Source organism: Anser brachyrhynchus (assembly GCF_964034855.1).
Source record: "Anser brachyrhynchus genome assembly, chromosome: 16".
Lineage (NCBI taxonomy): Eukaryota > Metazoa > Chordata > Aves > Anseriformes > Anatidae > Anser > Anser brachyrhynchus.
In genome coordinates this window covers 14112768-14184135 of record NC_137734.1, presented here as the reverse complement: position 1 = coordinate 14184135, position 71368 = coordinate 14112768, and the positions used below count along the sequence as shown (strand labels likewise).

At 45.3% G+C, this 71368-nt stretch overlaps 2 protein-coding genes across 2 annotated transcripts; one reads left to right on the top strand and one right to left on the bottom strand.

Moving 5' to 3' along the window:
* Window positions 1–16555: 16555 nt before the first annotated feature.
* Window positions 16556–62999, bottom strand: LOC308178804 (uncharacterized protein). The gene is made up of 5 exons (XM_080557890.1): window positions 61022–62999; window positions 58951–58990; window positions 54978–55083; window positions 20009–20065; window positions 16556–17629 (listed from the first exon to the last, which is right to left on the bottom strand). The coding sequence occupies exons 1-5, from the start codon at window positions 61074–61076 to the stop codon at window positions 17585–17587; spliced, it is 303 nt and encodes a 100-aa protein (XP_080414016.1). The 5' UTR covers window positions 61077–62999; the 3' UTR covers window positions 16556–17584.
* Window positions 63000–63167: 168 nt separating this feature from the next.
* MAFB (MAF bZIP transcription factor B) lies at window positions 63168–66818 on the top strand. Its single transcript, XM_080557889.1, has one exon. The coding sequence runs from the start codon at window positions 63829–63831 to the stop codon at window positions 64762–64764; it is 936 nt and encodes a 311-aa protein (XP_080414015.1). The 5' UTR covers window positions 63168–63828; the 3' UTR covers window positions 64765–66818.
* Window positions 66819–71368: the final 4550 nt, after the last annotated feature.

Here is a 71368-nt window from a genome sequence, read left to right as displayed (position 1 = left end):
GTTCCTCCAACAGTGCAAGTCTCCCTCCTCCTCTCTTTCTTTACACAGATTTCCCCAGATAATTCACAGTCTCTCCCTTCCTTTATTTATGTGGGTTCATATTTCATGGTTTTTGTTTACGGTATTCCCATCGTGATTAATGACCAAAGAGAAGCACTGCGTCCAGGTGATGATCCAGCCCATTATCTGTATGGAGATGCTGACCATCGCATGGAAGCACAGAGGCCTGTTGGACAGCATGGTGGAGAACCAGCAGAAAAAAAAAAAAAGGAATTCCAGGTTACAAGGGCATAAAGCACAATTCTTGTAATTTGGGATAACTGGATACAAAGAAAAAAATATACTTTCTCCTATTATTCCTCTCCCAGTATAGCCTTTGATTAAAAAAAAAAAAAAAAGAGTATCAGGAGACCAAATATATTCAATTTGCTAACGCAAGACCCAAGGGAATGTCATGGAGCTGGGTCAGGGGAGGGTCAGGCTGGCTGTTAGGAAAAGGTTCATGAGAAGTTTTGTGGGTTCCTTCCAACTCAGGATGTTCTATGGTTCTATAAAGATGACCCATTAAAAATGCATCCTTCGCAGTGAAAATGTCTCAATACCACCCTTAGCTGGTCTGGAATACTCTACTTTTTCCTTCCAGTTTTCTGTTTTGCCTTTAATAAATCAAGAATTCTTTGCCCCGCTGTGCACCTTTGCAGCTTTTGCAGATCATTAATACCAAGAGAGCTCTCGGTCCCAAGGTACATCGCCCTGCTTGCAACTGGAGAGGCTGGGACACAGATGGGACTGTGCCCACTGAGCAGGGGGATGCACCCCAGGGGCCACATTAACTCCCAGAAATGTCCCCATGGGGTGCCTGACTATCTTGCACTGACAGCATCCTTCCTATTTGGGGGTGGGCCATGGGATAAATCTGGGCTCGAGGTGTCTGTCTGCTGTGAGCCCCGTGCTCAGCCCTGGAGCAGTTTTGCTGCCCATATCCCACTTTAGCAGAGCCTTTGCAAAAAGCGTATCTCCTTCACTGACTTTACTGGGGCCTCATTCCCATTGCTTGGATTTCTTATCCAGTTCAGCCCTCCCACCCCGAGCAGTATGTAGAAGAAATTAGCCCCCTTGCTTTATTTTTTAGGTCTGTTCGTATCAGAGGAGGGCAGGGACAAAGCTTGGCAATGAAAGGCAATATCTCCTAACCTGGTGGGTGAGTGCAGTCTGGTAAGAGTACTTTTAAAAAACAACAACAAAAAAAAATCCAATAACTTCCATATAAATTGTCCGGGAGAGAAAACTTTGTGTTTTTGACATTTGTAGCTGTTTCAGCATTTTTTCCGTGTAAGATGAAAAACTTTTGCATTGAGCAAAACACAGATTTATGATCAATAAAGTGAAGTTTAACAGTTTATAGGAGCCATACATTCTTTTTTTTTCTTTTTTTTTAAATGATATTAAAAAATATTTTTCCCTCCCAGCCATGTGAGAAATCCTCCACAGTGTCAGTCGGAGTTTCAGCACAGCAAAGCAGCTTGCAGCGTGCAGCGGACAACCACTGGCTGGGGTTCGCTGCAGGACAAAGCGCCACACAAACCGGCCCTCCCTTACCCTGATGGACTCATGTGCAATAAAGCTTCCAGATGCCCATTAAGACCTTGGTATGGACCTCCTGGTGTGAGTCTGGACTTGCCCAGTGCTTCAGAGACTTTGGGAGCAGGAGGTTGTTGCAGGGCCATGTCTGAACCGTAAACCAAAGCCATTCCTAATGACTGTTCAACAAGGCTCTCCAAGTCTTACTGTAGAAGGAGCTACAGCCTGAGAGCAAGCAGCTGCCAGAAAAATCACTGCCTTGCACAAATGGTTTGGGAACAGCTCATGAATATTGGGTATATGTGAGGTTTTATTGGCGCAGCCTTGTGTTGGGCTGTGAGCAGTCAGGGAGCCCAGGGTGACTTTGTCTGAGCTCAGTTCAGACGTGCAGCGGCATGGAGCAGTCAGATCTCATAGTCCTGGTGTTTCCCCCTTACCTTCACCTCTCGCCAGAGGATGCCTGTCTTTGTGAACACTGAATTCCAGATCGACAAGCGTGCCAGGAGCTATTGCAGGGATGCTCAGCACACAAGAAACAGAAACAAATGTTATACTCTGAACAGACCACGGCAATTGATTGTTTTATATCTCCTAGCAGAAAATCATGGCAAGAGACCATCTGATAAAAGTTATCTGGACTTAGTTTTTATGATAACCTAGACCTGAGATGCAATTTTGCGTATAAAATTATGGAGTGTATGGCCAATTCCACTGCCACTAAAACCAATGAGAAATCTCCCTTGATTAGATTTATTGTAAAACCAGAGAGGTGAGTGGAGCAGATAGCTTGTAACTCTTATCTTGTACTCCCATTTCCCTGATTATGCAGTCTCCGGGCTTCCAACACGTGGCAGCATGTGGAACCACCTGAACTGCTCCTCTCTCTTCAGCATGCTTGAAGTTAAGGCCTATCTCAACACAAGATCTACAGCAAAAAATAGGAGAGTGACCATAACCTAATCACCTAATCAAGGCAAAGATTTGGCTTTTTTTTTTTTTTTTTTCTCTACAGAACATCTGGTGATGCCAGCATGCCAACAAATTTGTCAGGGAGGTGAGAGTTGGACTAAACCTATTAGGACTGCAGGTCTGCACGAAGAATAGCGCTACAGCATACCTGCACCAGTCGGGTCCTCTTCATCCCATGATATGCCTGGAAATTTATGACCTATTTTGAGATTTAACTGCACAAATCCCCAGTGAATTGATGGGCAAGGACAATCTTGCTGAGGTTTATGGGGGGGGTCTTAAACCCTTAAATGCTGGTGGCAGCGCGCATTCCCCATAAAGCCCTGCCGGCAGTAATTTACACGCAAGGATCTTGGCCATGTTTCCTCTGTGGAAAATCAGGTTGAAATAACTGGGAGCTCTGAGCTGAGCAGCAGCTCTGGAGAAGGTCCATGGGGTGCCGCAGCTTCTGCGGAGCGTGCAGCTGCTTCCACTTGATTAAATAAACCTGGGTCTCAGAAGATCTGAAAAGTGTTTTTCAGAGAGTTCTATCTAAGAGCTTGCAAGTTTTTCTGTTTCTTTTGAAGAGAAATTTGCACTCAGAAAATTAAAGAATCTACCAAGTGATATTTTCTGAAGCAAACATTGGCATTATGAGCATCTTAAATACTTGCACTGCATCTCTGTGTTAAGCTGCGGCGTCTGACTGACAAAACCATCTCTTGCTAAAAGCAACTGTTATAAAATTATGACTAACGCATATATAATGTTTGTGTTTAACAAGACGACAGAAATGCCACCTTAGTAAAAACTGATTATGGTTACAGCTGAACAATTCACATCATGTAAGATTTATAATATTAAGGTTATGCAATCATCTAATCGGAGAGACAAGCCTTGAGTAATAATATGAAATGCATGTACTTCAATCTGCAGAAGTAGATTCATTGCTGTTTTCTTATTAGCTCATGCTAGCATTAGGGCTGCATTATCCATTTTGCCATAGTCTAATTCAGCATTTCCATCTGAAAACATATGCACAATAAGTGATCTATGCCAAACAATGAAATGGAGGCAAAGCCATTTGAGTGACTTCACGGCTATAAAAATATACATAATCTGTATGTCTTTCGGCAGTTCTCAATACTTTATACTACATTTCTTTGCACGGGATGTTTTCCCAAAATAAAGAAAGAGATAGAAATTGCCCCTTTTACCCTGGAGAACAATATTTGGGGGCTGTGTCAGAGCAGAATACACTCCATGTGCTTGTCATCCTGCAGGTGGGTCATCAGTTCATCTTGTTTGTGCTGTACTAGCTTTCTGGCAGATGTAACTCAGGATGGTATGGAATGACTTAAAATGTGCATCTTTCAGCCCAAATAATATTGCTAATATTTAAATTGAAAAAGATTCTTTGTTTTATTCTTAGAAATGTATCATTTCTGACATTTTGTAAATGTTTCAATTGTTATCATCCAACAAACAGTAGCAATACATATATATGTATAGAAATATATAGAGGAATTCTAGTTGTTTAGTTATTGTACAGAGAAGACAGAGTGTAGTTCAGGTTCAAAATATGTTATTTTGGGGGCTGAGAAGTACAAACATCATTTTTTGAAGGTACATATTACAAAAGATGCCAAGTGTTTATAATGCAATAGTCAAACTAATTGACTGAGATGTCAGATTAAAATGAGACTTTTCATGCGAAGCTCACACTGAGCTTTCCCCTTAACTGCACATAGTGGGCTGCGACCATTCTTTTCAGACAGGGCAGGCTTTGATCCTACAAGATACTGGGGTCTTGGGGCATCAGGCGGCACTGGGAGAACTGGGGAACCCACCGGACTAAACCCTGCAGGTAAAGAGTTGTTTGTATGCCTTTACATGTGGGAGGATACATCAGACTTTTGCAAGAAATACAATTCTCAGGGAAAAAAAAAAAAAAAAAGTATTTCAAAGGTAAACAGGAGGCATTTATGTCCTGGAGCCTGATTTATTAAACACACTATATATAGCTGTCATTAAACGAACAGGCTAACATGCAACTATTCATCACAGGGGGGAAATGAACAGGCTATTCTCTGCTTGCCTAGAATTGTTCATATTTCTGAAAACTAAAAGCAGTGTCTGGGAGAGGAAAGAATGCCTAAAATGCCATGAGATATTTGATTTATTCTTTTCAGGCACTACCTCTCTTAGTTCTCTGTGCCCAAGAGTATTATTCAAATCAATCGATCTTAGAAACTGTTTCTAGCAATCCCCTGTTTCCCCAAAACTCCCTGCTAAGGAACTTAATCTGCTTCCTTTTGTTGTTATTGTCATTAAAATGGACTCAAATAGTCTGTATTTTTTGTTTGACTTTGAAGGAGAGTTTCGATCAAAAGATACCTATTCATCTTCACATTTGTAATACCAACATCTCCCTTATGAGTCTGCATAAGGTGAGCTGCAACATCCTTCAGATCTCAGCTAAAACAATTCTTAGCTTGCTGTCTGGTTACATGAAAAACAGAAAACAAAAGTGATGCTGCCTGACTGATACAGCTCTCTGGGTGCTGATTCAGGGAGATGACTAGAAATATTTGTGCTTTTTTTCTTAGCAACAATTAATTGCTGAAGAAATTCAGGTTTAATTTTAATTAATAAATAGAATTGCAAACTATTTGTTGCTACAAGACACGGTTTAATGAACTAGAAGAAATGACTAATACAACTAATACAACTAATTCTTAGGAGTTGCGATCAAAATGGTTGCTTCAACAGAAAATTGCACTTCAGTTAAACTACATCTTTCATGACAAGGCACACTTTCCACTGATATGTGGTTTTCCTCACCAAAATATGGAATACTTTTGGCTGAAATTAAATACAATTATTTGGATTTCTGGTGAAAAAAAAGTGTTCCAAAAGAGATGCAAATGCCCCTGAGGAGAAGGCCACGTTTGGGGGGGGGGACTTGTTGTCCCTCAGCAGAGGAGCTGAAGGAGCAGAGTCCTCCGGCAATGAGGGCATGCGGGTGCCTCGCTTCACACCTGCTGACACCCAGTGCTGACCCACACAAAACACCATGGCAAAAATAACAGCAATTGAAGCAGCTTAATTGAAGCAGCACCCTTATCCCACTTTCTGCTCCGTTCCTGTGTCCGATGAATCAGAGGTAGTTAAGGCACAGGCAACCCTACCTGCCCTTGATGCTGTACTGGGTTTTTGCTCCTCTTTTCTCCTTCCCTTTCTAGTCATTGGGGGAGGAAGGTAGGGACTCAGCTGCCCGCTTGGCATTGGCTCTGCCCACTCCACCCAAGCCTTCCCAGCCTCCCAAGTTGTGCTCTTCAAGGAGAAATGCCTGCTCAGCTTCTGCGCTTGGTTATTTGAAGGGCCAGGTGGGTTCTTGAGGGTAGCATAGGATTTTGCTGATCTCACCTGCTGTATTTTTCCTTTCTTAAATCAAACGACAGCATACAGTGATTGCATCCTCATCCCATCTCCTGCATGGGGCCACCCTGGCTCCCAGCTTCTTGGAACCCCTGGGGGTCAGAAGTTGATGGAGCCAGCTCCGTACCAACAGGTCGCTTGTCCTTCCCCTGCTGGCTGACAGGGCAGTGGAAAAGCAGAGCCCTGGGTGGCCTTGAGATTCAGAGCAGAAGTCTGATCTCCCAGCCAAGCAGGTGGTAGTAGAGCGCTTTATTTTTCCTTCACTGTGGCCACTGCCTTCTTTAAAATAGAGAAAATGGCATTTAATGTCTTGGCGCATGAGGCGAGAGTGAAATCTTTTAAATTGCTGGTTCTTGGCAGTGTAACTCCTCCGTTTTGCTATGGTTTCACTATGTGACTCAAAGCACAGACCAGAACACCTTAGCCTACACAGGGAAGGATATATTTCTGCAGCGAAGGGTAAGACACCCAGCTTCCAGTATGTTTGGGATCTTTCCTGCAGCTTCCCAGACACTCCATGAAGCACACCTCCTGGCCATGCACACACACCCACCCACACCATGTCCCAGAAACAGCCCCCAAGGTTGGTGAGCAGGAGGGGATGAGGCTGCACTGGAGTTGCTTATGGGCAACACAAATCCAAAAAGCAATCAGGGTGTTCTGCTCTGTTCTTGTGCAGGGAGGAGAAGGTCGGGATGCTGATGACATGCTGTTTTAGGACAAAAATGACCCTGCTATGAGTGGGTTTCCTCCTCCGCAGTTACATTCCATCCTCTCACTCATCCCCTAGTAAATATAAAATAACCTGCAAGCCAATTAGTGCTCAATGTGTACCAAGTAATCACATTTAATAAACAGAGCTGGTGGGTTTTATAAAATGTCGTCTTGTCTGTGACCTTTTCTTAATTTTGTTAGATGTAATCTGAAATTCTGGACTTTTTATTTACATTTGCAGTTTAATTAGAACCAGTCACTTCCCTCAGCCTACCTGCTTATAGGCACGCCTGGGAGTACACACATTTGTGGTGCTTTTGCACAATTTCTCTCTCTCTCTCTCTCTTTTTTTTTTTTTTTCCCCAGGAGCTGCTGTACAGAACTTCTTTCACACACGCAGCTTAATGACCGCAGAGTCAGTGTGCATGTGCATGAATAGTACACCCTGGTACCAAATCAGGAACACAGAGAAGGATTTTAAACTGCTTTGGACCAGTAGCGTGTAGCTTTTTTCATTTTAAGTTCTGCTTTAGCCTTCTTCCACGGCCATCACTTCATTTCACGAGAGGAGGTGCTGTGGAAAACTCTTGTCTCACTGTACAAAGAGGAGTGATCCCCTCTGAGCCCTCTTTTTAAGTATTTGAAAGTAGACAAAGCAGAAAAGAGCTGACAAAAGCGCTATGAACAACAAGCTGCGTTTTCCAGAACTGATGGTGAAAACCAGGAACATTTAAGCTGGGGTGAGGGGTAAGGCCAGAGGGAAGGGGGTTGTGAAAAGGTGCTAGGAAAGGTGCTTGTTGTCTGGAATCTTTAAGAATTGGGGAAAAGAGGTGGAGAATTAAATATTGGGCTGAGATGATGGGTGCAGTAGTTAGTGACACCAAGGAACTGAATGGCAGTCTACTAAATTTGTGTCCACGTTTTCCACATTTGAGGAAAGCATTTGCCATGCAGGAAAGCTTCTAAGTGAGAATTTAGGGTACTTATAATTCAACAGATCAATGAACTCCTTCTGGAACACCCAGTAAGACCGAAAATTGCCTACATACCCTGCTTGGTTTCCCACTAGCTTCACTAACAGTAGAGTTCCAGGCTATGGTGCTTTTGGTGGCAACAGTAGCTTAAGAAGTTCTCACCTTCTGTTCATTCCTCTCCCTGTCTCTCACACTGCCTCCCCTTTAAGGTTAAAAATAGCTCCCTCCCACCTGCAAAAAGCACGAGGCAGAGGTTGGCAGGGCTTGCCAAAGGGGCAGAACTTGGGGAGGTGGCTCCTCTATCAGAGGCAGCACAACACAGACCTGCAGGCTTCTCACCTCGTCCTAGTGCCAGGCTTCCAAATCACCCCAAATGCACCTGAGATGCCTTTGAAATTTGCCTGCTGCTCTTGCCTGCAGCATTACCCTTTGCTTTGGATTTACAGGCCAGGGGAGCACATGGAGCCATGTTCAGGAGCTGGTGGTTTCCTTTGCATATCAGAGGCCAAAATAAGCAAATAAAAACTGCCACACAAAATGAACCAGAATTGGAATTGGCTAAACACTTTCCTGCAAAATGGATTTTAGAAGTGACTCTTGAACTCTCCAGTGGAAAGACAGATTCATTTTCAATGGAGTTTGATCTTGCTCTTCAGCTTCATTTGTAAGACCAATTACAGAGCATTTTGTACAACAATTACGGGCATTAAAACCGCTCTGTTCCATTTGATGAATTTTAATAGTAATTGAACAGAAGAACCCATCAACTGAAAGATTGTCCAATCAAGTATGCCCACACACTGAACTGTAATTTCCACTCCACAAATGTGTAATGCCATTTGAAACTACCAAAATGTCCTCTCCCCACCAATAACCAAGCAGATTCTCAAGGATTTGTTCCAAAACAACTTTATTCCTTGAGGCTTTAAGTACACAGAAAACACATTGACCATGCTCCTCCAGTAATTCCTGTGTACAGCTTCCCCCTGTAAAGCTCCCTGGAGCTCATTCTTGGACAGGACATTTGTAGAGTCCTGGTGACCACAAGCATTTGCTGGGGGGAACGCTACAAACCACCTAGCGCCCTTTGGTCCTCCTTGTGAAGAAAGACATTGTTGAAGGATTCCCTGCAAGGAAAGAGATTATTATAAGAGATTGTAAGTGCTGGGTGGCTTCTTTGTGTTATTGCAGAAAAAGGAGTCCATCTCCTGGGCTCTAGATTTGGTATTTGCATTTGGGTTTGGTTCAGCTTCTTCCCTTGCAAAGAAACAATGTGCAGAGTGGTGGGTTGAAGAAGTATAGGCCTGAAACAGATTATTTGGTTGTGAAGATAAGCCCCTCATGGCTACAGAAGAATAGATGGACCAGAAGAGTCCAGATGTATCCCTTCCACATGGTCTCCACAGGCCACAAGCCCTAAAGAGCCTATGATTTGTGTTATGAGTCCAAAAGCCACAAATGCAATCTAGTATGGCAAAGCAGAGATCAAAGAGTCACCAGTGCCCTGGCTCTCTGAAGAATGCTAATGCATTTCTTAATCTTTGTGCATGAATGTTTTTTTTGTTATTTTTTTTCCCTACTAAACTTGCTCTTTCTGGTTGGTGTTGGCTTATGTGGTACTGAAAATTCCTTGAGGGAAGTGACTGTATTCTTCGTTGGATTTGCTGGAAAATAGAAGAACAAAAGAACTATTTTGATGAACTTGCTCTCAATGTGATTTCCAAGTTAGCTTGGGAAATAAAAAGAGATTGCTATAGTTTAGATCAGTGGGAGATAAATGCCCAACTGTCAGAGTGTTACTTTGAAGTGGGTTGCCCCTTGCCAATGGTCACTACAAGTTTAAGTTCAATTTAAACGCCAAAGATGAAGTCTTGGTCTTACTGAAGTCAATAAGAGTTTTGTCACTGACAGCTTGGAGGCCAGATTTTCACCCAAGTTGTTTGTACAGGCACTAACTTTAGCGTCTACTGAGAGCTGCATGAAGTATTTATGTTGAAGAGTGAAACTGTAGTGTTTCCTTGTAGCTCATTCTCAACACAGAAATGACCCTGCCTCACTGGAAAATCACCTCTCTTCTCTGTAAAGAGCATAGTATCAGTTGAGAGATACCTCACTGAAGTGTGAGTAAATTAATATCTACAATGTGTGATTTAAAAATAATTGCCATACATTTTCTTTGTGGAATACATATAATTTGTTCCTTTTAATTTTCGTTCTGGTTTAGAATAGGGGAAGAATGAGCAGTGGAGGTTTTTCTGTAAATTTGAAGTTCTAGCTCCTCCCCAACTAAAATTTCAATCCGGAGTTCCTTATATTTAAGAATATTTTCATATCCCTGCCTTTGAGACCTTAACAATGAAGTTTCTAATGAGGATATTGAAGATTACATATTTCTGTATATGAACAAAATATACCAGACAGAGCTCATTTTGGTAACAGACACACAGCTCAGGGCACAAAAAACACTGTTTGCAATGATAATCTTGAAAGGAATGGCATAATATTTTGAAATGTCAATATGACATCTCTTTGTGCCCTGGCACCTCTACGGGTGCTCACAGTCACCAGTGTCTGGCTCCCTCTGCACTGGGCAAGTGTGAAGTTTTTCCCATGGTGAAGGGAGAAGCTAAAAGTATCATGAAGCCTATGCCAAAGGTTTCCTCTCCAGCCCCAAGAGCAAGGAACACCTTGCAAAAGCTCTTGGAAGAAACAAGCCTTGAAAGTCTTCCACTGTACTCCAGAGAGCAAAATGCAGACATGAAGGGTCTCGACTGAATCTTTTCTCTTCCCTTCTCTCCTCCACCTTGTAAACAGAACTAAACTTGCCTAAAAATTATGCTTCAAAGGAGACTTGTGTGAGTTAATTAGTTAATTATGAGTGCAAGTTCTGTGTAAAAAGCTAAGCATTATTGAAAGACCTGCAGAGGACCTCAGTCCAGTAATGAAACTACCCAAGCTTCTGGAATGTGGACAAACACAATCTGGAATAAATCCATTTATTTCCAGTCTGCTGAGGCTTCTTTCCAATACCCTTACTCTCCAACAGAGACAAGATCAAAAATGGTAAGATATGGGGAGAGGAGAAAGGTGGCAGGGGCTAGGGACAGAGAAAAGGGGAGAGTGTTTTATGGATTTGTTTTGAAAGAAAGCATGAAATTAAAAAGCCAGTGAAATTTCTTCTCTCTACTCTCTTGGTCCGCTCTCCTTTTCAAATATCAATTCTTATTTGTTTAATTTTATGCATTTTAGCTTTTCAGTCACCAACTGCTATATTGTTTTTTTTTCACCCTTTACACACCATCACATACTGCCGGCCTATTTCTGACCACAGTCTATGTCGTAATAATAATAATAAAAAACTGAGCCTGATTTTAATTTGTGTAATGTTTTTGTTAAAAAAATAAAAACTCAACAGCCTAATTAGGAAACCCGTTAAATGGCTGCAATTCAAATATAATTCTATTAAATTCTCCCTGTAAAGTTAATGTTACAGACTTTTTAACAGATGTTTTAATTAGACATTGTTATTAAAGAGAATACTGTAGAAATTAAAAGCAGGCCCTAAATGTGTTAACAAAGACACTTTTCTTGCATGGCGTCGATGGTGGCAGAAACCTTAGCAAAGAGATTTCGGCAGCAGGTCATGAAAAAAAAAAGAGAAATGCATTAAAGGGAACGAAACGCACTACGAGATATGCATTGCTCAGCTACTATGTGATGGGGGCTCATTTCACATCCAGCACCACCTCAGGCCATTGCCTGAGCTGGAAAGTAGGTGGGGAAGATGCTTCAGCACAGTGCTAGCATCACCCATTCAGGCACCAATTCGTCAGAGGGATTTGCTTGCAACAGTTGCAGCTTCAAGAACTTCGGAGGAAGCATCAGCATTACTAGTTTTTGAGGTTTCATCTGCTGCCAGTGTTTTGGGTCATTTTCTTTCTCTCTCTCCTGGAACCAAGCACCAATGTAGGGACTGCATGTTTTTGCAAGGTAGGCTTGCTCTGCACCCTTCCCATGGCAGGGGGTGGCTGGGAAACACACATGCTGCAGGCTTGGGAATGTGAGCAATCAAAGAAACCAGGCCTGCGTATTTGGGAAGGAACGTGTGAGCAAACCACACAACAGCCTGGGCTCTGGGCAGACATTTTCTGAGACTGGCAACACCACAACCAAAATGCAGGTTAAAAAGGTGACAAAGTGGTCAGGCTTCATGCCAAGGCATTTTCTAGGGGGCTGTAGGTATGTACCCCTGGGAGGCCTCTTGAGAATCCTGCCCAGATCTGCTGTAGTCACCAAGAGCAATCCACTACTAATCACCACACAGCTCCTGCAAAGCAGCGTCATTCTGAGGGGTCTGGGTGCAACTCTGTGCTGATGGGGGCTCTTGCAGAAGGTGATTCAAAGCAGAAATCAGTAGGCGTGATATCAGCAAGGGAGAATACAAGAAATGTAGACAGTTGGGTGCACGGTGTTGGATGCTTAGACATTTGTCTAAAGGCAGCCTGTTTCAACCACAGGAACAAGGGAGGGCGTCTGGTCTGCAGGAGCATGCTTGACTTGATGTCCCAAAGCCCAATCAGTTCTACCTAAATCATTCCTAATAAACATGTACCAAAGCAACTCTATTATATCTCTTCGCTTATTTTTTATGTATTAAGCTTGATAATATTAGATCTTACCTCCTTTTCTTGTGGGTACCTCTGACTCTTCACCTTCACAGCTCTTGAAGGGTTTAAGGAGAGCAGTTGACACTGGAGGGGATACCATTTTTCTGTCTTTATTTACACAGCAATCTACATTTACATAGGAATCTACATTTACAAGGGAATCTACATTTCCCTTTCAGATTCCATTTTATCTCAAGGCAGTGGAAAATCATAAATCCCAGGGTTAATTTTCTTGCAAAAGGTCAGCTTCCTGCTGCCCGTCACCTATGAAATGGTTAAGAGGGTTAAATCTGGGCTCTTCTGAGCAGTTTGGTGAATCCTGCAAGGAGCAAGTGATGGGTAACACTGGTGGACAAGCCTGTAACATCATAAAGGGGGTTTGGTGGCATCATAAACCAGAAAGGCAGATTTGCTCTGATGTTGCCACTACACTAATGTGGCTGTATGGGATTTTTAGCAGAAGAAATTTCATATTAGCTGAATGGGTGGATATGATATTTTAAGGGCTTTTTTCCCCCAAACATTTTTTTTTTTCCTGATAGATGCTGCTGCCATTGTACTTGTGAGTTAGAAAATGATAGCTGTTCTTATCAGCAATGCGCTGATTTTGTATCTCTCCTTGGATTGCGTGGTATATATGGAAGGGAAAGTTGCTAAAGTGTTGTGAGGTTGTCCAGGAAGAGAGAAAAGCATCAGAAGAGAGATCCCTGAGAACTGCAGGACAGGTTCATGCTGATCTGTTAATTAGCATTAAGCAATAAGGTAGGGATGCAGGAAAGTAGACAAGGTGGCAAAGCTGCATGAGATAGGATAAACAATTCAAAGAGAGCTAAACCCTCTGATTTCTGCTCTCTGTGGGAGGAACAACTTCCTTCTGCAACACTGGGAGAAAATCTGATAATCACAGCTTCGAGTGTTTTATCCCTGTCATTGAAACCTCTGTTATTGCCCGCTCTGGGAAGAAGGATACTAGCCTAGAGAGAAAAGACGCCTGGAAAATCACATTAAAGTGATTTTACTGTTGATATTAGCTAAAAGTGTCAACTCTTGTTCCTTCCTCTATCCATAGACTTTGTTCTTTCAGCCACCTCTACCTATTTGTAGACTGGAGATGGGCCAGACCCAGAGCAGGATTCCCTCAGAGCTCGGGGGTGTTCGAAGGTGGCTGGAGTCACCCGCCAGTGGCTCCCCCTCGCATCTCTGCCAACATCTGCACAATTGGTCTTTTATTGTAAACTCACACTTTCATACATTTTCAGGCTTTGTTTACACTTTATTTTTCTTTGTTACCTGTCCCCTTTAAAGGCCATAAGCTTAAAAGCAGTGTGCTAACCAAATTAATGCAAGTATTCTAATCCTTATGACCATCAGAGCCGAGCAAACTGGAAAATGATTCCTGTGCAGCCTTGAAGGGAAAAAAGAGAGGGGCAAAAACTCTCCAACAGAGACAACTGGCTAATTAGCAGATGTGAAACCAATGTGAAAAAAACAGAACCTAGAAAACAAATGAAAACCTCTACAGCAATTACTTTGAAAAAGGTAACATTTTCCCAATTAAAACCATTCCGAGAACTTTAGTTAATTATGTAGGTATTCTTCTCTCTCTTCTTCCCTTTATTTCTCTCTCTCTCTTTTATTAAAGTCCATCAGGGCTCATGACGTGTGGGAAAGTGCTAACATTTGCAAATTGCTGTTTATGATAAATGAATTGTGGAAACTCAGCGCCTTGGTTGGGGCCCGGTTAGATTGCAAAGCACCAGCATCTCCGGCTGCTGCAGCCCTGACCCTGACTTTACACCCATTGATCACAACTGGTGCATAGCCATGACCACCGAATGCATACATTGTAGCTGGGGGACTTGCTTTTCCCATAGTATTTCATCATCGTTCCACATCACGAGCGCCATAGTAACCTTTGGCATGCCGTCCTGTAAGACTAATACCTGCAGGAGATTTCCTCTTGCCCCAGTAATCACTGCTTCAACTGCTCCATCTTTAAAAAACCCTTAGTCATTAACCCAGCTTTGGTTTTCAAAAAATACCCGTTGATTTCAATAGTGCCAGGAGGGGAAGGAATGGCTGAGCCTGTTGGAAAAGCAAGCCCTAGATAATTCTCACATCCATCTATAACTTCCTATGGCTTCCCCTAGAACTTCCCTTTGAGACAGAAATTTTCAGCATCTTTTCTGGATGTCAGTTCCAGTGGTCCTCAAAGTTGTATAAGGAAAGAAAGAAAAGTACATTTAAGGAAACCATGGAGTGACGTGCAGCATGTGCTCCCACCCTTGGTCTTCATTCTGAATGCTCAGAGTGTAGGAGTGCCTACAAGAGCTCAAAGCAAAGCCATGGGCGGGATGGCACAAATATATAAGGGTCAGCCTCTACCCCATGAGTGAGAGAAAGCGTGCAGGTGAGATGTGCAAAGTCAGCCAGGGAAGTGGGACTGCATTGCAGCCTTGTGCTGAGGAAGGGGCAGGAGGTGCTGGTGGCTACCAGGAGGTGCAGGTGGCTACCTTGGCTGGAGGCAGTGGTGGGACGTTATCTCCATTCGGCGTCACAGGGTGTTTTGTGTTGGCTTTAGGGACTATTTATGGTTTCAGGGAAAACATAACTGAAAGGAATGCAGACCTCGGCAGCTGCACGTCAGCTGAGATTCCTACACAGGGAAATTTTTTCCATTCACACTTTGGAGTCTGCGGCCAGGTCCTGATCGTGCTTTAATGAAAACAATGCCCAAAAGTCAAGTGCATTTTTCTGACTGGCACATGGATGTGCTATTTTATCTGTAGACTCTGACAGATAATGCTGAGCAGATAATGTAAGGAAGTGCGTGCACGTGTGTGTCAGCTCGTACACACACAGCAAAAGGCAAAGCCCTTAAACAGAGCATCAGATGTGAAATCCACCATCTATGATCAAGTCTGGGTAAGAGATGCTAGCGTCCCAAAGAGACACAGAATAATGAAGTTATGGAGAGCTGGGAAATATTGGTATTACTTTATTATGGTGTATTGAAGAGAGCTTGTGAGCTAGTGCTCTAAGGATTGTATTCAATAAAAAATAATACCTCTGGTTTCCGCACAAGGCCACTGAAGTACCAAAAAATCAATTTCAGTCATTGAATTGGACCCTAAGGTGCAGCAAAATGGGTAAGATTCACAACAGGGCAGGAAGGAAAAGATGTATGGTACCTGGCTGCCGAACATTTCCCCATTTCACTACTGGTTTTGACCTGCACACCTGCAGGACAGACGGAGCACCCCACTGCCACCCCAGACATTGCCCACTGCCATGACCTCCCTGCCCCATGGAGAAAGCCTTCTGCCTTCTCCCCTGTGCTGAAACTCCATCAAAACAGATGGATTTGGTGCAAAACCCCCAGTGGGGGTGTGATGGGCAAGCCATGACACTGTGGCTGTGCCTCGGGAGGCTCTGAAGGCAGCTCAGCACTTGGTGCCCTTGTGCTGACCCAGTGCTTTGGCTGAAATGGGCTACTTTTAGCTCAATTTGGGGAGGTCTTTGACCAACACAGAAATGGAGGTGAGTTGGACGCCTCTGCAGAGATCGTCCCAGCACACGTCAGATGTGAATAATGTGAGGGGTGTGGAAATTGGTTTTAAAATCAGATTTGAACAGAGAGGTGAAAAGTATCTGAAGAGAGAAATGCTGGAAAATTCCTGCCAGAATTGGTTGGCATTTTCCAGGAGCTTGGTCACGAATTCAGTGTCTGTGTCAGTTCTCTCTTGTCTTTATTAGTGCTCTGAAGCACGGGGTCTGAAGAAAAAGTTATTGAATTTTCACTAAACCCTTCCTACACGCAAAAGGTTTTTCTGCTTTAATGTTCAAAAAAGTCCAAGTCACAGCCACCACCTCTAGCATGTGCCCATATCTTTTCTCATTATAGGCTGAGGTCCAAAACCAATACGAATTAAATAAATATCCCACTGAGAGCTGTACTTTTGAAAACAGCCTTATTGCGGTGCAGATGTGTGCTATCTAAAATGGGCTTAAACATTTTATTTATATATATATATATTTAAATTAAGAAAATAAAATAAAATCTAAATATTATCCTGGAAGGAAGTGTTTGCACTGGTGGATGTTTGATTTTCATTTTTCTCCCAGCATGCTCTGTCCTTTCATCCTATAATGGTTCTTCTCTATTAATCCTTCTCAAAATCCACAGGTAGAGATGCTTATTGATAGAAGTCCAATGTGTATCTCAGTTTACAAAGGCATATTAAAGGATACAAGTAACATATTTCTCTTGATGTCTTCTTATTAATGCAATTCCACTCAGAACATTTTGGCATAAGAGGCATTGCCAGATGGAAGATAAAACTTCACTTTTATGAGTATTTTAAGGAAGAAAACATTTGGTTTGCATCAGTTCTAAATGAATAATATTTATTGCCCTAATGATTTGTATTTTATAAGCAGGATAACAAAAAGCACTGTCAATTACTTAGTATTTTAACAAGGTTTAAAAAAAAAAGTCTGATAACATCGAGTCATTTTAAATGATCAAGTGCTTTTAATGCTAAACTGTAATAACCCAAACCGATGGGTTGTTTACATAATAAAAATAAATAAACACTGACCACAGCTTGGTTGTATTTATGGATTCTGTCATTTGTTACCACAAATCGCAGCTCACAGCATGCTTTGGGGAACCCAGTATGTTACAATTACAAACACATCAAACGGGCATGTTTGGGGCTTGGCGCACATCGTGGTGTGGGGATGGGGGGTTTCAGGGCTGCTCCCGGCTGGGTTTGGTGAGCAGTGGGGAAAATTCTGCAAGTCTTATTTTCCCAGGACATCAGCAGGTCTCCTGCGGTCTGTGCTTACAAAAGATAATCTTCCTCTGATCTTTACCCATCAATAATTTGTTTATATTTTTCTCTTTCCTTTATTGTAGATTGTAAAATTCCATATTTTTTTCTTAATTTGCATGTTTACCTCCTGCTGCTGAACATATATATACACATTATTTAGTGCTATTACAGGCATTTAAATATAAAATCAAATCAACACAGTGAGGGAACTCTCCAATTTTGGTGAGACCATTCGAGTAGAGGGGGGATGAGGATGTCCCAGAGCTTGCAGTATCATCCATGGGAGCATGAAAAACAATCTTACTGCACCGCAGGTAAGATTTTGGAGGTGTAGTTGGTCCTGCTGGAAGCTCTCTCTCTGTCTGGCCAAATACACGGACACTTGGCTTCTCATTGAGCTGGATGTTTTTTCCAGTTCCCTTCAGATCAAGCATGAAGGGCTAGATGATGTTTCCCATTTTGGATACTGGAAGGAAAGCAAAAGGAGACCTTGAACACTGACTATGTTAAGGTTCTGTTGAAATAACATCAGATTTACTCTGACATATTCCATGGGACTTAATATTGATTTTCAAATAATCTGGAACGCTGTTTTTATAAACAATTATTGGCAAGGGAAGGCGTTGTTTTTGGAAGCTCTTGTATGTACAGTAAGGCTTTATTTCTTCTTGTTTTGAAGTGCGGCACGTCTTTTAAAAAATGCTGTTCAGGAAACATCTGCTGTCAATTAAGGAGTAACACATTAAGGCATATTAAAGTGCACTCTTATTAGTGTTTCGGCAATAAAAAGAAAGGTTTTCTATTTGAATCATATGTTCTTTAACACATCTGCCAGCCATCTGAAACTTGCAAATGTTCCTCAATAAAAACGTCTTCGTAACCTTGTAAAAACTTAGTAATACATAGCACTCTTTTTTTTTTTCCAAAAATAATAATAAATAAATAAATCCCTTTACACACTGAGTCCAGGTAATTCTCAAACAGGTTATTGGGCTGATGCTGGTAGTTTTCAACAGTGATGAGGCCTGTGGGTGCTCTCTCCAGTCAGTCCCGTAGAACCCTTAAAGGGCAGCTGATGGAAAGGCAATTTTCACTTTTTCATTTTTATGAAAATGGACAAGCAGAAAGTCTTCCACAGGAAAAAAAATGACTCTTTAGCAAAAAATAATATAATAAAGCATTTGGATTGGGAAAAAAGTATTTGGTTTGGAAAGGGCCTGCTATGTGTTAACAAACAGTAGTTTCTATGCCTTGCACTCCCAGCTCTGTTCAGACTACCTTTCCCATGGCACACTGTGGTCTCTTGTTGTTCAGCAACGTTGTTGCTGCGTAGCAAATATATGAGCCACAAGGGATCATTTGTTCTTAAACTGCTGTGATTTCAGAGTGTAAACTATCCCAAGCTCCAGAAAGGCTCAAGAGACTTGAAAGCTGAAGTCTCTTACTAAAAATGGTGGAAAGTAATAATAAATTGTCCAGAGAAGGGCAACAGAGCTGGTGAGGGGTCTGGAGAACAAGTCTTACAAAGAGTGGCTGAGGGAGCTGGGATTGTTCAGCCTGGAGAAGAGGAGGCTCAGGGGCAACCTTATCACACTCTACAGGTACCTTAAAGGAGGCTGTAGCGAGGTGGCGGTTGGTCTATTCTCCCACATGCCTGGTGACAGGACGAGGGGGAATGGGCTAAAGTTGCACCAGGGGAGGTTTAGGTTGGATATTAGGAAGAACTTCTTTACCGAAAGGGTTGTTAGGCATTTGAATGGGCTGCCCAGAGAAGTGGTTGAGTCACCATCCCTGGACGTCTTTAAGAGACGTTTGGATGTAGAGCTTAGTGATATGGTTTAGTGGAGGACTTGTTAGTGTTAGGTCAGAGGTTGGACTAGGTGATCTTGGAGGTCTTTTCCAACCTAGATGATTCTGTGATTCTGTAATTCTGTGATTATTATTATTATTTTTAGCAGTAGGACCATGGAGATGACACAGTTATCCATGAACACAGGTAAATGTGGTACTAGATATTGGTGTTTAGGCACCTGACTACTTTTGAATCAGCTGACAATAAAATGGGGATAATTGGGCAGGGTAAGAGCACATCACTGTCACCAGTCCACCTGGAGAAACAACCTAGGCCACCTCTAGGAAACCCTAAGAAATGTTCTTGAGATCAAGAAGGCTGTGAGTGGTGTAGTGTGGGATCCCACCACAGGGACATGATGGGAATGGTGCAGAAGGGTCTGCTACAGTCTTGGCCATTTCCTGTGAAAGGAGGGCACCAGGAAGGCTTGGCTGCTGCATGGCCTAAGAAAAATCCTGGGCTTGGCATCTGTGGGCAGATAATTGTCTGCTTTTGCTGCTGAGGTTGCTGTGGCTGGTTGGCCACAGCCAGGACTGTGCATAGAGACTGACAAATCTGGCACACAGATTTGAAGAGAATCACTCGTCCACCAAGTACACTTTATGCCTGATTATCTTTAAAATTCCTTGAGAAAATATCAATCTGATCTTAAAAAGGGTAGGAAAGAATGAAAACCTGCCTAGGTAAAGAATCAAACATTTTGATTGCTTTCCTTCTGCTACTAAATGCTTTTAAACTCAGATCCCAAAGGTAGGGAACCACTAAAGGAACTCAAGCACAGCTAGTTGGTTTGTTTTCTGATACCTTGAAAGTGATTTTTACTGCATGGATCAAAGCACCAGCCAATAAGCAAAGGAGATTTCCAATTTCTGCATTTTTAAGGAGCTAGTAGCTGTTGTTACTGGTTGGTGCAGCATCTAATGTTCGGTGATGGATGCATCTGCTTGGCAAAACAATACAGATCTGCCTAATTAGATGCTGTATGAGACTGACCTGCTTCTGTGACTCCAGCATGCAGATCTTCTTGCTGAAGGATGATACTGTTCTTCCCTAGAAAATCACAAATCAAAGCTTGAGCATGCTGGTTTCTAACAGCAGAAGGATTGTTTATATTTTCCAGAGCTGCAGGGGGAAGTTTGCTGGAGGTTTGAACTACAGAGGGGAAAAAAGAAATGTAACTTTCATGCAAAGCTCACAAACTAAATGCCATTTGCCCACTGGGCTTGTTCTTCATGGGGAGCTGCAAATTGCCCATTCAGCTGCCAAGCAGAAAACAAATCTAAAGACAAATGCAAAAAACTACTGTGTTTCTGAGAGGCTGGGAACTATACGCTTGTTCAAGCATGGAAAGAGAGCGTGCAGCTAACATGCGGCGGGGGACTTGGAGGTGGACCAGCTTCGAAGCCTTTGAATCTTTCTACTGGTCCCAGTGGGCTTTGGACTCCTGGGTCCTGCCCCTTGCTGGATTTCTTTCAGAAGTAGAAGGGAAGAGCAGTCAGATCCGAAACCAGAGATGATGGATTCAGAGGAGTTGGCTGGGGATCAGGCTCGGACTCAATATTGCTCTGTTTTGATGCAATTACAGCCAGCGTGATTCTGACAGGACTTCCTCACTCAAAAGGAGATGAACTGTTTTCCCAAGAACCATTCCCCTCCAGCTAATCTAGACTCTCCCCAGGTGGGTCTGTGGCAGTGTTTGAAAACTATTTTTCTTAAAATTCACTTTATTATCAGTTACTCTATAACAACAATAATTACCTGTCTTACCAAGCAGGCATGCATGGCCAAAACACACCATATCCCAAACAGTTTGGTAAAAAATAGCATAATGAAGATAGAGTGCTTCTCCCCGCGGGACAGTCAGGTCAAGCTCAGACACACTTCCAGTAAGGGGAATTCAGGATATGAGCCCACTTTGAAAAACTCATTAAGTGGATCAGGAAATATGAAATATAGATACCGATAATGAACAACCTGGCATGTGAAACACTCCAACATTGCAAGATGTGCTTAAATCTGGCCTTATAACCATAGCTGCCATTGCACATCAGTAGGTTGTCTGGGGATGTGTTGATGTCCTGGGTACTGAAGACCAGCAAGAACAGGCTGGCCTCTGTGAGGAATTTAGGTACACGTATGACCATAGTTTCAGATTTAGAAATGAATTATACAGGAAAGAAGAGAAAATGTTGATTGCTTACAAGGAAGACGGATGAGGAATTTCAGGTAGTTCTTTAAGTAACTAAATGTTGGAGATTGCTTTCTCCTTTCTCTACCTCCTGGTCACCGTTATTAATTTGGTTGCAGAAGGTGGGAGGAAGGAGACAGAATTTTGGCAGCCACCATGAAATCCCAGCGTTGTCCTCAAAGCTGACAGGTGAGATGTCAACTACAGGCCCTTCAATAAAGTTCAGAATGAATTGGTTAAGGGGTCCTCACATGACAGATAGCCTGTAGGAGCTTTGAGAGCTGTTTTCTGTCTGAAACACCTAATTCCAATAGCACCATGCAGCTCTGCAGTGTGCTGGTCAACAGAGCTTGAGAATCTGGTATAACTTGACAAATGTGACTTTGCTTGCTGGAATGTTTAACTCTCATAAAACAAGCAGGACAAGAAGCAGAAGCTTCTTTGCTGAATCTTTTCATCCTGCAACACAGTACCTGGGACAAAGTGTGTTGTGACCAAGCACAGGTATGTTCACACGGGAGGGAACGAAGGATGGATCAGAGAGCCCAGGATGGATGTTAGCAGGCACAGCGCTGTGAAAAGAAGGCTGTTCTGTGAAGATCTTATGATTCTAAGATGAAGTTATGGGAAAGCTAATTCAGGAGTCTTGGCTTCAAGGCCCTGCTCTATCATATATTTCTTTCATGATCTTGAACAACTCAGAGCCTCAGTGTTTAAGTCTTTAAGGATGGAGGTGCTTGACTGCATGCAACCAGCAAGCCTCAGTTCTCCATCTCAAAAGCAAGGCAGGTACAACTTCCTTCAGGGACTGTCCTACAGAGAAGCAGGTTACAGTAAAACACCAAGACTCAGTGGGAAAAAGGCCAATAGAAATATCTTGGGTGATTATTACTACTCTCCTGCTGAGAGACGCGTGCCGTTTTCAGGCAGGTCTGATGGGAAGCATCCTTCCTAATGGGTCTAGAGAAAATTTCATTCCCTCCTGAAAATGAGACTCCCAATATCAAGCTCTCACACTGAAAGCTCTGATGATGCTCTTCATTTTCAAGGTTTGCGGCCACCACTGTCACTTAACAAACCATGAATCCCCTGCTTAGAAGTGTTTGCCAGGCGTAAGCAGTCATCGCAGTATTTGAGCTCTCCTTCAGCTGCCCTGCCGGTGATGAATACTCTTTAATTACAAAAAGAGAATTCTGTCATTTCTCTCACCATGGCTTCTATTGGGGAAGATTAAACATCAGCCAAACATTACTGAATTACCTTTTTAAACCTATTATTTCAACGTGATTAACTTCGCTTCTTTTCATTTAGCTGTAAGCAAAATCTTGTTTACAAGGCAAAAAAAAAAAAAAGCATTTGCTATAATATCGGCAATAATAATAAAAATGAACATCACAGGGAAATAATTTATGTGTAAACCAGCATAAAAATGTCATTGATGCATGAGTTTCCTCTTCAATTAATAAAAAGGAGGAAATATTTAAAAACAATTTATCAAGGAAATACATACAGTTCATATATCATGCACTCACAAAGACCGTACTAATATCCATTCCACAAATAGCAGCATGACCTGGACTATCACACAGATGCTGGATTCCTTTGTGTGACCTAATTTAGGGTAGGTGTCTAGGACAAGACTTTGACTTTGTACCAGAAGAAGATAGTGGATGACAATACTGATAAAAGCATATTCTGTTAAATGGGTAACAGTAACTGCTGGTTGGATAGCCCAATATAAATAAAATACAGTGCATGCGATTCTGGTTTCATTCTTTACTTTTGACTGGGATTGTTGTCATCACCATAAAACCAGATAGTGATTTTATTCTTTATAAAAAATAAAAAAATATTTACTATATGTGTGATGAGGCTAAGTTTCAAAGTAGACACAAGTTTAACATAAATAGGATCTTGTAATTAGCACCTCAAAACCACAGTATTCAAAAAATGAAGAGTGAAAAGGAATCCCAAAGAGTAAGCTGGAGTGAGGCTCCTTTACTAACCTTAGCTCTGAACAGTAGATCAAGATTGAGAAGACCTCTGTAGGCACATTTACTATCTTCCCCTAATGGTATCAGAACATCCCTTTGGGTATAAATGTATATTGCAGTATAAATATTAGATAACAAATGTACATTTGCTGAATCAAAATCTATGGAAACATAAACCAGCCAAGGTATTAGTTTTGCTGTATTTGAAAATAAGACAAGTGAAGAAAAAAATGTTTTCTTCTGGTCTTTTACCTGTTCTACTTACAGTGAGATGCTTTGGGGCAGGCAGCATCGATTTCCTAGAAACTAGTTCAAAGCCTAACGTACTGGGCACTGAGGGTGCTGAACTCCACAGGATGGGTCATGTGCTCAAAATAAAACGTGTTGATAAGGCTTTGCAGGATTGGGGCTTTAAGACATGGTGATATCAAGTTTTTCCAAATATTTCCTTGAATTTTACTGTAGGCCCTAACCCCAGTGAAGGCAAATATGGAAGTATGCAACTGTTAAAATGGCAGTGGTCCCATTTGCAGTGTCTTGAACTCGTGTCCATTTCCTACACAAATTGAATGACTCTATTTAGGGACTATGATAATTCCTAAATCATGATTTCTCTTTTAAATACCCAAGGAACTGGGGAAAAAAGCCAAAGCACATCCTCAAAATGTCTATGAACAAAACAGTAACACACTTCAACATTTCCATTTCTTATAGGATATTTGAAGGGGATATCCCACCATAACAAAAACTATTCCTGGAACATACACACAAGTGTTGTTTCGTGTGCTTTCAGCTCCTGATCAGCAATTAAGAACTGAATAGAACAGGACATAAATAGCTCTAATATCCACCAGAAAGCATTTTGCTTCCAATTCTTTGTCTTTGTGAAAATATATCTCATACACCACCTAAACCAAAAAGATACTGTGGGCAGATCTCTTAATTTAAAGTTGATGTAATTCTATTGACATCAACAGATTTACACAATGGGACAATTTGTGTTGAACTAGCACTGGAAAACCAGATGTCTTGGGAGTCAGAAATGTGGAAAACATGTGGAAACAAACTCACATGTAGAAATTTCAGCATTGAAGAAAATTCCTTGATTATTTATACTGAAGGGAGACATTGGCATTGTCTACTATATATTGTACCCTGTCCATCGGTTTGTGGCAATGAGTACACATTTTTCCATTAGCTACATCCATACAAAGAAGCTGGTGCCTTTCCTATACTTGGCAATCTATAATTCACCTCTTACATCAGTCTCTGAAATGGATTCTCTTTTTAATGAGACCCATTCTGATTATAAAGTTATTTTTCTGGATTTTATTGCATTTGCTACCTGAAATGCATCTACAATGATTTTCAAGGGAAGGCAAATAACAAAACAAGGCTGGTCTTAATCTCATTCTGTGCAGGAAGCTGGTTCTAACGAAAGGTGTCATTGTCAGCAAGCTCTACTTCTGATGGATTAGCAGTTAACTTTTTTCTTCTGTTTTGCCATACAGATATTGAACTTCAGGGGTGGGGAAGGAAAATAAAACTAACCAGAGAAGATTAAGTGTACCAGTTAAAGTTATCCCACCAACACATTTCTGTAGAAACCTGATAACAAAGCCAACTTTCAAATGTAAAGCCTGAAAAGGGAACAAATTCAGATGTCAGAGTTTGCAGATCACATGCTGCTGCCTCAAAAACAAAGCTTGTGCAGCTCTGTAGGCATTTGCCACTCCAAATAAATAATCAGCAATACTACAGTCCTTCTGGCAACTGATTGCAATATGATTCCTGATCTGCATGTGCTGGTTAAAAGCAGCAATATAATTTGTTTCCTTGTCATTTTTCCTGTTTTTCAGAATTGTCCTTTGGTAAATGTGTGTGAAATTATAATTGCTAGAAAAATGACAGCCTGTAAAAGCTTTTGTATCCTTCTAGATGACATGTTTGGCCCTAGGACTCAACCACAGAAAAAGCTTTTCTCTGTAGGCTGTCAGGTGTTGTACAGAAGTATCTCCCCACTTCTGTACCATAGGAAAAAGAAGAACTTAGGGCTTCCTGGTTGTTGGTGATTTTTCTTTTTTCTCTTTTTGTTTTTCCTCCTGGTGTTGTAACAAGAAGGAACAAAGAACAAATAATTTGGCACGAAGCCTATGGAAGTCATGCAAGCTTTGCTAGGAGGCATGTGCAATATTCCTCCTTGCTCCCCCAGACCAACGACCCTGCATTCCCTGCATTGTGAACAGCGAGTGCGGGCCTTGGGAGCAGTTGTTACCATGTCCCTGAAAATCCAGTTGGATTTGCTTTTGCACCCGAAAGGAGCAAAGGAATATGTCTGAGCAGAAAGACAAGCAAATGGGTGGCTGGCGGTGCGGCTGCTCTCCTGCAGCAGGGATGTTTCCCGGCTTTGTTGCACAGCCCCGGTGCTGCAGGACCCTGGAAGCCACAGGTGGAGGGGAGCGCTGCCACACGTAGCTGGGATGGCTCTGGGGAGGTGTGAGAAACCTGATTGCTTCTGTTTGCTGAAGCCTCTTGTTCACTTCCTTATGGCTGACAAGTTTCCGGCGATACTTATATCCCACCACCTGGGAAGGGTCCTCATCCCAGCAGGAAAAACACACACTGCAAAAAAAAAGGTGTAATGTTGTGCAAGACTTGGCATCTAGTGAGGACGGAGGGGAACCAGGTCTGTGCTTACCACACACCTCCATGGCAGCAGCCGGGTGAGGCAGGCTCACTCAGACCCCAGGAGCAGCCCCGTGACAGCAAACATGGTGCTCAGCAAGGGCTGAGCACCAGCTGCGTGTCCTGCACCAGGATGCTGCTGCCTGCCCAGCCCAGCTGCATGGTTTATGTCTCAGAGGAAAGAGAAACCCTTGGTTAGCTGTGGCTAAATGAACCGTGGTCCCCCTCTGTTTACCCATTTTTGGTGTATTGCTGAAATGTTGAGTGTGTTTAACACATCCCTATGGCAGATGGATTGTGCAGGCTGTGCCGCATCTCCCCACCACAAAGCATGTGCAGGTATTTCTCAATTGCCAGCAGATCCCTCAGCCTCCTTCTCACACATCTCTATTTATTTCTCCCTTTATCCAGTCTTCCAGAAATAAAAATATGGTTTTCGCCCTGGCTCTAGGGTGTTGCTGGTGCACAGCTTTTCCCTGGTGTATTTGGATGCTGCTGAGCTGCTGGAGGAGCACCAGGGAGGGTGGTTGGGGCAGAGGGGAGATCTATGTCAGGGGCAGGAGGAGGCTGAGGGACTTTTTGTGCGGGGAAAGGGATGTGGCACAAAGCATTTGTCTTGCACCTTCCTTAATTCCAGGTCCTACCTAGCTCTTGTGGTTTCCTGGAGCTGCAGGTGGACTTTCTTTTGTGGTACAGCAAACAACTGCATTTACAGATTAAAAAGTGCTCAGTCTGCCACTTCTCAGCCTCAACTGTGACCAGGTCAGAAAGGCAAAGTACTCTGCACTTGAGTCACTTCTGCTTGCTTCGTGTCCAAGCAGTTTGTCTGTCAATACTTCGAGCAAGCAGCTCTCAATCCCTGAGCTGGAAACACCAATTCTTTCCCCAAAAATGCCGGAGAACATCTCCCATGCCCCTCTGAGGCTTCACCTGGCCAGGATTTTACAAAGTGGCATTAAATTTTTCTGGCAGGGGGAGGTGCCTGCCCCAGTGTGATTATTTTTAGTGGCAGAGCTGACATCCAATACAGTAGCCCATGTTATAAAATTTGGCCAGCATCATCTCGCTGTGAGTTACATTCTGCTTCAGCATGATTAACTGTAGTTAAAAATGAGCTTTGAGGGTATATAAACAGGAGAGCAGAAGGGCTGCTTAGCAGCATAAATCAGACAAATATTAAATGAGAAAGCACATCCAAATTGGTACTTGTTTGCTCAAAGCTATTTAAATTAAGGGAAATATCATCCCTCCTCAAGAAAGATGGTTCCTAATTTCCTCAAACAAGGCCTAAACCAGCGAAGGCCCAAAGCAACATCATAAAGCCCAAAGTGCTGCACAGAGAAATCCTGTGCCCAAAGCCACGATAATCCAAGTGTCTGGGAGCAACAAAGACTTGTCTTATGTGGGTCTAGCCCTCAGATTTTCCTGTTAGAGGTAACATGCATGAATTTTTGCTTTCAATGAAACCTTAAGTAATAGCATCGCTTGCTGCTGTATGACTGGGTTTGCTCAAGGAAATGGCTGTTTATTCACCTGTAAAACAAACGGGTGTTTTCTCTTGGTTGAAGTCTGTGCTAAGAAAATGTCTCTCTACATCTCCCTAATGCTACATCTCATCTTCCAGCTCTGATTCAACATTTTCCTAAGTGTGTTGGCAGCAGTCAGCTTGAAAGTTGATACTGGAGCAGGCCTTCCAGTTCTTCACCTGACCGGCGTCATTCACATCTCTCTACCACCATCAGGACTTAGAGTAATGTTCTCTGCTGAATGCTCACATAATTTTTCATTAGCCACTTCTGTTGGCTTCGTGTCCTTTTTGTACACATAACCAATATGCATTACCAGTTTCCAGTATGTCCATTAGGATTTTCTTCCCAATCTTCCTAGCAAATATGACAGCAGCATTGCAGGCTCACATTTAGTTAACCCCTCCATATGCTGAGCATCTCTCCTCCTCCACTGCCATCCATGTTTCCTTCTGCAAACCCTGCTGAGTTTTGTTTTCAGAAACCAGTAGTGTTTTTTTTCTTTTTTCTTTCTTTTTTTCTGAACACTGAAAAATGAAAGTGCATAGTTTGGGGCCTTGATTTAATCAGGCACTTTTATGTAAAATCTGCTATTGCATCTTTGTATAGAATCTGCTTCAAAGAAAACAAGAAAGAAAGCTGGCTTGCTCTGCTTTAGTTCTAAGTTTTTCACTAGCTTTACCCATCAGTAGATTAATTGAAGTGATCCTAAATCAGGCATGAACTTGGCCTGTAATGTTTTAAAATATTAAAAATGAATCAAGTTATTCCAACAAAGCAACAAGTCAAAAACTGCCCAGGGTGACAGGGTTGGATTAGCAGGCAGGGCTAATTTTTCTCTTACAGGTATGCAGACATGCATGTGCACACACACGAACAAAATACACTGTGGCATGGCCGAATCCTCTGTACTAGGCTGGCAAACCTGCATCAGATAGAGCAATACCAGGGATGCAGGTGGCTCCAAGGTCAGGAAGGTGACAGCAGCTGTTACCTCCATACAGAGGACTGGTCCCTCCAGAAGACAAGTTATGTGTCAGGAGAAGGTCAAGTAGTGACAGGAGCTGGTGCATACTGGAGCCAAGGTTTTACACTGGTTCAGGCACAGACTGAAGCATCCAGCACATCTGACAACACCAGACCAATCTCCTCCAGCAGTTGTTAGATATGTTTAGAAGAATCATGGCTGGGATCAGTTTGCACTGTGCTGTTTCAGACATAAAGATGTCCCAGCACGCAGCACCCTCACCGCAGTGACAGCCACACCAAAGCCTGCATCAATAAAACCCTTCAGTGTTTACCTTGAAAATGCTCCAGCGCGTCGATTCGCGTTGCCTCCTACTTCAAGGCTGGGGGAGATGCGTTCCAACTGCTGTGCCTCAGCCTTGTGAAATATTATATGGTGAAGCTAAATGCATGTTTATTTTAACAATAATAGCTCTACACAAGGGGAACCCCTGATGGACTTGTTCAACAACGCTGCTGGCAGCTGCAGCTGTGGAGCCAGCGAAGGGCTGAGCCATACCCAGGCTCAGCCTGCAGCATGGGTTCTGCTGTGTCCATGGCTGAGGGACTGGGACCACACCAGTTTATACCAGCAAGACTGTGTCCTACTTTCCATCCCAAACCATGTCCTTTGCAGCACTGTGTCCATAATGCCAGAGTTTGTTCAAGTTACAACTTGCGAACACGGTCCTGGGCTCTTTGATACCGGCGGTTCAGCCCAAGTACATGCAGAGATGCTCATTCAGCTCCACATCCCGAGCTGGGATTTCAAACTCACCCACAGCTCATGGTTTCCCAGCACTTTGATTGGCTTTGGATTCCTCTCTTGTTTTCATTACTTAACCCAAAGCCTTTACCAGCTTACAGCCAAAAGTAGGAGCCAGCCTTGCAAGTCACCTCACATTATTTTTGACTCAACCAGCCTATGAGAGGAGTTTTCAAATCCTAACCCGAGAAAGGCAAACTTCCAAAAGAAGTGGAGTCAGATTTGCTGTGGAGGGACATCCAAAAATTTTGGGCATCTCTCCAGATTTTATCTAGCCCAAACAAAACTGGCCTCTAACCTGGAAAGTGAGCAAGTGATCCCAAGATGCCAGCTGGACTTGAAGCAAGAACGCTCTCCTGGGTGGTAGTCTCGGGCTTGTAGTTTTGGTCTAAGTCAGCAGCCATGAGCCCAAAGGTGACCATTTTATCACCTCATAAAAAGGTTATTGTGAGCCAAGGCGCTGAACACAGGCAAGATTTCATCATTTCCTCAAAAGGAAAAAAACTGGAGGGGCACACTTGTTACCCTCACCCGACCTCCAGAGGTCCAGGGGAGCCTGGATCCGGCCCTGGGCACCAGGCACCGCCAGCGATGTTCGGCTGAGAGATGGCTGCGATGGGGAATGGCTGCAAGGCCGAAAGACAGCTGCACAGACAGGGCAAAGACCTGCGGGAAGGGGAAAGGCCTAAAGGGAAAGTGTGGGGCACAGCTAGGGGCACACGGTGGTGACGCCCCCATCACTGTCCTTCAGACTAACAGAGGGGGCCATGAGGAGCGAGATGAGTTTCTTTTCTTTGTCCCTTGGGAAAGTAAAGAAGTCATTGGCCTAACTCATAGCAAATGGGCACTGGGGAAACGACACAAGTTAAAGACTTGGAACAATCTACCCAGGGAAGCTGTGGGCTCCTTTTCAATGAGGGTTTTAAAGAAAGCCCTTCCAGAAAGGACACAGCCTTGTCCTGCAGCCAGGGCAATGCCGAGCTTTCTGCTCTGCAGCCCAGCCCAGAAGAGATGGAACAGAGCAGGGAGGTTTCATTCGCCCAAAGGCCAAGGCGGGAGCAGACCACCATGACCACCAGCGTGAGACTGAGCCTATTTTTCCCCTAGATCTCATTCAGTTTTTTGGTCTTTGTTATTTAAAATATAGGCAAGGGGCTTCAACATCTGTTCTATGAGGAGATAGAAGGGGAAAAAGATCTTTGCATCTTTTTATGTATCTTTTATATTTCTCTTCCATTTGCATCCTTCCCTCCTTGGAGACCCTCAGGTTGGGAGATGGGAAACACATGCATCTGCAAATTATTTTTGTATGAACTGGACTGTAGACATTTTTGTTGCTAGAAACCTGCAACTTATAAATCTAAGCTCACCTTACCCCCAGCCGAGGACTGTTACATGAATAACACAACCAGCCTGTAACAGCACTGCAACCAGACAGGATCAGAGGCTGCAATAGAAGTGTAATCTAAGTAAAAACACTGGATATGTCTGTTTATGGATCTAATAAATTATGTTGGAATTGTGCAGTTATAAATCCAGGCTGTCCAGTAAACCCAACAACTAATTTGTCAGTCGCTCGTCTAGCAATCTGACTCTCCGTTGCAATTGCTCACCATGCAGATAACAAGGTGCCTTACAAATCTCTTGGTTAAATGTCATTTGTTTCAGTGCCATAACATGCTATGGATCATTGCTCACACACAGTAACCCAATTATATTAACCTGTGCAGCAATACGGTGTAATGACATGACATTAATGCGAGCACTTCAGAGGTTTCCAACAATTTGGTCTTTCCTCCAAAGGGTTTTTTCTCTTTGAGCATCTTTCTTCTTCTCTCCTCCCTCCTCCAGTGCTTAGAGGCAAAGCAACATAGCTCCCCAAACAAATCTAAGATCATCATAATCTCCCAAATAACTGAATTTTGCTTTCGCTCACAGCTTGGAAAGCGTGATTGAGCTATGTTACTTGTTGGAATCTCTCCAGATCATAAGTATTGCTTTTCCTTAGGCTCCAGCATCTCTTTGACATTTTTATAAGAATACCTTGTAAATATAAACCCTTACATTTTGTCTGTATTAATCATGTGATCCTACAGTAGTGGGGGAAGACAACACTTTTAAAACACACACAGGGAAAAAAACCAAGTCTTCTGCAAGATGAAACTGTTAATATTTTCCAGCATCAGATAGAAAGCTGGCTAAATATGCTAGCAAGTCTCTTGGCTGATTTGCCTTCTGTTTGCATTGCTGCAATAGGCACTGAGTAACCAAATAGAGACAAGAAGATAAACTTGAGAAAATTGTGTTGTTCAGGCACCTAGACTTCTGGGAGAATTGCATAGAAGTGGTTAAGGAGGTTATTTTATAATAATGAAGGGAGGGTGGTTTTTTTTTGATCATTTGTTTGCTTGCTTTGAATAAAAGACAAATGGATTTTAAAGTACTGCTGAAAATCCCCTTTATTCTTATTTTTGAGAGAAAAAGAGAAGGCTACTGCCTTGCTTGACTGGCTGACACTGAAAAAAATCTCCCTAGTGCTATGGAGAGGGTGCAAGAGGGAAAGCAGGCAGCTCAGAGAGGGCTGCAGGTCCGATGGAAAGAGGTGAAGGATTTACAGCTCAGTTTCCCGGTGGTAGCTGTTTCCCATCATTACAGTGTGTGGGGTGTGGGGGGCAGATCCTGATCCTTCGGTGATGCTTTTTTCCCCAAGTGGTTTGCTGGCAAAGGTGACACAAGGGGAGTAATGTGTCCACAGTCTGTGCTCAGAGTATGCCCCTATGTTTCTGTGTATTTATGGCTTTTTCGGCTTCTGCAGAGAAGGCAAGTAACCCTATCGAAAGCATCAGGCTGAACTTGCTGATATCAGCTAAACTGAGCCTCTTCCTGTAGGAAGAGTTTTAGTAAGTAAAGAAATAAAGAGACTCATCTATGACAAATCTTACCTGACACAAACATATTTTGATCAGCCCAACACAATCTAGAACGAGCGCATCTAAATATTATGAAGAAATATGTGGTGATCAGCTCCAAATACATGGCCTGTAATGTATACTTGCTAAATTCTTTCCATTGTGCTGTTAAATGCATCCAGCTGTCCATACGTTAAAGTTAAATATACTGTACTATAAAACTGAACTGAGAGTGGAAACTATTAAAATAAACCCAGCTATTTCCCTGTTCCCCCTCTCCCTCCCAATCAAGTATATTTTAGTTGGGGAAGGAGGCAAGTTATAACAACAATTATTTGATGTGGTGCATGGCAATGGCAGGGAGAGAGGGGAGGGTGAGCAACAAGGACCAGGAGCAGCTCCATCTGTTTAGCAAGCAGAAATGGGGGGAATATTTCGGGTGACCTTGGGAGGGACAAAGGATCCTTGTGAGGAGCAAGCAAAACCCTGCCTGGCTGGGTTTGCCATAAAAAGATGTATGGGAAAGGCGGGAGGGGGATGATGAAATGGATGAAAGGGGAGGATTTGGAGAGCTACAAACTTTTATCTCATAAAGGGATGAAAAATATTTTTTTCTTTAAAAAGATGACCTTTTTTGGGGTCAGTTGGCTGCAAAGCATGTCCTAACAAACGGTTTTGGTTGGTTTCTGATTCGTCATTAGCTGCTACAGAAAAAGCAGAGATACAACAGCAAGAAGAGTACAAACAGGTAAGATTCACGGATCTTATGCGCAGTACAGGTTGATGACTCAAGTCCTATGGTTAGAAGAGTATCAAAGTGAAAACTCTCTTATCCAGGGCTGCAGCAAGAGGCAAGTGATGGAAAAGCAATAGCCTCCAAGAAAATGCCTTTTTTTTTCCTGACCAACTTTCACCACATTTTTCTAAGGTAGTGAGGCTTGTGTTGTCTGTCTGTCTGACATGCAATTTCCACATTTCCACGTTCCCCAAACCATCAATGAACAGGTATCAAACCCAGTGCTCCTGCTGAAGGGAAAGCAATATTGGGCCACTTGCCCAGCTAATGAGGCAAAAGATGTAAGAGGGCTGGCTTCACTCAAGTCAAAATTAAGTCAAAAGCCAATATCACATCTTGTGTTGCCTCTGTTTTGCTTAAAGCGATGCCCACGGAGTGCAGGGAAGTATCTCCTGGGCTCTGTCCCTGAAGAGGCAGAGAGATCCCCAAGGCAGCCACCCTGTTCCCAGGCTCTCTGTTGGAAACCGTCACGATTTCATGGTAAATTTGCCAGATGTTTAAGTATACATGATTTTCTTGGCCAACAGGCTCATTTAGAAACAGGAAAACAAACCTGGACAGCAGAGAGGGAAAATGTGTCTGCAAGCAACAAAACGAACTGGTGGCACAGCCCTTACAGCATTTCTCTCTTCCTGTACATGAGCATAAATTTACAGATGAAGGTTTGTACTTAAACACCCTGGCAGAATAAGTGTAAATCAGTTTTGTCCTGCAGTACCTCTCAGTGAGTAACAAACATTAAACTAAGAAAGAAAGAAAGAAAGAAAAAAGCTATTTCAACTTTTACAACACACCAGATGTTACTCTGTGATGTTTGAGCTTTATGCCACTGTAGTGTGAAGCAAACACTGGCTGCATCATACCTGTACAAGTGTATCAGATGCAGGGAGAGTGTCAGTACACCATCAGACACATGCAAATATAGATCTCAGCTAAAATAAAGGATTTGCAAAAATATTCTGACTATTTAAGACACTTTGGAAGCCCCCATTTTCAGGAAAATATTTAAGTACTAGGGCACTAAATCTCATCTTCTGGTTACAAGATTGAGGTCCGTGCTTTGAGACATGCAGTGAAATTTCAGAAGCCCCTTGTTCCATGGAAGTCCACTGCTACCCAGGGATCAGCTTTCACCAGTATCTGTGACCGTAAGAAAAGCCAGACTGGGAGCAAGCACAGCGGGCAGGAGCTGGAGAGCCCTGGGCTGCATCTGGCTGTCCTGTGTGCATGACCTCTGCACACCCTTATGTCCAAAAGTAACCCAGCAGATTGAGAGAAACACAGCAAAGAAAGTAAATAACTTAAAGGGAAGTGATTATTGGTAAGGGATCACAGCAGTTGCAATGCTGATAGGTAAGTCACCATGGAATAAGTTTCCCTGAAGATACAGGCTTTTGGCAACTGGGATGGGTAAAGCAGGGTGTAGCTCTCACCAGAAAACAGCTTGTTAGCCAGGTTGGTTAGGGACTGCTGTCATATCTGCAAAAGAGGGCATTTAGTCCTTGTGAGGACTTGAAATCAGGCTTCATACATCCCTTATTTTTTGAACTTTGCAGATTAAACAAACAAACAAAACCACAAAAATCAGATGTAGAAGTGGAGTTTTGCTCTATTCTCATGGAATCACTTGATTTTATTTTTTTGTTTGTTTCCTTTTGTTTTGGTCACAAAATTCCAGAACTGTTTTTCTGAATGTGAACTTCTGCAAAAAACACAGACTATCTATAAACGAGATTAAGCATCATGAGGGCATCCATTTCAACAGCTATTTTCATATCATAAAGAGATCATGATTGAAGACAACGTTCTTCACTTCCAAAGAGGATGAAATTCTCTGGGTTGGCTGTCAGTAGGTCAAGAAGCAGCAGGTTTAAAATACAACAGGATTTAGATGAAACACAAAAAGAGCTGAGTGCTTCGTACAGTGCAGGCTCACACCTTATCTAGTTGTTCACGCACAAAATGCATGTGCTGCTCTCGCTGCTCTGTTGATGTCTGTCAGCAGTATGGTGTTCTGCCAGTACCGCGAAGTAATCCACTTAGTCCCCAATTATTTAATGCTGTGCAACTATCTTGTTGCTGTTTGTCTCCTGACAGCCCAGGCAGCAGCAATACAACATATCTGAACCCTTAAGCGTGCCTGCCTGGCGGCTCGCTATCAAATGCAGCCTGGCACTGCAAAGGTCAGGGCCTCTGAGGGTGTCGGTGACAAGGAGGAGACCACGGAGAAGCTTTCTGGGGTGATGGATGAATCAGCTGCCTGTACGCATGAACATATGGGCACGGAAAGCAACTCAGTCGTTGAGATTTTGCCAAAAAGGAAGGGAAGGTGGAGGGAGATATTTCTGATATGAGATGTCCAGCATATATCATTGGCACTTTGCTTTGGCATTTTTTAAAATAGATATCCCTCTGTCACACTTACGTATTTGGGATGCACAGGAATAGCAAAATCAAGTCATGTTAAAATGTCCTAGGATCACACCAGCCTCAGCTTTCGTAGCTCCGATGGCCTCAAATCCTTCTCTCATGTCATACACTTGAGACGGTTGTACGATGCGCTGCTTGACAAGTGTCAGCTTTCAGGAGTGTTTGGTATCAGTCTACAACTATCAAAAGGCGAATTAAAGGTGAACTAGACTAATCTGTGCAGTGGAGAGTGTAAATGTGTGAGATAAGAGGGCTTTGACTGCAGTCCAAGTTGCTTCCTCGCTCTCCTTCTTCCGTGGTTTAGGAAGAAAAAAAAAAAAAGAGGTCTCAAAAGCCATTTCTATTACTATCATGTAATCAGCTCTAATTTTTCGTCCTCTTACCCATCCATTCCCCTGCACTTTTTATTTGATTTTTCCATTAGTAAATATCTTTTTTTTTTAAATAAACAAACGTACTTTGCACTTTCAGAGCTTGTTTGGATCCAGTGATCTCCAAGAGCTTCATGGGGAGGCTTTTGGCACCACAGGGAGACAAGAAATGCACTGCCTCCAGCCCCAGACACCTACCTCCTGGTGAACCACCATAGTTTTCCACCCCAGGCAGCCACTGATGCCTGGGAACAGAGAATTTGACTTTCTGGCTTTAAAGCATTTTACTCTTGGCTTGCACAGCGGGGCTGGGAGTTGGGGACCGGGGGTTTTGCAGCACTGAGATGGGGAGCAATGTGTGCCCTCGCCATGCAGCAGCTCAGTGGCAGTTTGGAGGTGTCCCCAGCTCCCCCACAACTGCTCTCTGCTGTCCCTGCTGGGACATAGCCCCTTTATATCCCACCCATCCATGTCAGATGTAGCAAGAGCAAGCAGTGCCCCTGCCATCCGTGTTGGGCTGGGGTTTCCGAAGGCATATGAAGAAGTTTGATGACCGACTCCTATTGAAAATGCACAGCAACTGGACATCTGATGCTCTGCAGTTCTGCTGGCTGCCTCATCCCTTGCAAGATTAATGGCCTTACTTCCATTTTTTCCCTTCCCCAGCTTGATGCAATGGTTTTATAAAAGCTGCTAGAGCCCACCCCATGGCAATCTTTCACCAGCTTTGAAACACTTTTTGGTTCAGGTCTTGCAGCATTTACTAGGACGAAGTAATTTGACAGAGTGGGGACTGTTGGCCTTTGCTTGGCCAGGAGGTAAATAAAAGCCTGGCTCCCTTTTCTTCTGCTAAGAGTGAAATGATGTATTGACAGAGGGCATGAGGAGCGTTCACCTCCAGTCACCTCTCCTGTTACTCATTTCCCTTGAAAAGAGAGGATTCCCCTGCTCGGTTGTTGCTGCTAAGGACACGACCTGGGAGGTGCGTGGGGACAGCAGAGCAGCGTGCAGCGATACCAGTGGCAGGAGGACCACGGGCTGTTCACACGCAGCTCGTGAGGGTTTGGGAAAGGTGTGTAAGGAATACTGCTTTTTCCTGGCCTGGCACTGCCCTTCAGATGACCTTGGACCAAACATATACCTATACCCATACCTATACCATGCCTATACCCATACCTATACCTATACCCATACCCATACTCATACCCATATCTATACCTATATCTGCACCTACACCAATATCCACATGCCCCATTTCTCTTCCCATGCCCTCCAGGAGCGTCCCTTTTATCTAACTGCTAATTCGTATGCTCTACCTCCAGAGTGAATTGCTGCGGTTTGAAAAAAGAGGTGAGGCCAGAGGCTGAGCTGCAGGGTGATATTTTGGGATGGTTGTGGTGAAGCCCTGCGGACTTGTTGCCCGTCTGTAACTAAATACTTTGAGGCTAGGTTTCGGGGGAGCCCATGTGATGGCTGGAAGCAGCCTGTGATACCCCCCGTCCACCCTGCCGAGCTCTGTGTATTACGTCTGTGTAATACATCAAGATGTATTTTTGCCAGTGTAACTTACGATGCCTTGGTGGAGGTCAACATTTGTAAGGAGATGAAACCTCTGATGTACTTAACTTGGCAGGCAGACTGCCACTGCATACTGACAAAGCATTTATAGCAAAGATTAAGGTTTCGCTACTCTTTAATTAGGGTACCAAAGAGAATTACAGGTCTATCTGACTGCCTCCAGCAGCTTTGTAAAGGAGCCCTGGCTTGTCTCTGAGGCAGGAACCATGTATAGCCATTTCACTGGATTTTGTCCTGAAAATTCAGAAGTAAATCCCAAAACAACTATTACGGATCTGTTAATGACAACAGATAAACCAGGAGATAAAGAGATGCATAGGAGCTGTTTTTTCCTGCAACGGTGCTATCCGGAGAGAACTTTCTCCCTCCGCAAACGTTTATCTTGCATTCAAGACCCACTGGCCAACTCCCCAGCTATCAGCCTGATTTGCTGCCCTGCCTTCAGCAAAGCTCCACCGACCTCTACCAGCTCCAGACGAGGCTGTTAGCAGAGCACACTCAGCAGCTTCTCCCTCCTCGCATATATGCAAATACTCTAAGCACTATCAAAAACACTAGTTTATAGCTGTCTCGTGACTGAATTTCAATCCCCTCTTTTTTTTTTTTTTTTTTTTAACCTGCATGAAGTCAATTTTCTGTTTTCTAAACAGGAAGTCTTCTCTGCAAAGCCCCATTCTTCCTTCATGTATAGGGACCAAAGGGGAGGGAAAGGAAGATGCTGGCCACTTCAAAATAAATAAATAAAATAAAAATAAAAATAAAAATAAAAATAAAAATAAAATAAAATAAAATAAAATAAAATAATAAAAAGAAAAAAGAAGAAGGAAAAAAAAAAAAGAAATAAAATCCCAAACTGCTCCAATTGGCTGGGGTGTGGATTCCTGCTGTCCTCCTACACAAGCCACCTGCCCTTGATGGATTGATTTTATTTATCTATTTATTTTGTAGGTGCTATTGCAGAAATCCAAAGGGAAGCAAGCTACAAAAAGAAATGCTGTCACTGGAAAGCTAGTCATTAACAGCCAAGTATCTCCCTGACAGGACAGAGATGCTGCAGCCCCTGTGAAGTTTGCATGTCATTGCAGAAGGATGTTGTGATGTGACAGACACAGGGATTTGAGACAGATCTTTTCCCTGCCCAGGGTCCCCTCTGCTTCTGCAATGTTTATATGGGATCACTGAGCCATATCAAGTATTCAGTACCAAATGCAGGCAGTACTGTCCATGTGTATCACCCGACAAGGAAAATTAAGTTTGCACTGCACGGCAGCACAGAAATACTCCCAGGGCAAAGCAGGACTGCCCCGACAGAGATCTTTCCCTTTATTCCCTCACTCTTCTCATTAAAGCTGTAGGTGGCTGACAGAAATGGCTTACCTAGCACAGAGACAGACGGCCAAGAGCTGACGTGCTGCCGGAATTACCCTATTGTGGTTCTGGATAGAGCAGTGATGTGGTGGCACCTTGAAAGTGATTAAACCACTTTGCTGAATCAGAATTAGATTTAAAACCTAGCTGGTCTGCAACACAATGTCCATTATTTTATGCTGTAGCTGTCCCTAAAGGGATAAGCAAAATATCCCATCTCTTTGCCTCCAAATCCTCACAGAACCAGTCACGGCCTCACAATCTGATTTAACCACCAAGGAGATTTGGGGTTTCAGCAGTAAGCGGGTTCACCACTGCTGCCCCTGGTGGCACCAGGCAGCGAGCCCCAGATCCGCAGAATGGTTTTGTGTCCCCAGGGTGGTGGCATGGGCAGGGCAGGGGTCAGAAGGTTCCCAGGTTTCTTCCTCAAGAGACATCACCCCTGAGCAGGGTGTTGCCCTTACCAGGAGCATACCACTCTCTTGTTTTAGGAAGGTCCTAAATCAGCCTGGAAAGGACAGCTTGGTGAAGTCTGAATGCTGTGACTGCTCCAGGAGAAATCAGCAGCGTCCTCTTTAGAAATACAGACCAGACTTGCAGCAGCACTGAAACCAGGAGGGTGGCTCAGGCTGGCCTCAGCTCTGGCCTAAGTGATCTGGTATCAGGGATTCTGGCGTGCCAAGGCAGGGCTACTGAGATCCACATGGCTTTGGCGGACCTGAGTGAGGAGAAGCCACGCAGTGCAAAACTGTTTTGCTATCTGTGCTTTCGTTGCTCAGAGGAGCCAAGTAACAGACTTGGAGACATTTTTCTCAGGGCAGGATCCATTATCTCAAGTAATCTAATCACAGCATGGTAATGAAGCTAGGCCTAAAAGACTAACCAATAATCAATACCAGAATGCACTAATACATGCCGCAGACCTAACACACCTATTTCACATGCTTGATTTCATTTTTCAGTACTGTTTTCTTTTCTTATACAGAGCACCCAAGTGGAATGACTAACACCACTTCAAAACTCTAGCAACATTAAAACGGTCCCCTTTTGGTAATATTTCAGTGATGATTCACTACAAGTAGCCATTGAAACAATTTAACACGTGTCATTTCAGAGCAGAGCTGAAAGAATGGAGACCTGAGTTCAAAGCCTGGGCTGCTGCTCCCACAATTAGTGTGTTTCTTTCTGCAAGCAGTGCATGAGAGAAGCAATTTTGTGAAGAGAAGGACAAGCACTTTGCATTGACAGGAGGTGCCGAGGGAGGGGAAGAGGCAGGGAGACTTTGCTGTTTGATGCCCTTAATCCTATTATCTGTAGAAGCATCATAAAGTACGCGTGCAAGAGCTTCTGGAACAGGAACAGAAGTAAAGACTGCATTTTTTTCACGCCCTTCCTTGAAAGCTAAACCTGGCTTTTTTTCTGTGTCATTGTGCCCAGAGTTGCTTACACAGAGAACATGGATTGCCTGACAGTGATGACAAGATCAGATACATCACTCGTGCAACAGAGATGGACACACAAAGCTTTGCTTCTCACCCCAAGAGAGACTGACGACCTTCATGTAACCAGGGCCACTAACCAAAGAAGGGATCCAGATCACACTTTTTCTGTAGTCTGCATCTGATATGTATTTTTCCAGAGTAATTTCATACTTTAAATGAGTGTTCAGTGTGGGAAACATGAAGCATCTTGGCCTCTAAAACTGTTTCTGTACTTTATCAGAGGGAAGAGCTCTTCTTTTGTTCCATGTTTGTACTTCACCTCAAGCAGAACAAGTTCCCCAGACAAGACTGCAAGCTGGTAGTTACAAGTATACTGCTAAAAATTAAAAAGAACTTGACAAGGTAAAGAAAACCCTATTTTACTGCACTTATAATTTTAACCAACACTCCTGGTACACCAAACACCCCAACCAGCAGTATGAAGGCTCAGTGTAAGAGAGTAACAGCCAATATCAACGCTCTTAGCTCGATGTGGCTGGTTCTGGATACAAACACAGAAATAATGAAATAAGCCTCTTTGCTTCAGCCTCATAGAAACATCCCCCACCAAAAAAGCTACCGCCAAACTTGACTTTTTTTTTTTTTTTAAGAAAAAGGCAATTTTTCACATTTTAATAGCTTTCATTCCATGTCTTAATAAATGCATGTTTGTTGATTTGTGTAAGCATGATGCAGGATTCTGCAAATGAATGTAATCTGCAACAAGGGGATAGCTAACCACTAGCTAACACTTTTGAATAATGAATCCCTACTGTATCAGATGGACGCTATTCATAATAATTCCTTGCTTTTCTCATTTTGTCGTGTACAGTAGCGATTAATCAATTTGCAGTGTTATGTCACCCGCAACAAATTGCTAGCACCAAGACAAATTTATTGCTTTATGATAAAAGAACTTGTTTAGGTAGAAATAAATTAAATTTGGGGGTTGTTATTTGAGTTTGATGTTTACATATATGACCCATGCTGCGCAGGCCAGGGTATCCAATTATTACTCCAGTGTTTTGAGGATAGTTCAAAGAGATGCAAAAGCAAATGGCGTGTTCGTACAGCTAACTAGTCCTTGAAGAGAGCAAGTCCTCCTGGGAGCTCTCTGTAACCTGGATGAGGCTCTTCACTAGGATTTGGAAGGATTGTCAGGGAAGAGAGTGGTGCGTTCAAGGTTTCTTCCATTTTAAGACTGCTTGATACACTTTGTTCTGGGGGTCTAGAGGAGAAACAGCTCCCAGGACCCTAACAAGTGACATATCTATAGATCTTCTGAAGATGGTATTGCCTTCCGGAAAAGGACTGAGCAGAAAGAACTTTGCAGGAGAGAGAGGCAGGGAGAGCCCTGCCCGCCTCTAGCAGCCACATGCAGCCTCTGGGGATGCTTCCCAAGGTGCTCAGTGGAGATGCCCAGCCTTGAAAGTGTGAAGGCTGGTTAGCTTCCAGCAATAAGAATGCTTAGCTCACTGCCTTTATTTTGTTTTATTTTGTTTTGTTTTATTTTGTTTTATTTTATTTTATTTTATTTTATTTTATTTTATTTTATTTTATTTTATTTTATTTTATTTTATTTTATTTTATTTTATTTTATTTTATTTTATTTTATTTTATTTTATTTTATTTTATTTTATTTTATTTCCTTCAACCTTTGACAAGTTCTGGTCTCCTGCTCCCCATAAATCAGCTTACTCTTCTTCACAGTTCTTCCTTCCCACTGCCTCAGAAATCACTTTGACTCTTTCTCCCTGGGTTAAGTGCTGCTGTTACTTCTCTTTCTTTGCTTATTTCTTCCACTCTTCACTTTTTCTCATTTCTTGTATTCCTGACCAGGCATTTTCTGTAGCTCTAGATAATACCTCTCCCCTCCCTGCTGCTCTCTACTAATGTCCTTGTCAGCCTTCTCCTGAATCATCATTGCACCATCCCAGAAGATGTTTAACTGAGATTATCCCTCACTGGAACCACAGGGCTGAGAAAACCAAAAAGTGTCAAACTCTTCCTCCCCCTGCACACTCGATTGTCAAGGTGACCCCAAATTCTTGAGAAAACGAGGAGAGGAGAGGAGAGGAGAGGAGAGGAGAGGAGAGGAGAGGAGAGGAGAGGAGAGGAGAGGAGAGGAGAGGAGAGGAGAGGAGAGGAGAGGAGAGGAGAGGAGAGGAGAGGAGAGGAGAGGAGAGGAGAGGAGAGGAGAGGAGAGGAGAGGGGAGGGGAGGGGAGGGGAGGGGAGGGGAGGGGAGGGGAGGGGAGGGGAGGGGAGGGGAGGGGAGAGGAGAAGAGATATTCCTTCGATTTGTCCCTTTATCTGAGGCATGTATGCTATGTGAGCATTTGTCCCATAGACAGCACACACGCAATTCAGACAGTAGTGTGGACACAGCCCCCAAATGCTATATTCCTAAAATTCAGGTCAAAGCCTATAATTAAATCCAAGTTTCACCAGGCTTGGATAATTTCTCCAGATTTTTGCTGGTGTAACTAGTCTCAAATGGTTCTAATGTTAGTCAATGACAGCACAGTAATGGTCTATTAATTAGCCAGTTTCTATCAACACCCATAGTGCAGTTTTATTACCCATGACGGCAACCAGCCTTCGATAGCAATCTGCCCTCAGAATCAGGTGAGAGAGCTTTCACACTTGCTGAATAGTCATCATCTCCAGCAGTATCTTATGAAATCAAATGATATTTCACAGAGCTTTCCCACCATCAAATATTCCTGAATCAGGGATTAAAGAAAAAAAACCCCAAACATGAAAAATAATGTCTTTTTTTTTCTTTCTTTCTTATTTTTTTTTTTAAATCTGGTGCCTGGTTTGGTTTAATACATCAGCTCCCACTGCACTTAAGCCTGGAGGTTTAAAACTACCACGGCCATGCAAGAAATATAGTGACAGAGAGCTGGGGGATTGTCTGGGGTAATCAGATTTTTGATGTAATGAAGCCTAAGCATTAATATTATTTTATTATTATTATTTTTTTATTTGTATGATAGCAGTTTTGCTATGTCACAACCCAATCATGGCATCATTGTGCCAACTACCATATGGTGTATATGGTACGTTTTTATCTACATTGCAGCGCGAGGTATAATTGGGACATGTGGACAAGCACAACCAAATTAATTTCAAACAACTTCCAGTCTAGCACAGCAGCTGATTTCTGCATGGGTTGGCCACTGAGTGCTTAAGCAGCGTCCTGGGACAAATCCAGCAGCCTGCACCCGGACCCAGCCCTGCAGCGGCTGTTTTGGCTCCAGCGGCTGCTCGGGCTGCCCCTGTTGAAGCCCACAGAGCCAGCGTGGTACATGGTGCTGTTCTGCATGCACATATTCCTTGAAAATATTGAAGTTATGTTTTTTAATGTATTTTTTTCTGTTTTAAAGAAGGTAACAATCATTTTCAAATTAAAAAAGCAGGGAGAGAGCACTGAATTATAGAGTTGGAAAATTACAGCTGATTCAGTCAATTAATTGGCAATATTAAGTCCTATAAAATAAGTAAAAAAATACGTAAAGTGGGTTTATCCTTATGCACATTAGAACAAGGGGGAGGCACTGTGTTACTTTTAAAGTGAATCAATATTTTGACAAAGCTGATATTTACGCTCGCACATTTCCAACCCTTTGATGCCCACGTGGGACTTGGCCTCACAAACATGGGTTGCCAAATGCATATTCATTAACCTCACAATTGGCTAATCCAATAAAAGAAAGAAAGAAAGAAAGAAAGAAAGAAAGAAAGAAAGAAAGAAAGAAAGAAAGAAAGAAAGAAAGAAAGAAAGAAAGAAAGAAAGAAAGAAAGAAAGAAAGAAAGAAAGAAAGAAAGAAAGAAAGATCAATGCCCTGGTAGCATGCTTATGGAGTCATTTATTGTAAACATGATCCAAGCAGCTCATTCCGGGCGTGCGTCTAAAAGCTTAAAAAATACTGGCACCGCTCACCCCCAAGTCAAACCCTGTACAAAGAAAGGGCCTTCAGCCCAAGCCAAATGGAAAAAGGGAATTAGAAGGATGTTACTCATTCATTACTGCCACTTTAATCACTTAGAGGTCCAATTAAGAATAAATCATTAGTATTAAGTTACTTTCTCCAAGACTCTGTATAACACACATGGCTGGATTCAGAGGGCTCTCGGTGGCTAGATGTGGCGTGAGCTGAGAAAAGCAGGCAGACGTTGGTTTCCCCCCTCCCCTTCCCTTTCTCCCTCGCTATGAAATTGATAAATGAAGGCTGCATTCTAGGTGCAGCAGTAATTTCTGTAGTGCAGTCAAGTGCTAGGTCCCTTGTCTCCTCCGAGCAATGAGGCCACCATCCCCTTTAATGCCGCAGCCTCCCCCTGGGCTGCCAAAGGGCCAGACCAGAACCAGGCGCAGTTTCATTTCCATGCACTAATCCCCCATGCGGGAACCCTTCCTTCATTAACAGATCTGTCCTTTCCAGAGGCAGGGGGCAGAGGGAATGGAAAAGCCAGGAGAGAAAGCGGCTGCCATCCTGCCTAGCTTCTGAGCACTGTCACTGTCCGCATCTCTCCGGTGTCGGAGGCGTGCTGGAGAAGTGATGTAATAGCATCCTCTAGGATGCCTTCCTCTTCCCTTCCTTCTTCTCCCCTTCTTCCTAGGGATAAAATTTCCCCAGCGGCCTAGATCACTGTCTGGGAAGCATATTTCCTTCTAATCGGTTTTACAGCTCTTTTAAAGTAATATGTCAGATCATTTTCTCCATATACATAGTTAATGAAAGTAACCCTACAAATTCATTTTAAATAGATGGAAGTTGTTATAACCCTGATCTGGAATTTATTACATTCATTACAATCTTGCTGAAGTAGGTAATGTAATGGACTATTACTTTTATTATCTTTTTAATCCCTCAAAATTATTAGGAACTGACTAATATTTGGCATCACCCTGTTAATGTTTAAACAGAAATTGATATATTCATTCATCTAATAAATGGTGGGGTCTTTTTTTTTTTCAGAACTAAAGCTGGTGACTTTTTCTTTTAACCTGAACTAGGCCAAAAGATTTCTGAGTAAAATCCTAAACTGACAGTGTAATAATTTAATTAAATCAGACCTTTTACCAACTTATGAGAACATTTTGCAGAATTATTTCCATGGCTCCTGACTGCCTGGGATAAGTCTGGGCCCCACTTGTTTCTGTGAGGAATAGATTAAGATTTTATTTCAGTGGCCAGTCCCCTATGCCAGTGTTTTGCCTCTTGACCGACAAAACAAAACGCAAAAAAATGTGCAATAACTTCTCCTCCTTACCCATCACGACAAAGTTTCTCCAAAACTGTGTGGCAAGAGCAATGTTCTTCAGGAGTATCCTCAGATGCTTTAAACCAGCTTCCTAAAACCATAGCTTTCTTGCACGTGTTCTTTAACATAGTGTTCAGTCCCACCTCTTCGATACCCATCGGGAAATAATTAACCCCGTCTTAATTCATCACACACATTGTGAAAAACAGTAGCACATCCTTCTCATCTCCCATGCTCTTCAGTAGCAATGCTTGCATGTTCTTTGAGAAAACTTTTTAGTTTTGGACAGAAAGAAAAAGCCACACTTCTCATCATCCATTCTGTGGTTGGAAGTCTTGTGGGGGCTGTTTCGGGGCAGCAGATGGGAATATTATTGGATGGTAGAAAATGCCCAGGGCCCATGCATGCTCTCCTGTGTGAGGCCATCAACATTCAGTGGTGGATGTAACGTTAAAAGTGCAGCAGCGGGGTTTTGCCATTTTCCACGTACCCTGATCAACTGGGACCAGAGCAGCTGGTAAGCAGTGGCAGGAGCAGAATTCAACCCCATGCAAATGGCCTTTTTGCTTTTCCACACCAAATCTGTCACTTGGACTTCACTTATGACTTCCTGTGCTATGCCACTGACTACATTGGATGCAATTTCCAAAGAAACCTAAATGATGAAGTTCCATTTTTGGAAGCTATTTAGATAGGAACTGTAGCAAGCAAACAAGTTTCTAAAGGGATTTGCAAAAGCACCTCAATTTTATTTTAAATTGGTGACGATGAAGGTGCTTTTGAACTTTGCATAAAATACCTGTTTGTGCTTTGGCATAGCTTTATACAGCTTTACAAAGAGGAATCGAAGTCACTTCTAAAATTGCATTAACAAATCTGGCCCTTTGGCACTTCCAGAAATGTTACCCAGCATGCAACCTTTGAAAACATCCAAGCTATGTTTTAATGCTTTTAATCTCTACCTCACTTTACAAGTGCTATTAATATTCATTATAGATTAAGGCCAAAATGAAGATAACAAAGAGTTCTTTACAGTTTCTTTTGAGTTAAAACTGGGTTCTGCAGCACAGTGCAAATGAAAGCAAAGAAAAGTTTCTTTGGACAGTAGCCCTAAAAAACAGTTACTGAGGTATATATATATATTTATATAGATTTAAAAGACCTTTTTATTAGTATATAGGTGAAAAAACGCACGGAGTTGGTAGCTTGATAAAAGAACTACAAAGGGGACTCACAGCTTGGTTTATTTTTAATTGAGATAAAAAATGGAAAATAAATATAAAAATTTAGAAGCAATCTTGAAAGTGAAACATTTTCTTCAAATTGACCCAGAAAAATGAATATCAGATAATATGTATTCACAGAAGTAAAGAACCCCAAGACAAAACATGAAAAGTAAGTCCTAGCTTTAAGTGAAAAGGCTGAGAAATTTAGCAGGAAAAACCTGTTTGTGCTGCTTTCAAGGAAGCTTTGGAAATCAGGCAGAAATAACCAATCTGCAAATTTTTACCTGCAATATTCACGTATTCAAATATCACTTTGTGCTCCATATTTTGAGAGGAGATGGGGTCAGGGAGGCAGCTGGGCTCTCTCTCCAGGTTATGCCTGGACTAATGCCAATTTATACTAGCTAAGGATCTGTTACAGACATAATCATGTTTTGAACTCAAATGTCCTCTCAAAGATCAATTACCATTTTAATCTTGTAAAACTGAACCTGCTGCAGGTACCTGACCAGAATAATCACTGAACCATGCCAGCGCTGTTAGCCACAACCTGTTTTTAGCTCATGGACCAGACGTCCACAAAAGGATGTGGCAGAAAGATGCTATTTACTAGGACTTCTGTACTCCTAAATACATTTTGAAAATACATTCTCTTTTTGTGTCCCTACTGACTGTGAATAAACAAACAAATAAATGGATTTGGTAGCTGATTCACAGAAAAACATGTCTCTTAGCTGCACATTAGTACCTATACTTTCTTGTCTTGCATTAATGCTGTTCATGTTTTATGATCTGCCGCTGAGGCAGAGGCAAAGAATCCCTTTTTTGTATTCCAAATACTGCTTTAATAAGACTGAAACTCTCTCTCTTTCTCTCCTTATAGCCCTACAGCAAATAAATGGAGGTGTCAGCCCAACACCCTTGTAGGTTTAAACTGAATGGAAGTGTCCTTTTGAAAAGCTTGTTCTGTCTGACAGTCCTGAATGTGCTCCTATTGCAGTTCCTTTGAACACCCATCTTTTCTGTGTTGGTACTCTGCTGACATGGCTTTTCGTTTAGTTAAAGATTAACAGAATGCTACAGAATGACAGGACTTTGTGATAACTTAATTGCACGAAACATAGCTGTTCCTATGCAAATCGGAGTATAATTGGGCACTAAGAAATTGCTCTCCCTGTATAAAGATGGCAAAGTGGATTTTGGACACACATAAGGAATAATAATCTATTCCTTTTTATTGTACTTGAAAAACATAGTTCACAGATTTTATGGTGAGTGTTATATATGCATTTAATGGCAAGAAGGTATTTGATTATGTACATTAAATATAAAGTCTGAAAGCTCTAAAGTCTTCTTAGTTTTAAAGTGTATGTTAACTGCTGACATTGAAATTAACATAACAATGTGGGAGCTCTGCAATACATTCATAACCTGTGAATCGTAATGGACATACCTCTCAAAGGTCCCAGGGTATTTACAAGACAGAGCAAACACTGCAGAAACTCTTTTAAATGTGAAAAAAAAAATCCAACAGAACAAGCTCGCTGAAACTCTTTCTTTATTGTAATTTGCTTTGGGTAAAAGGGTAAGTATGAGATTATAGCATCATCTGAACAAATATCATAAACCAGATAGAAAAATGATATTATAATCACAAAAGAACTATTCGAGGGCAGTTGCTGCAAGCCAGAGTAAAGGTCTGGGGTAAAGGGCAGAGTGTAAAAAACAGGGTTTAAAATGAAAGTGATGCACCACCACGGAATTGGTGGTACTATCTACCAAACTACTCAAGTCTCTACCTTTAACAATAGCAAGGGATCATAAACCAAAGTACATGAACTAAGCCCCGTCTCACATCGAAAGGGCAATTACAGTGCATCACATCCTTCTCTCCCAGTGTTTCGCTGCAGACAGTCCACACTTTAAGAATGCTAAAGCACAACAAAATGGAAATGGTATTGGAACAGAAAGAGCCTCCCAAAATGAACTGTACGCAGACCGTTGTGTTGGCATGATTGATACTGGAGCATGTAGGTGTAATGAAACTGATGCTGTCTCTTCTGCACCTGTGATTTATTGAGTACAAATTTAAGATGAGAAAAGGCCCCATACCAGGAGCTGCATCTTCCCCCTCAAAGAGGGTATGGTCATCCATCACCAGCCATTGCAAAAGGCCCAATAGTGAGCGGCTCATCAGATGAGCCAATAGTCTCTTTGTTGGGATTCCTAACAAGTGTTGGATCAGCAAAAGTCTATTTAGGCTGGTGGACCTTTCAGGACCAATTTGTAGTGGGTCACTGATTCTGCTAGTGTATTATCTTCTTTACTACTAGTACCAGTTGGGCAAGCAGCAAAGATTAATGATTTTAGCTGCTGACTGTTTGTGGCAATCTACTGCTTCTGGACCAAAGATTAAGTTTTTTTGTGCTTTACTCGAAAGGACACACCTTTTATCCAGGACCCTGTTTATTTGCTGAGTTCTGTACAAATAATAATAATAAAAAAAATAATGGGCACCTCAGCTGCATTTTTAATGGCAATAAAAAGGATTTTTGCTAGTGCATAGCACAACAAAAGGGGTTTTGCAAGGGAATAATAAAACTCAAGGCTAAGAATAAGTTTCATTCTCATCGGACTGGAGAATATGGCACAGCACAGCTCTTTTACCCATCCCACAATACACGTTGCTGGGGAAATACAAAGATCTCCCTCCTTCTGTTTAAAGGAAAGTGAAGGAGGGAAATGGGGCTCTGTACAGGAAGAGTTTATTTTTTCTGGGTTGATCTTTCATTATTTTTCATAGCCTAAATCCCCATTTAAATAGGTTTAGTGATGGTGCAAAATGCCTTGAGACTCATCCCAGGAACCTGAGCCTGTGCTGAGGCATCTTGGCTTCAGGGAGCTCCAGGGTTGCTGGGTGGCTTTGGTCAATTTTGTGCCAGTTTCTCTGTAAGAGCCCAGAATTGATGATAATGTGGCCATATCATCCCCAGGGTGACAAAAAAGTGTGTCCCCAAAGCTATCAGTCCTGTTTTCAGTAGAGCAGAACAACAAGTGAGCACTGATGGACAGCTTCCAGGAAAGCAAACAGGAGAGGGGAGACATTTGGGTGAATTTGTCTTTTAAGAGATGTTAGCTGTCTCTCTCTAGCATGCTAGCAAACGAAGATATGTTCCCAGGCTCAAGGGGGTGGTTCAGCAGGACACGGGGCTCTTCTAGAGAAATGAGTAACTCCTTATAAAATCCAAGACCTTGCACTGCTCAGCCCTTGGGCCCAGAAGAAGGGACAAGACACTGCTGGTGAGATCAGAAATGAAAATACAACAACTCCTAAGTAGCTCTGCTGTTGGAAGAACAGGTAAAAACGGGATAAAAGAGCTCAAACCACAGCACTTCTGAAAACCTTGGTGCAAGTTTTCATTACTGGTATTACATGTGCTAGAAACTTTCCAGTGACTGAGACAGAGGTTGCAGCCCTGCCATAGGCAAAGGTCAGGCCAGCAGAAAGATAGGAGCCGCTGGTGGTGTGAAACTGGCTCAGAAAGCAGCACAGCTCCGGCAGGGAGCTTGGCAGGAATTCATCTTTGCAAAGGGCTTCAGCTGCTGATAGGCAAAGGGCTCATGGGTGAGCTCGGGATGTCCCATGTGCTCCTGAGACTTTCACCCACCCCACAAGGTCAAAGAAGTCGTGCAGCAACGTTCCCAAAGGGAAGCCCAGGATTCCCCCTCGGATGGAAAACAGGACAGTGTCCAAGTGCATAAAAAATGCACTCGTCCAGGATCTGATTTTTAAAGGGAAGAATTCTATAAATGACCTAATAAAAAAGTGATCTAATTGTTTCCACAACTGCTTCCTAAATTACCAGGCCCTTTTCTCCTCGCCTGTCATTGTTCGTGGAGTCATAAATCACAGCCCGGGAGATCACTCAGCTCCTGACAATTTGCAGCCGTACTACCGAGTCCCGCATTCGGCTGGGCCGCGATCACTGACAAGCTGTTACTTAAGCAGTTGACAGGTTCAAAATAGCACCAGCTACAAGGATACCATCAAGTAAAGAGCTTTTAATTCATTTATTTAGGTGTTTATCTTCCACTTTTCTTGTAAGCACTGTCAGAAAACATGAGCAGCCAACTGCAGGTGTTCCAAAAATCACCTGCAGAAATCTACTATGAATTTTCATCTGTAGTACTTATTGAAATATCATTGTAATTTTGTAAGGCAGGTAAATGCCTCTCATTTTAAAGGACATTTATTCCAAAAAGTCTTCCATGTGTTACATGCAGGATGTTTTCTCACTTCAACTGCCGCAACAGACTTTCATCAAACATGAAACACACAGGAAGCTGAAAACCATGGACTTTCTTGAAACAAACAAATAAAACCAACCATCAGCAGATTGCATCTGGTTCTTTTTGGGGGCCATCTCCGCGGATTTGTTGGCTGGCACGTGGCTTCTGGCTCCCTGTGAGCGAGGTGCTAGAGCCAGGGCTCCCCTGGTCGGGAGAAAAAGGGGGAGCTCCTGCCTCGGCCAGCTGCCTGAGCAGCCTGGGGCATCGCCAGGCAAACAGCACTGCTCGCAGCAAAGGCAGGGCGATGATGTATATACTTTAAATCCCAGCTAGGCAAACAGCAGTAGGTGTTTCTCAAATTTGATCTGCCGGATGACAAACACCCTTTGCGTTTTTGTTCCCCCAGCAAAACTGAGCTTGCCCATGTTGCAGCTGTATTTCATTCTCTGGTCAGTGTGGCAGACATGTTTTGACATCACTCGGTGAACCTGAGCCATATTTTAAGCAGACAGCTATGGAATGTAGGGTGCATCTGGCACTGTAAAACCCCACATGGAAATCTCTCTCCCCTTATAGGAATGGCAGAAAATGTTCTTCACAACTCATGTCACCAATAATCCTACAATTTATAAAGTTCAAACTCACTACTCCAGACACATCCTTGGATTTATTGCAATTAAACAAACAAACAAACAAAAAATGACACTAGATATTAAGCTGAACTGAACTTCTGGCAAGCTCCCTTGTCAGTTCTTCATTTTGGGATGGTCATCCCACATGCTGCAGTTTCTCTCCTTAAGGAAGTGCTCCCATATCCAGGGAAAGTAATAAAATGAGTTTCTTCAATGAATCATCAGTAGGTGACCTAACCTTTGCTCAGAAGGAGCAAACACCTGCCAGAAAGCTGGGGTTTTTCTGGCCAAAACAAAAGACACCGAGAAATGAATTTAATATCTGGACATTGGCATGGGGAGAGGCAGTGTTGTGGTGAACTTCTAAAGCAGCTGTATTGGAAACAAGAGGGGGAATTATCTGCGGCAGAAGTAAAAGTCTTACAAATAACTTTATGGTGGGAAGAATGGTGAAAAGGAAATAAACAAGCAAAAAGATCCTGCTGAGACCTTATAGTGATTTATTTTTTTCCAAACACTGCCAGCCTGAGAGGACACATCCTTTTTTAATTGTTCTTTATTTGATTTTGGCCGGTATGGTTCATGAAGCCTCAGAGCACAAGCAGAGGATACCAGCAGCCTGTGCTAGGCAAGGGCCTAGCAGTGAGATTGAAATTTTCCCAAAATTTGGCTGGAGAGCGAAGCCACGACTGCTCCTCATGGCCAGGGAAGGGGAGAACATGCTTACAGCAGAGCTGTGTGCAGCAGGGCACTTTCCTGAGCCCTCCCAGCCAGGGTACAGGAGCTGTAAATGTTGCTTGCATCTGCAGGGGAACTTGCTCAAACTCAAATCTTCCTGCTTAGTTCAGGTTTTGCAGAAAAATAAAATGCCCCAAATGCAGAAACCCTTTGCAAGCAGGGCAGAACAACAGCTGGAGACTTTCCTTCCCTTTCACTCTTAAGTAGAGCTTTATTGCGTCCAAGTTCAGACTTGGACACAGGTTTTTTCCCTACTGAATTCAAAGGCAAAGCGCACAGCTGGCCTAGGCTCCAGCCTTCTGTATACAACATCGACCTGCCTTGAAGGAAGATCGTATCTCTGCTGATGACGCTGAATAGCTGGAGCCAAGGAAAAACGCATCCCTTGTGGTGCAGCTGGCCAGAAGCTGCTCAGTGAGACACGGCTCCACACCGAGCAGAGCCGAGAGGCAGAGTGCTTGGATGTCTTTGCACGGGGACTTAGTGGATGGAGCACCTGGGGCAACATGGCACGGAGCAATGTCTCATCGTTATACCTGAAGAGAGAATGACCCCCCTGCCAGGGGGTCCAGGACAAAGGCTGAGCGCACATACGAGTATCATCTGCAAAGAGCTGCTTTCAGAATTGCCTTCCTGAGAAAGGACAAAACCTTGGAGCACAACTAGCAGCCCCAACCTATTCCCCTCCATTCACATATTTAAAGATCATACTGTAATACCACAGCTCTTCCTTAGGAGATTTTCAGCCAATAAGGCAGACACAGAAAATCCAAGTGACACAGCCATGGCTACACAAGAAATGGAAGGCAGAGCAAGAAAAATGATTCCACACCCCCCCCCCCCCCCCCAATTCCACTGGTTGCTCAAACTTCTGAAGGAAGGTGCTTGCAGAAACCAACAGGAGTTTCAGTGGTTTAAGGTCATGCCCAGTCACAGCAAAACCCTGGGGCGAAATGTGTTTCTCCTCCTCTCCCTTCCCTCCAGCAAACCCATTTTCCAACACTTTCCGTGGGGAAGGTCAATCCTTGTCTGGAGTCCCTTGAACACAGAGAAGCTTCTGGGAGCACACTGAGTAAATGGGTTATTTTGAAAGGACAAGTTAGCTCTATAATTTGCCTTCACAATGTGTTCTGCACTCTAATTACAAATGCAAACACAGTAATTGAGAACAGCATCATAAAACTCTAAAGGAAGCCATAAGTGATATAATACACGGACATGTTTACCATTTGGTGCAGCAGGATGCCTCTGTGATGTTTTCCCCATGTTTAAACAGGGTGGAGATTTGCTTTTCTTTCATAAAGTTAATTTCATGACAGCAATTCTTCCCTCAGCCTGCCCGCTCCCAAGCCTGGGTCAATTAAAATACAGCTTTCGGAAAACATTTCCTCTTTTTTCTCAACTGGGAAAAACCTCTTTTTCTTTCGGATGATAAGAAAAGGTTAATTAAAAATAAAGGGGAGAAAAAGGGGGAGATCCCAGCATGTTCTCCCCCTGCCGTGCCCCAACCCCACCTGCAGCAGCAGGTCTCTGGGCAGCCCTGGGGCTGCTGCTCCCCCGTCTAAGCTTTGCTGGGAGGGACGTGCCCCCCTCCGGGGGTCCTCAGGAGAGGGGTTCCCCACCCAGCTTTCTTCCAGCTGCTGGGACAGTGCAGGAAAGCAGTGCCCATTTAATGAACTCTGCCTTGTGCTAGGGAAAGGAGAGAGTTCAAAGCTCCAGTTATTCCCAGTAGAGCAAGAGTGAGTAGTTTAGGTCTATGAATTGCAAGTGAAGCCAGGCAAGCTGCTCACAGGCAAGCTGAGAGTTTTCTGCACGGATGGAGAGCAGGAGGGTCTGTAGACCCTGCACATGGTGCAGTCCCACATTCCTGTCTTCATTGGCTTTGTCCCTTTTCCCTCTTGCTACCTGCTCCTGTCCATCCTTCCTTGTCATCTCGCAGATCACCCTCCCCACGTCAAACCAAGCAAAGACTTCAAAAATCCAGGCACAGGCCTTGAAAGCCCTCCCGGACACAACGCAGCAAATGGAAGAAAAATGGAAAAATGAAAGTGATACCTGCCCTGCCCCCGTGGGAGCCTGGGCAGAAGGGAGGAGCAGGCAGGAGGGATGCTGAGCACTGCAGGGGGACCGGAGGCACCGAGCCACTGCCAGAGGAGGCGGATAGCGGGGTGGACAAATCAGCAGGGAGGGGATTAGGGCTCGGGTGTGCAGCAACGTGGTCCTACAAGCTCACCTAAGCTTAACAGCTGCTAACTAACACGCCAAAGCGTGTGATTCGAGCCAGAACAGCTCAACCTCCCTTTTGAGATCGATGAAGACGCGCGCCCCATCTGCGGCTTGCACTGGCTCGCACGTGTGCGCACCCCGTCTCCTCGGATTTGCTGAAAGCTGCTACGACCTGATTTCCAGAGGTGCTGAGAGCCTGCAACTCATCGTGACAGGCTATACATCAAATCCATCACCTCTTGGGAAACTTGATTACCCTGGTGGAAACCCTCATTTCAGGCGTTTAACTGGTTCCTACTGGTTTCAGCCAGCCAGCTCAGTTTGGGAATGGATCACTCGGTTTGGGCTGTGCTAATCCTTCAGGAGAAATAAATCCAAGTGTATGAAAACTGTTTTAGGAATCTACTGAAGTGTCTAGTAAGGTATCAATTAAAAGAAAAAAAATAGCTATTTTAAAAACACTGAACCAATAAAAATAACTCACACTTGGCTGGTTAGAACTGTTCATCAGGTGACTTGCTGCTGAACAGATGTCTCCAGCTGGGAATTCTTGGATGAAATTCTCTATCTTCTCCTTTTTTATAAACCAGCTATTAAAGAAGTACATTAGAGGTTTGAAACGTGTTAATTCGAGTGAGAAAAACAAAACAAAATAGAAACCGCACATACATCATCAAGAGAGAGATTGCCGAGTTGTAGTCACAGCTTTAAAGGGGTGAAGCTCCTTATCTGGATGTTTGAAGGATGAAAACACAGTTATTAAAAAACCTGCAAATACAGAGTTAAGGTTGAACATAAACAGAACACTCACACGGAAAGCATGGGCAGTCTTAGAGAAGCTGTCCAGGAGGCTAGAAATGGGTTTTTCACAATGCTCAGAAAATGTACAAAGCGGTAGTTAATTGTGTACATGTAGGTTAGTTCACTTGAGATTATTTGAGGGTTATCTTTTTTTTCTAAATTTTCAGCTGTGTTGTGTATTAATATATATTTTAATAACTATATTAATAACTGCATTACTGTTTAGCCAAAGACTGGCTAGAAGAGGGATAACTGAATCAGACTAAACACGGGTATACGCTGTTTGCTGCAGGATTCTCTTCCTTGCTGCCTTGCAGAGCATATGCTGGAAATGTTGGTATGTATTTTGCATCCCCTAACACGTGAGGAACTGATCCCAGCAGAGAAAAACAAGCAGAAATGATCTCCTTTCATACAGGAAATCCAATGTGCCATGTAGGATTGCCATTAAAATAGACACAGGAATGAAGCAACCTTCCCTAACCCCCTTTCCTTTTCAGAACCGCCTGCACAAACCTCACCCTGCCTTTCTTCTTGCTGCATTTCTCTGCGAGCCCTCTCTACAGCCAGGGAGATGTGCTCACAATTTATGGGATCTCAGAATGACCTGTACAGCAACCGGACAACTTGACTGGAGAGCATTTTGCTCGGCAAACAGGGGGGTGAGGATTTGTAGCACCACTGTGCTGCTGGCTCTCCCGCACAAATTAATATAACTGTTCTGCAGAGGAGTTCTAAAAGCAAAGAAATAGTTAGCAAGGAACTGCAGCCTGCCCCAGGGACAAAAATAAGCTTCACGAGTCCTCCCCGTGCAGATCTGCTCCCCTTGGATCCTCCACAGGACCCTCGGAGCAGCCAATAACAGGGACACCTCCAGCTTTTCCAGGGCCTGGAGGAACGGCGAGATTTAAGCCAGGAGGTGTTCACACAGAGCAGCAATGACACAGACACACATGCGAAAACACAAGGTTTCTTTTTCCTGGAGAGAAAATGGCAAGTCGCACTAGGAGCCAAAATCTTGTTGGGGCAAACGGAGAAAAATTTACATTTTGAGCCTGATTTTGAAAGCAGCCGATCCGGGGCTATTCAAGGCTGTGGGTCTGTTTATGTGTAAAAGAAACGCAGATGGGGAGCCGTTTTCTTTCCCCTGTCTAGGTAACAGCTAACAAAGTGCTCCTCAGCCTAGCAAGAAGAGCAAATGAAAGTGTTTCCCCCAAATTGTCCCTTTTCTTTGCCTCCCTTCCTTTTCCTCATATTTAGGACTGTTTGGGGAGGAAGACAGACGCTTGCATAAATCACTTTCTTTCTAGTTCTGCTCATCTTTCTCTCTCAGCAATGCACAAAAGGACTTTAATTTCACTGAATAACAGCTTTCTAAGTAAATATGTCCTCGCTTTTCTTCTGCACCTGGATCTACGTGGAGGGGCTAGCGTAGGAAGATTGCTGCATTTCCTTAGGTGAATAAAGAGCTTCATTCCCAAAGGGCACAATAAACCTGATCCTTCCTCCTCTGATCAACAAGAGCACGGAAGCTGCAAACCTGACCAGTACATCAAAAAGGAGCTTGAAAAATACTTTGAGCAAAAAATGCTAACGGTGCATCCTTCTCCTGTAACTGCACTGATATTAAATCAGGAAACAGTACAGAACAACCACAAAACATATATACAGGGGCTGTCAAAACAGAAACAAAACAAAATCCCTAATGGGGACTAAAGGTGCAAAGAGCAGAAAGAAGAGTATACAGTATAGGCTTTATGATTATATTTAAATCCTTATGCAGCAAATGCCAGAGAGGGAATTCCAAAAATTTTCTATATATAAGCATTTTTTTTTTTATCCAGGACTTTGTGCAATGAAAAGGAATTACAAATCAGTCTGAATGAAAGGGCAGGAGTCCCAGCGGGTGTCAGAGTGTGCCTGTGGGCTCCTGGGCTGTAAGGGACAGTCCCCCCGTGCTGCAAGGGCCAAGGAACACGCAGCTGAGCTGCGAGCAGCCTTGCTGCTGCCGCTGAATCTGAAACAACACTGGTTTTCCTGAAAGCTATGCTGCCTTGGTCCTGGATTTCCCCAAGCACAACTGAGGCCAGATCTTCTTTTCCTCCCTCCTGACCATCTCTGTTCATCAGGAGACTGTCCTGCAGAACCGCTAGGGAAAAGAGGTGACAGTGGCCAGAAAGGTGGGCTGAGCTTTTCTCAAAGATCTCCTGGCTGCCCATGACTCTGTGACCTTGGGCATAGGTCTGGATCACTTTCGTTTCTCCCTGGCATCTCCCTTTCCTACGTCCCTTGCAAGGAAGCTGAAAACCCTCTGTAATCACTTTTTCTGCCTGGAAATCTGTGTAGCTCCTCTGTATTCACAAGAGAAGCATATAACCAGGAGAGAAAATTCCCTAAGCAAGATGTGGTCCGAGTTCTGAAGTGTTTGAGAAACCTTTGAATGCTGCTTGCAGGACACGGCTGCACTAATTATAGTCCTCCAGCCTCTGCTGGCTCCTTCAGACCTGAAAGGCAACTTGTGATCCCTCAGAAAGGTTTTGGTGCTGCTTATTAGCTAAATGCTCCTAACGGGGCTCAGATCATGAATTCAGCATGCAAGGGTTCAAATGGGAAGCAGGACTTAGCCAGGCACAGGAGGAAAAGCGACCCTAGCAAGGTCTGAACAGGGCGTTTTGTGTATGTGTATCAGGCTTTTCTGCCAGAAACAGTTTTTACCATGGTGGCAAGGGGAATAATAACAAAACTATGTGTTAGAGGGGGCAGTGATGAGACCGAACTGTTTGAAAATGATGAGAAAGAGAAAAATTCCCGTTAAAAAATTAAAAATAAATAGGATCGGCTCATTCGTGGCACGATGGGGCTCAGGCTGGAACAAAAAGGAGGAGGGTTCTGCTCTCTGCTGACCTCCCTGCCAAAACCGCCCCCACGGCCGTTGAGGAGGAGGAAGAAACGGCTCGGGGGCACCCCCCCCCCCCCGCAGCCAGACCCCGAGCAAACTGCAGAGGGTGCCAGCGAGGGGCTGCACTGAGCAAGAGCTCAGAAAGGAGGGAAGCAAGGCACCCCTGCACCCCCTGCAGCCCCCCAAAGACCCCGGGGTTCCCCGCTCCCGGTGTCCTGCATCCCCTCTAGCCCCCCCTCCCCAGCCCTCCGGGGCACCCCCACCCCGAGCAGCTGGGGGGTTGGGGGGCTCTAGGGAAGGTCTTGGGGGGGGGGGGGCAGAGCGATGCCACCCCCCACCCTCACTGCGGGAGTTGCCCCCCAGCCCCGTCCCAGCCCCTCCAGCGATGCTCGGCCGGGGGCAGCCGGCGCCGGCGGCGGCTGCGGGGCGAGGGGAGCCCGGGGCCGGGTGCGGAGCTGCGGAGGAGGGGGGGGAGACACGGGCCCGCTGGGGGCTTCAGGTCCGCACCCGCTCCCCGCCGAGACCCTCGAGGGTTTAAGCAGCCGTGCTGCCCTCAAATCAACGCCCCACAAAGCGCCGTCCCGCATCGCGGCTCCCGCCCGGCTGCACTCATGCTGCGGGACCCCCCCCGGCAAGGGGCAAAACCCAAATTCTCCTCCCGGACACGGCGATCCCTCCCCAAACCCCCCTCCCGGCGGGGGTTTAATGCTGGGCACTGCGAAGCCTCGGGGAAAAAAAGCACCCCCACGAAACGTACCCTTCTGGAGTGCTGCTCCGCGTCCTGCCCACAGGTCCACCTGTGAAAACCCAAAGCCAAAGTTAGCAGTGGGATTTGCCCCGCTCCTAACTGGTTCAGCCTAAAATCTGAAGAGGTCCCAGTTAACCCAGGACGGCACAATGGCTTATTTTATACTGCAAAGCTACTCTGCAGACTTTGTCCAAAGAATGTTGCACGCTTTACTTTGACAATCCCAGCAGAAAAGAGAGGGGGAGAGGAAACAAAGCCTTATGATTGCCATTAGTAATTTAATCCTAAATTCGTGGGCCATTCCCATCAGCCCGAACGAGCAAACATCAACACTTTTCTTTCTCATGCACATGTATCTGCGATAGATGATTAACCAGGTCCCTCGCTGCTTACACAGGGGGAAAAAATATCATGACAAACAGCACGGTGTCTGCCCGCAGTTTGCGAAATTAAAAATCAAGAGGGGAGAGGTAAGAATTAGAAAAGTGATGCCCCTGTTCTCCATCAGTGCCGGCTGCCAGCCGTGGGTGATTTCGGTTTCTGTGTTTGTTTGTTAACAAAACTACCACTTCAGACAACATATCCCACTAATGTTATGGGGCGAAAAAGCTAATTCTGGGAAAAACGTAGCGGTCAGCTTCCAAAACTGCGGAGCGTTTCTCACAGAACCAGAAGCGTGGAAAATACATAAAGAAGAGTCTTAGCATTTTTTATCAGTTACCTAGATCTGCTATTTCTAGGAATTGGGGATTAGGATGCCACCGTAATATTATTCCGCATTTAAACGTAAAATCCACAATTTAGGCAGAAGCCCTACTAAAGCACACCCGCGTAGGCATCTATATGCACCAGTTTTCAGGGCGAGCTTTCAAATTTCAGTGTCTCAAGGACCTCCGCTGCCCTGCCCTGGGCGGACATGCCGGATGGAGCTGATCTGAAATGCCACTGCCGTTTGGTTTGAACTCTTCCTGATTTTGACCGGGAGTTCGCGAAAGGGAGGAGGGGAAGAGAACGGAGAGCGGGAAGAAGTCATTCCGTGTCCGAAACTAACCTTCAAAAACGGATCTTGAAAAACAGAGAGGAAGAAAAAAAAATTAAAGCCGCTCGAGTGGCAGGGAGTAGGGAGTTTTGGGTGTCGGGAGTAGGTCGCGATTAACCAAAAAATCGCGACCACCTGGGGCAGGTGGTGCCTGCCCCCGCCACCAGCGGCGGGGCGCTGCCTCCGCGGGTGCGGAGCGGGGAGCGGAGGGACAGAGGGACGGAGGGACGGAGGGACGGAGGGACGGAGGGACGGAGGGATGGAGGGATGGAGGGACGGAGGGACGGGACTCTCCCCGCTGCAAGCCGCTCGCCCCGCGGAGCCCCCTCGGGTGCGGGCGGCCGCGTAGGTCCGGGGGTGCGCGGAGCCCCCCTGCGCGCATCCCCGCGGCCGCCCGGCCCCGCGGCTCGGCGGCTTGGCCCCAAGGAAGGGAAACTCTGCCCGGGCTGCTCAGCCCAGGAATCCTCTTCTTCTGCTCCAGCAACATTATTTCTTCCCCAGTCCTTATTAAAAAATTAAAATAAAATAAAATGTATCGGACGGAGGATGATCCCCCTAACATACAGATCCCAGGGAGAATAACCTTTGTTGGTTGAATTAAAAGCATTACAAGAAACAAAATCGGCCTTTAACCGGGGATTCCGGGCACAAAGCGGTTCGTTTTTTAGCCAGCCGTGTAACGCCGCAAGTTTTGCGGGATATATTTTCTGGAGGGGAGCGAGGGATGGAAGAGCAAATAAACGGACCCAGAAAGTGCCCCGAAATTTTATGGCGATGATGATGGACACGCAGAACCGGTCTGCAATTCACAGCTTAAAAGATTAAGAAGAGACAGAGTGTGTACGGACAAGGAGATAATCAGATCAATGCTTCCTCCGCCTTTCAGTAGCTCCACCTTGTGAATATACCTCAGTAATTATGACAGAAAAAAAAAAGTATTATCCATCTAATGGCACATTTTTTCAGGGCTGCCTCCGAGCTTCCCGAGCGCTCGCCAGGGTCCCCTTCCCCTCTGCTGGGCGACATCCCTGCCCACGGTACCGTTTAATGTGCAGGTAAAAATAAAGCTCTCGCCATGCACTTTCCAGGACCTCATAAATAATAACTGCTGCGGGCCTCCGAGGGACGCTGCCGGCTCTCCCCCAGCCTCCGGGGAGGCAGCGGTTGCGGGACGGGGACCACGCAGCTCCTGTCCCGCTCCGCTCTGTCCCCACGCCCGGCCCCGGCCTCTCCCCGGCGGGGCACCGCGCAGCTCTCCGCCTCTCCGTGCCGCTCGTTACCGGCCCAAACCCGGCGATTTCCCCGATTTGGCACCGCTGGGAACCCGGGGGCGCGGTGCCCGTGCGGAGCCCTCAGCTCCCACGCGTTACAGGCGGGGAGTGCACGGAGGGGGGAGGAGGGGGGTTCACGCGTGTCCGCGCACACGCAGGGAGCAGGAGACGGCAAAGGGCGGGCTGCTGCTCCCCGGGGGGCAGCCCCTTCTCGGCCGGGGTCGGGGGGGCTCGATCAGCCCCAGAAAAATCACGCGTGGGCATTGCCGGCGGGTGCGGAGCTCACCGACGTGCACCGATCCCAGGCGGTGCCGTACCGGGGAGTTAAATGCCCTCCAAAGCTCGGGGGGAAAATGCAGACCAGGCGGCCTTTCCTCGCATTGCCGCACAAAACTGAGCCCCGGAGCGCCTGCAATAATAACACGAAGGGGCATTTTATCTAGTTCCCCCCCTCCTCCCCCCGGTTTTCACGTCCCCCCTCCAGCCCGCTGCCGGTGTCCCACCCGCAACTTTTCGGGGAAGGGAGCACTTTGCGTGGCTTTGCCTCCGCGGTTCCCTACGGGGCTGTGGGGCAGCGGGACAAATGGGGCCGGGCTGCGGGCATCGCCCCCGTACGGCCTCGGGTCCGGCAGGGAGGGACCGCCGGGGGGCTCCGCTTGGGGACTTTCGCAGTGTTTTCTCTGTCCCAGCACCAGAAAGGCAGTTCCTTGCCAATTAATCTCTAAACAGAAAAAGGATCTTAAACTTTTGGTTTGTTTGTTTTTGGGGGGAGATAAATAAATTAGAGTGGGGGGATTTGGGATGCTGAGGAGCCGCAGGTCCGGAGCGGCCGGGCAGGGTGGGCGCAGCCCCGCTCCGCTCCTTGCCCGCCCGGCCCCCTTTTTTTTCCCGGGTGTTTTTTTCCCCGTGAAATGTGGCTGTTATTCTCCAAAAGGACACTTGGGGTCGCACTTTCTGTCTGTTTGAGCGTAAAAACAGTGTAAAAAGAAGCCTTAATCTCCCTTAATCGTTACAAAATGTTCAGGAAAAAAAAATCCTGTTACCGGACAAAAAAAAAAAAAAAAAAAGAAACCAAAAAACCTTACAAGTCGAGTACTCCTTTGCATGCAGTCACTTACTCGGGGAAGAGCGGAGGAAAGCAAACACGGTCCCCTCAGAACTGAAATGTAATTCTATTTTCTCCCTTCTCGCCCCAGTATTTGCGATTGTCTGTGTCAATGCCTTTGCTTTACTTTAGGGCGAGATTTGCTTCCCGTAACCGGGAGGGTTTCCCCGGCTGTCGGAGCAGAGCTGTCAGCCCCGCCGAGCCCCGCTCCCCGCGCATCTCCCCGGGCACCTCCCGCGGCCCCTGCGCTCGCTGCCGGCCGGAGCCGGGGCGCGTTCGGGGCATTTTGGGGCATTTCCCCGCGATGCCCTCGCACCGGGGACGCTTCCAGAAAGTTGGAAGCGGCGCCGCGCGTGCGGGGGCCGGGGGCAAGCCGACCGCTCGCAATCCGCTCCGGGCCGGCAGCGGGCACGAAGGGACTTTGTTATATTTAGAACAAAGGGACGGGCAGGATGGCCCCGAGCCCTCCTCCTTTGCGGATTGCCGAGGCCGAAAACGAACGGAGGGGGGCGAGGGGGGGACGGGAATAAATAAGAATAAATAAATAAAAGAGGCGGTGGCGCGGGAGGGGGGAGCGCCGGGAGGAACGGGGCTGGGAGCGGCGGCCGCTCAGCTGGCGCTGCGGAGCTGTCACGGCGCCGCCCGCCCCCGCCGCCCCCGCCGCTGCCGCCCAGCCCGGCCCGGCCCGGCCCGGCTCGGCCCGGCCCCGCCGCCGCTCTGCCATTGGCGAGGCCGCCGCCGGCCCCGGCCCCCGCCGCGCTGTCGGCGGGCACGGCCGTATAAGAAGCCAAGGGGGGCTGCGCTGCGAAGCACAGCTGCACAACGAGCGCTGGAGGCGGCAGCTACCAGCGGAGCCCTGTTTTTTTTTCCTCGTCCCCCCTTTTCTCTTTTTTTTTTTTTCCTCTTTCTCCTCCTTCCTTCCCCTCCCTCTTCCCTCCTCCCCTTCCCCTGCTCCGCCGAAAACTCCCGTGCAAAGCCCGAAGCGCGCTCGGGCTGGAAAGTTGCGGCAGGCTGCGGAGCTCCGCGGCCGCGGGGGAGAGGAGAGGCTCCGGACTTACAAACCGCGGACGGGGGCACGGGTTAGACGCCGCGCACCGGCCTTCTTCCAGCGCCGACCCGGAGGCAGCATCTTTGTTTTGCTTTGCTTTTGCCCTCCCGCTGCTGCCGCTGCTCCTTTCGGCGTGCAGCCCGGCGGCTGAGTGCTAGGAGCTGCCGCAGCCCGCCGTGCGCTGCGAGCCCGCACCGAAAGGCAGGAGGCGGCCGGGCGTCCTCGGGCTTTGTTGCTCCGAAACGAGAAGCCCCAAGAAGCCGGGAGAAGGAGGCGGCCGAGGGGGGGAGCGGCGGAAAGGAAAGCGAGGAAGCCGAGGCCAAGTTTCTCTGGAGTAAGGGAGAGCGGCCAGCCCTCTGCCAGGCTGCACGCTGGAGTGAGGTCTCCAGCCCCCTCCGCCCGGAGAGGTGCCCCCAAGACAGCGATGGCCGGAGAGCTCAGCATCGGAGCCGAGCTGCCCACCAGCCCCCTGGCCATGGAGTATGTCAACGACTTCGACCTGATGAAGTTCGACGTGAAGAAGGAGCCCCTGGGCAGGAACGACCGCTCGGGCAGGCACTGCACCCGCCTGCAGCCCGCCGGCTCCGTCTCGTCCACCCCCATCAGCACCCCCTGCAGCTCCGTGCCCTCCTCGCCCAGCTTCAGCCCTACCGAGCAGAAGACCCACTTGGAGGACCTGTACTGGATGGCTAACAGCTACCAGCAGATGAACCCCGAGGCGCTGAACCTCACCCCGGAGGATGCCGTCGAAGCCCTCATTGGGTCCCACCAGGTGTCCCAGCAGCTGCAAGGCTTCGAGAGCTTCCGGGCCCACCACCATCATCATCATCACCATCACCAACACCACCACCAGTACCCCACGGTCACTCACGAAGACCTGGCCGGCAGCGGGCACCCTCACCACCACCATCACCACCACCACCAGGCCTCTCCCACCCCTTCCACCTCCTCCAACTCTTCCCAGCAGCTCCAGAACTCGCACCAGCAGCATCCCCCCTCCAGCAGCGTGGAGGACCGGTTCTCAGATGACCAGCTGGTCTCCATGTCCGTGAGGGAGCTCAACAGGCACCTCCGAGGCTTCACCAAAGACGAGGTGATCCGCCTCAAGCAGAAGAGGAGGACCTTGAAGAACAGGGGCTATGCCCAGTCCTGCAGGTACAAACGTGTCCAGCAGAAACACCACCTGGAGAACGAAAAGACCCAGCTCATTCAGCAGGTGGAACAGCTCAAGCAAGAAGTGACCCGGCTTGCCAGAGAGAGAGACGCCTACAAGCTCAAGTGTGAGAAACTTGCCAGCAATGGCTTCAGAGAGGCTGGCTCCACCAGTGACAACCCATCTTCCCCTGAGTTCTTCATGTGAGTGCTTAACAAAAATAATTAAAAAAAAAAAAGCAAAACAAAAAAAACCCACCCCACACCTGAATCCTGACCCCCATCACCTTCCCCCCCCGCTCCCATCCTCCTCTGACATCTTCATCCATCTGTCTGCTTGACTAGAGAGAAAGAAGGAGAGAAAAATAGAGACTTGATTTTTTTGCAGCATCCAGACTTCTAGATTAGCTGTGGGAAAAGTAGGCTGGGGGTGGGGATGGGAGAGGTAAAGTGCAACTTTTTGACTTTCGTTTGTGAGTTAGAGAGAGGGACTGAGGCAGAGGCAAAGGAGGAAAGGACAAGTGAAGCGTTTTACAGATCGCTTGCTTGCAGAACGAGATGGACTTTAAGAGAATAATAATAAAAAAGGACAATGAACAAGCCATCTATAACATACTGTCTGCTTGGAAAGAGAGAGGACATATACAGCACCATCTCATGCACAATTTACCTGCTTGGAAAAAGAGAATAAATAAAAAGGACAATATATGCAAACTCTTCATATATTGCCTGCTTTGAGAAATAAGTTACAGGACTCAGATGGGACATTCAATCTAAGAAAGGAAAGAAAGAAAAACTCATCAGTTTTATTGCCTGCTTGATTATATAGAAAAATACGAAAATCTGCATTAAAAATATTAATCCTGCATGCTGGACATGTATGGTAATAATTTCTATTTTGTACCATTTTCTTGTTTAACTTTAGCATGTTGATCATCGATCATAGATTTCTGTTGTTGTTTTGTTTCATCGATAAGAAAAGCATCACAAGTTATCAAAACTTTTTACTGCTTGTGCAGTTTTGTTCGTTGGTTTTGCTCTCTTATTTTTCTTTTATGGTTGTTAGCTTGTAAATATCTGCTACTTCAAACCGCACAGGAAAAACAAAAACAACATTTCAGCAGGCTGGTTATACGGTTTGGTATTAAAGAGATAGTTAAAAAGAAGTTATGGGCATTTTGCATTCAAAAAAGAGAAAAAAAACCTTTGTATATCTGGTGCACTTTTAAGTTGTATTTTTTAGTTTTCATTTTGGTTTTTGTTTGTTGGGGCAGAAGAAGAAATGCCTGAATGGCGTTGACAAACCTAAACTTAACAGGGAAAAACTCTCTTCGGTCACTAGAGCCTACTGCATGCCTTAAAGTGGCAGCGAAGCTCTTTCCTTCAGGACGATTCCCAGCCTGTAGTGGTTAGACCTGGCCATGCAGCCTCCCTTCTGATTGTAAACTCAGGAAACGAGGGATGGACGAGACACCAGTTCCTCTTCAGAAAAAGCTGCCCCTGCATTTTCAGTAAATAGGGAAAAAGCCACCCTCCTGGTTACAAGGCAAGTCGCACGGCAGCGCGTGGTCCGTGTCCCCATGGAGTTAGGTTTCTCAATGGTAGCAGTAGATGAGTGGGCTGGAAAAGCATATAAAACTAAAACTTTTATTTGAGAAGACATACTGCAACTTTTAAGTGTATTCTTTTGCAATGATTTGTAATCTGCTTCTCTGCTTCCCTATGCAGCGAGTGAAAGTTTTAGCCAAAATTTATTTGCAGTTGTGTAGTAGTAGTAGTTGGGAGTCTTATGGGTGTTTTTATTACATTTTTTTTTTTCCTCCTGCAGGTCAGTAAAAGGATTTACGTTGCACTGACAAAAATACCAAAATGAAAACTTATTTTTTAGTTTCCTTTTAGGATAGCTGGCACTGCTGGCCGGATGCATTTTAAGTTTGTATTAGTTTATAAATTAACAGTAATAACAAGATTGTAATGAACAGCATGGTGCTTGCAGTTTTAAATATTGTGGATATTAGTCATGCATCAGAAAACGATCTTTGGTTTTTACTGATTCAACTGTGTTGAAATCAAAACATTGCAGCAGCGGAAAAAAAATTGTTTTTATTTCATGTAAAGTTCTGAAGGGATCAATTTCAAATCCTGCTTATGATATGAAAAATATTAAAAAACCTGGTCTATTGTAGTTTTATTCAGACTGGTTTCTGTTTTTGGTTATTAAAATTGTTTCCTATTTTGCTTATTAAAATCATTGAAATGGCATTTCTTGGAGAGACCTGCTTCTCTGACGTCTCGTGTTCCGGAAAAAAAAAAAAAAAGAGGAAGAAAGACTTTTGGACCTTAACCTATCCTCCGACTGCTGTCCAGCCAAGGCAGCCGCCCGGCGCTGGGCTTTAAATGGGGCTTTGCGCAGCTGCTGCGGCGGCTCGGGACCGCTGCTGCCTCCTGCCCGCAGGGTCCCGGCTCCTTCCCCTGCAGCCCCCCAGTACCCCCCCCTGCATTCTCCCCGCCTTGCCCCAGCATCCCACCCGGGGAGCCCCGCGCCGGGCCCGGCCGCATCCCTGCCCGCTGTGGCCCCTCCGGCCTGAGCGGCTCCGGGGAGGGAGAGAAGGGAAAGTGCAAGCACTTGGGTGATTTTTTTTTTTTCCTTTTTACATTAAAAAAAAAAAAAGGAGGAGAGGACTTGGCCAAGTCTGTCCCCTTTCCCTCTGCTCCTTTGGGATCTGGGCTTGCCATTCACTTTCCTCTTTCTTCCTCTCCATCTGCAAGTTTTATTTATTCTGGCTTTTTTTTTTTTTTTTAATTTTCTTTTTAAGCACGAGCAATGTGCAGTCTAGAAGACTCATTAGATGCATGTGGAGATGGGGACAGCTCTCTCCTCGGCACCCCCGGGGCTCTGCAGCACCCCGTAGCCCCAGCAGCTCCCAAGGCCGAAAGCTGCCCAGCACCCCTAACCGCAGCCGGAGAGGGGTCAGAAATCGGCCCCGCTCCTCGTCCCCGTGCGGGGAAGGGAGCCCCTGAGCCGGGTGGCAGAGTGCCTGAGAGCTGCTGCTCTCATGGTGTCAAAACTGTGTTGAACTTTAAATCCCTCTTAAAAAAATAATAAAACCCAAGACACCCCACAACCTCCAAAAATATTATCTCCCTGCCCTGCTTCTCTTTCCAACAGCAGCGAGCTGCTTTTGCAGGCACGGTGTAAGCCACGTTTGGGGAACCAGCCTGTTAAGGACAGAGTGTGAGAAAAAAAAAAAAAAAGCAAATACAGTAACTTAAAATCCCGATCCCCTCATCAATCCTAGCCGCATCCCTGCCTTGTCAGAGCCAGCTGGGCCGGGGGGGCTGAGAGGGGCCGGGGCAGGTCCCAGTCCCCGTCTGCATGGGTCAGGCCCGGAGGATGAGCTGCCCTGCGAGGGGGGACGAGGAGGAAAGGGACGGGGAGCCTGGCTTCCCCTATATCGCCTCCCCCCTTGCCAGTAAGCGCTATGGCTGCAGAGAGCCTGAGAGGAATATTGTTTGTGGGAACTGCCACCGCATATTAATGTCCCCTCATGCATGCATTGAATAAATCACCAGGGCTAATTGAACAACAACAACAACAACAAAATAGGAAAACAGGCCTTAGAAAAGCCCTCCGGATTCCCCCCGCGGAGCGGTGGCGGCGGCGGGGCACAGCCGGGATCCGGTCAGGGAGGCTGCAGCCGCCTCTGCCCTTCCCGACTTTTCATTTTTCCGACGGAAAAGAAAAGCAAAAGCGGCCGAGCACCGCCACGGGCACAGCTGGGGCTCGGTGGCCCCGGGACCTGGTGGCGCTGGGTGGCCCCGGGGGATGCTCCGAGCTGCGCCCCCGGCCCTGCGCCCTGCCCTGCGCGCCCGGGGGTCGGGCTCGTTCCCCCTCCCCGACATCAGAGGGGGTCTCTGACATACCGAGGGGCCCGAGGACCACCGGCACTCGGCCCCGATGTGGCTGGCCAGGGCCACTCCCCTCCCCGGGCACCCCATAAGCAAAGGGTGACCCCCGCACTCCTCTCCCAGCCCCGCTTTGCTCTCGTGTCGGTGCCGTCCCCGCGTTTTGCCGATGACCTCTCTCCGTTCCTCATTGATTCATGAAGGGCTGTTGGCGCAGGAGTCGGGGGCACGATGGAGGGCAGTTTCTTGATCCCAAAAGGAAAAGGAGCCCCCCCCTCTACAGCCGTCTTGCCGGGCCCGGAGGGATGCTCCCCAGCTGCCCGCTCTCCACCCAGAGCTCTGCAGAGGATCTGGGGGTCAGCAGCGGGCTGGGAGGCAGCTTCCCTCCCCAAGCCCCTCTTCTCCCCCCCACCCCACCCCCGGATGTGCTGCTTTGTCTGTCCCTCCTCGGAGCCACTTTTCCCCATCACAACCCTGCCCGGGGCTGGGGGCCCGCTGCTCTCCCGGGATGCGCAGCAGCCCCGTAGCCTGTCCTCCCCCGAGGCTCCAAAGGAGGCCGGAAGGCTCCAGCTGGGCACCGGGGCTCCGGCAGCGCCCATGAATGACACAGCTCGGAGGGGCTGAAGATGCTGAAAAAAAATATATATTAAAAAAAAATGCCCCACGCAAGCAAGAAGAAGCGGTCCCCAGCTCATTCCCTGCAGCCTCAGGGAGGCTGGGATCGGGGTGACGGCAAGACGGGACCGGACCCCGACACTCGGGTCACCCCATCGGGCCCCCCCGGAGGCAGCACGGCCAGGGGAGGCCGCTGCCCCCCACGCCCGGGGATGAGGCGGGGGAGAGCTCCAGGATCGCATCTCCAAATCTGGCTGCCGGAGGACGGTTCAGTTGTGAGCTCGTGTAGTGCAGGAGGACGATTCCCTTCAGTGAAAATCACATTATTTTGTTTGATCTCGCAGTTTTGCAAGAGCTATTGCTAACAGCTGTAGAGAGATTTGCATCCCCCCTCCGGGGCAGAGGTGACTACTGGCTACGGCTGCTCCCAGAATTAAACGAGACACTCAGACAGGAAACACAATTGGCAACACAACCCCCTCACCCCATTTACCGACACAAAACTTACAGACTGTCTCTGCCAACCGCTTAACAGACTGCTTCAAATATTCCCTTCCCTCCACGAGAGTGTATAAAACTGATTGCCTTTAATTCCAAAACAGAGAAATCTAAGACTAAAAAGACTTTTTTTGGACTAAAGACAGATGCTTCGGTCTAAGACTTTCCAGAGATGCTGAGCGCTGGTACCGTATGGTGGATGAGCAGTGGGGTGGGCAGGCGAGATGTGTGATGAGGATGAGCCAGGGCTTGCGAGATAACTGTTCCCAGCTGTTTTAGGATTTAATTTTCCTTTTTTTTTTTTTTTTTTTTTTTTTCTTCTCCCCAGCTGGCGCGGTGCCCGTCCGGCTCTATAGCAGGCTGCTCGCTTTCGGTGATTGACAGCCCAAGGTCAGGGAAGCTCTTCGGGGCTGCGGGTGTCGGGTTTCGGGGACGAGGGATAAAACATCGCCAGCGCTCGGCCGAGCCCCCGCTGGCTCCGCGGCCGCGCAGCCCCTTGCGCAGGGCCGGAGGGGCTCCGCGGCTCGGCCAGGTGAGCTCGGAGCGGGGCTGCCGAGCACCACGGGGGCTGCCCGAGCAGCTCCCTGCCTCCAGCATCCCTCCCTGCCGCTGCTTCGGCTCGCAGCGCTGTCCCGGATTTTTCTTTCTTTCTTTCTTTCTTTCTTTCTCCCCCCGCCAAGTTTTGATTTCCTCCTTTGCAGGATTGAAGAAAGAATAACTCCCCACGATCGAGGGGGAAATGGCTGTTTCGCTCCTTATTTGACTAAGTTTTCTTTTCTTTTCTTTTTTTTTTTTCCTTTATTAAATCATTATGTTTAACTCCATTAAGGTTAGAGTGAATCTGAAGTTACACGCGTACAGGCGCACACAGCACACCCTAAATAGCTTATTGCATAATCCCACGTAGCGTGTGCAGTAATGTAGCATGCAGTGGTCTGCTAGGATCCCACACTGGACTTTTGTTTTATGCAAGAAGGAGAAGAAGAAGGAAAAAAAAAAAAAAGCTTTCAGTGCTGCCTTTTCTTGACTTTCAAATGGTGATTTTTGGTAGTGAGTATTGAGCACAGCATGAAGTGCTACAAAATGTTTTCCTACTATCGCATCCAGGACTGAGGAGAGACGATTTATATTTGTGAGCTGGTCCTGCCCATCACAGTGTGTGGAAGTGTTAGAAAACAGACTGCGGTGTTATCCAGACCTAAGGTACTGCAAATCCTTTGCCTTAAACAGAATTGCTCCAGTGGGGGCTTATTGTATTCACAGGTTTGTCACAATATGGCTGGAATAAACATATTGCAGCAAAGAGAGAAAAAAGCATTCCACGTAAAGAAAGCGGTATGTTTTCCTGTCCCACAGAGGCTGCTATTAGGCTTTAGAGGTAGTTGTCCTCTGCCATATTTTATTTCCCCTTTTAAAGTTTCACTGTTTGTCTTAAGGCACAGATGCAAAACACTGCATTTCCACTTTATACATGTGTTCTTTTAAAAGATTTGTTTAGATAAGGAAACCAATGCTAAGTGTTCTCACTTGAAAGAAATTAAATATATAGAATGATAAGCTGCTGCTAAAATATAAAAAAAAAAAACACTTAAATTAATAATAAGAACTTGTTCTGAGGCAAAATTCAATTTTACTTCCTATTATGCAATCCTTGCATGTAAAGTTGCTTTAATGCAAAATAGCAGCTCATCAAATATTCTGTTTTATTGGTATCAAAAATTTATGATATCCTGAGGCATGAGGGGCAGAGAGCAAGGTAGGAAAGATGTGTCCTTTTACCAAGTTTAGTGCTT

What these genes read in the sequence shown, in the direction of transcription:
- LOC308178804 (XM_080557890.1), bottom strand. Translation starts at nt 61,076, where the DNA reads ATGAGGTCCTGGAAAGTGCATGGCGAGAGCTTTATTTTTACCTGCACA. An exon ending in CGGAGCAGCACTCCAGAAGG is followed by an intron (nt 55,084 to 58,950) that starts GTACGTTTCGTG and finishes CTTCTTTAATAG; the next exon opens with CTGGTTTATAAAAAAGGAGA. An exon ending in TGCTGGAGTCACAGAAGCAG is followed by an intron (nt 17,630 to 20,008) that starts GTCAGTCTCATA and finishes CTTTCCTTCCAG; the next exon opens with TATCCAAAATGGGAAACATC.
- MAFB (XM_080557889.1), top strand. Translation starts at nt 63,829, where the DNA reads ATGGCCGGAGAGCTCAGCATCGGAGCCGAGCTGCCCACCAGCCCCCTG.